Source organism: Mya arenaria, chromosome 11 (assembly GCF_026914265.1).
Source record: "Mya arenaria isolate MELC-2E11 chromosome 11, ASM2691426v1".
NCBI classification, from domain to species: domain Eukaryota; kingdom Metazoa; phylum Mollusca; class Bivalvia; order Myida; family Myidae; genus Mya; species Mya arenaria.
The window spans coordinates 27,486,771-27,547,718 of NC_069132.1; the positions used below are offsets into that span (position 1 = coordinate 27,486,771).

General features: G+C 35.2%; 2 protein-coding genes across 5 annotated transcripts; both read right to left on the reverse strand.

Moving 5' to 3' along the window:
- Nucleotides 1-11,945: 11,945 nt before the first annotated feature.
- Nucleotides 11,946-35,665, reverse strand: LOC128210016 (leucine-rich repeat-containing protein 74B-like). 3 transcript variants are annotated; one of them, XM_052914313.1, is made up of 14 exons: nucleotides 35,186-35,665; nucleotides 33,087-33,137; nucleotides 27,206-27,629; nucleotides 23,740-23,924; nucleotides 21,029-21,136; nucleotides 20,495-20,588; nucleotides 19,620-19,672; nucleotides 19,123-19,204; nucleotides 18,515-18,600; nucleotides 16,268-16,462; nucleotides 15,327-15,422; nucleotides 14,475-14,750; nucleotides 13,231-13,316; nucleotides 11,946-12,879 (listed from the first exon to the last, which is right to left on the reverse strand). In XM_052914313.1, exons 1-14 carry the CDS (start codon nucleotides 35,261-35,263, stop codon nucleotides 12,798-12,800), a joined length of 1,896 nt encoding a protein of 631 aa, XP_052770273.1. In that variant the 5' UTR covers nucleotides 35,264-35,665; the 3' UTR covers nucleotides 11,946-12,797. The 3 variants fall into 3 exon arrangements, with proteins under 3 accessions (XP_052770273.1, XP_052770274.1, XP_052770275.1); XM_052914314.1 differs by lacking the exon at nucleotides 33,087-33,137 and having other exon boundaries at nucleotides 35,186-35,664; XM_052914315.1 differs by lacking the exons at nucleotides 33,087-33,137; nucleotides 35,186-35,665 and adding an exon at nucleotides 27,855-28,056.
- A 1,287-nt stretch (nucleotides 35,666-36,952) lies between these two features.
- Nucleotides 36,953-58,930, reverse strand: LOC128208140 (protein pellino-like). Of its 2 annotated transcripts, none has more exons than XM_052911523.1 (10): nucleotides 58,773-58,930; nucleotides 55,658-55,807; nucleotides 54,641-54,770; nucleotides 51,757-51,858; nucleotides 49,489-49,686; nucleotides 48,575-48,760; nucleotides 48,136-48,234; nucleotides 47,312-47,530; nucleotides 45,641-45,756; nucleotides 36,953-44,956 (listed from the first exon to the last, which is right to left on the reverse strand). In XM_052911523.1, exons 1-10 carry the CDS (start codon nucleotides 58,793-58,795, stop codon nucleotides 44,830-44,832), a joined length of 1,350 nt encoding a protein of 449 aa, XP_052767483.1. In that variant the 5' UTR covers nucleotides 58,796-58,930; the 3' UTR covers nucleotides 36,953-44,829. The 2 variants fall into 2 exon arrangements, 1 of the variants encoding a protein (XP_052767483.1); XR_008256864.1 differs by having other exon boundaries at nucleotides 44,821-44,956; nucleotides 47,308-47,530.
- Between the last annotated feature and the right edge of the window lie 2,018 nt (nucleotides 58,931-60,948).

Consider the following 60,948-nt stretch of genomic DNA (forward strand, 5'->3'; position numbering starts at 1 on the left):
GCCACAGTGAACATAGGCTAAACACTTACTGTGTTATTGTTTAATACCACAGTGAACATAGGCTAAACAATTACTGTGTTATTGTTTAATGGCACAGTGATCATAGGCTAAACACTTACTGTGTTATTGTTTAATGCCACAGTGAACATAGGCTAAACACTTACTGTGTTATTGTTTATTGGCACAGTGAAAATAGGCTAAACACTTACTGTGTTATTGTTTATTGGCACAGTGAAAATAGGCTAAACACTTACTGTGTTATTGTTTAATGCCACAGTGAACATAGGCTAAACACTTACTGTGTTATTGTTTAATGCCACAGTGAACATAGGCTAAACAATTACTGTGTTATTGTTTAATGCCACAGTGATCATAGGCTAAACAATTACTGTGTTATTGTTTAATGCCACAGTGATCATAAGCTAAACACTTACTGTGTTATTGTTTAATGCCACAATGATCATAGGCTAAACACTTACTGTGTTATTGTTTAATGCCACAGTGAACATAGGCTAAACACTTACTGTGTTATTGTTTAATGCCACAGTGGTCATAAACTTAACACTTACTGTGTTATTGTTTAATGCCACAGTGATCATAAGCTAAACACTTACTGTGTTATTGTTTAATGCCACAATGATCATAGGCTAAAATCTTACTGTGATATTCTTAAATGGCACAGTGATCATAGCTAGGTTACACATTGACTGTGCTATTCTTTAATGACACAGTGGTCATATACTTAAACCAGGCAGTCAATAGGAGACATAGCAACAAATGGTGTTCACATATATATAATACATGATTGATCAGCTTTGGAACTGTCAGCAAAAAGAAATTCACAGATAGCTTTACGCCGATTATTGAAATCTCCACATCGCACTCTTCCCAACACCCAAGGACATTCAGAGGATACCAAACATTTTTTTAAATGTCACAAAAATTGACAAGAAAGACACGTCTACATACATTCATTTTGCAATGGTGTACATGAATTCAAAATTATGCAATCTTATGCAATATTTGAACGGAGTTAAAATTAATGATATTGTTAAATAAAACGATAAAGAATGTATATGAATACGTTCAGAAAATGTGATTGGTAGAACGCACAGAATACAACCAATATATGGAAAAAATACAGGATCGGATTGAGTGAGTTCATTGAATGCAATGTAAAGTGCAACAATGTCAGCCTTCCCTAACACCAGTTTGAGAGATATTCTGTCCTCTAGAAATACTAAGCAATATTAATTTAAGGGTTGCGTATATGTAAACAAGGCGTTTCAAGTATGGTGGTATTTAACTAATAAATACATTCGGAAATAGAGATAAACAATACACAAGACATGATCTGGATATTCTCCATCATCGGCCATTAGTCTATTAAGCTAATCAAGGGATATCGTATTCACTTTTTCTCCAAACTACATGTTAATAAAATAACATAACATAACATAACATAATATACCATAGCATATGACATTCTATAACATAATATAACATAGCATATGACATTCTATAACATAATATGACATACGTACATTGCATTGAAAGGCTTCCAGCCGAATATGAAATTTCAATTCAAATTCAATAGCGACATAATACATAAAATAAACTAAATAATATAATACATTTATTGGTGTTAAATGGTGTACAATGACACATTTTAGATTTGTAAACCAGTCACATTTTGGATCAAAGTATTCGCAGGGTACGCGGTGAAATCTTTTCGGTGTATTTCTACAATGAACCACTGCATCCAGGAGTTCAGACGTTCATCACCAATGTCGCAGACGTTTTCGTAATCAATCATTTCCAACGAATTCGTTAACTTGACAAACTGATGAAACTAATTCATGGCGCCCTTTGATGCTTTGCATCAATGGTCTATCTTGTTTAGATATTAAATCCAGTTTTAGATAAGTATGTTCCATAAAAACACAACATAAAAGTTACCAGCCGTCTCTAGAGAAGACACCATAAAGAGCAATCAGTATTATTTGTCCGGTTAGCGCAGTGGTTAAAGAGCAATCAGTATTATTTGTCCGGTAAGCGCAGTGGTTAAAGAGCAATCAGGATTATTTGTCCGGTTAGCGCAGTGGTTAAAGAGCAATCAGTATTATTTGTCCGGTTAGCGCAGTGGTTAAAGAGCAATCAGGATTATTTGTCCGGTTAGCGCAGTGGTTAAAGAGCAATCAGTATTATTTGTCCGGTTAGCGCAGTGGTTAGTGCATCCGCTTCTTACCTAGGCGACCCGAGTTGGATTCCCGGACTGAGCGCATGTGAAATTGATTTGTGGTCACCAAGACGGACAAGTGGGTTTTCCTCGGGTACTCCGGTTTCCCCCACAACACAGGACCACACTCTTGCGCAACATCATGCCAACGAGAGTGATTAATATAAGTTGAAATAACTTGTTTCACAATCGTTGTAAAATTCAATAAGTTTAAACTAGAGTACTCAGTAAATCAGCAAGATTCTATAACATGCAATGTAAACATCCAGTTTGGAGTAGATTTCGTATGCACTTAAAATATGCACTTTTCAATGGAAAGAACCATGTTAATTTATGACGAAATGAACAAATACAATTAAAACCCAGTTTGGAATTTTATAAAATCAAAGAAACAAGACAACAATTGTATTGCACCATTAAAGAAGAATGGCCACGTTTACCTTCAGTTACGATTGACGTCTTTACATTTTTCATTTGCCTAAAGAAAAAAAAAATTCTGAAATAATGATATATTTTTTATCGCGAAAATGTTCTTTGATGAACAAAAGAGCAATTTGTTCTACTCATTTAAAAAAAAAAACACTGCTGATATTCTTAAGAAAAGACAATTTTGCCAAAGGCTTCGTCGTACAAATAAGACTGAATAAGACTTGACTTTGAGAAATATCCATCCCACATTTAGACCTAGATGTTCTGCTACTTGAAAGTATTCTAAACAAGTATACGAAATGTATATATGAAACCTGTTTCAAAAAAAGGGACATTGAAAAACACTTACAGGAACGCATTATAAAGCACTTTTAAATGATTGTGATATTAAACGTTACGGCTCATATGTACCTGAGCACATAAAAAGGCACATATCATCACACAAACACACACGCGCACGCACGCACGCGCGCACGCGCACACACGCACGCACGCACACACACACGCACACACACTTTTTATTTTGTCACGATCACATATCATTAAAACAGATATGTGATAGCATATACAGGCAATTTGGTAAACAACTTGACGGAAAATACAAATTGAGGCAATTTTACCATCGGATAGAATGACCAAATCTAACAGACTTGTTTCATGATAAAGAGAATCAATGTTATACAGATATTTACAGTCAAAGAAGTTTTTCATGCATTGCTGACAGATTTGTAATAAAAACAAGTACCTTAAATTTTCCTCTGTGTATTTCATCATTGGAACGTTGTCGCATTTTAATGGCTGGTAGTAAAGATAACTCCTGCCAGAAAATATGAATGGTGTAGGTTATCATAGAGTTTGTGTAGTATTCACTAGTTATGGGTAATGGGTATTGTGGAGATAATGGTCGCCGCCTACATGATTAGGAATATTAACGGGGAGGTGGGGGGGGGGGGTAAAAAATACATTGTTTGAACTTCACCTGATTCATCAAATGTCTTGAGAACTTTGACAAATAAGCAAGCGTTTTTTTATTACGTGTGTTTAGGAGCTAACTTTTTTTATATTTGGATGGTGCCAATAATACCGTGAATTGAAGTTTTGTTTTTCTTTTTTTCTTGTTATATTGGCATGATAGTATGCAATGATAGCTGTTGCCAATGTCTGACTGACAGAGTGGGCACCGTCTGTGTGCGTATTCTATTCCATGCCATGCTAACGTTTCAATTTAAAGCAAGATGATCTTAGTTCAAGAAATTCAATGCAAATGATAGTTAAATACTGCTCTGGTTCAATGTTTTGTTTAAAAATATTGTAAAATCTTCCTTAATGAGACGATCTTAAATGTTCCTGCCAAAGTTGTAAGTTCTGGACGCTCGTGTTACATCAAGAGTTCTTACATTGATATAAAGAGTAATAATTTAATAAGCACCTTTATGAAATGCTAGAATAGTATAAAAGTGTATCTAGTAGGTTATTTTCATAACAAATACGCGGTACGTTCTTATTGGATAACAGGTTGCCTTTTGCTATAAATATCATATTAACCTGCCTTACAGCTCGTGTCTTAATTCAACTTTTATTACCGCACGCTGCATAACACTTCCTCGCCCAACATAGAATGTGTTTAAACCAAAAATAATCGGCCTTATAGTGCCCATGTAAGTGAACTAGCCATCGAAAAAAAAGATGTAAAGTTCAATGAAAAATAGCTAACTTAGGTAAAATAATGGTACACTTTGTTTGACTTAAAACATAATTTTAAGCCTCGCAATTTTCTACTTTCACTTTGTAAACAAGAAATCGTTAGCTTATACACTCAATAATTTTTTTGTTAAGGCCTCTAAAAACATAGCTTAAAATGAGATAAGCTTACACATGTTGCCTCCGGGTAGGCATATTTATTTTGCGAGAAAAATGATATAACCAACTAACCAGGTGAAAATATCCTCCTCAAAACACCAAAGTTCCTTCGAACAACGCCATTTCATTCCGCATCACACATTTCCCTCACTTAAAATTCGGAAAACACAAAACTCGTTGGACCCCCTGTTGTACGGTTGAGTAAAAGCTGTATAAGCCTCCGTGTTATCAATATCTTACTGCCTCTTTGCTGGATTGTGAACAACTCGTTTGTTTCTTCATCAAGGCCTGAACAAGGGTTTGTTTCTCTTGATCGTATTATTTTTACAAGACCTTTTTACGTTTGCGGGAAAAGTATTTGTGGCTGCCTCACTGAAATGATCGGAGAATGTGCTTGCTATGCCATCAATAATATTTTCTTTTCTTCACTATTTTCCCACGGGTAGCGGCGTGAGGGTAATTAAGAAAATAAAAATTAAAATGCTAATAAAACTCCGAAAACAAGCATAAAAGGAACAGCAAACTCTATTTCTTCACTATTTTCAAATTTATCCAGTTTGGATCGCAAATAATATTTTTTTCCATAATCTATTTTATTAAGAATTACCGGGTGTTTTCTTCGTTCCACTTATGTTTTCAGCTAGAGGTTATATTTTTATCAACAGACGTCGTATAAGCAGTATATGACGCCACGGTTAACGATATTTGTACATCACCGTTCGAAAAAAGTGGATCTAACACATGTATTTCATATTGCAGTATGTTATTCAAAAAGAGAGGCGAGTTTATATAAGAAGTCATCTGTTTATATAAGAAGTCATCTATAACGGAATTTCGTTTGCAAAATCGTGGTACCGATTGTATTAATTTTAGTATCAAGAGAAGCGTCATTAAACGTTAACTTTTTCAAATCAAGGGTTCGTTTTTTATATTAAAATGTATGTAAATAACACCTAACATTTCATACTGATGACATTGCTGTGACTTTGTTAGTGCACAGTTACCGGTTTACATAATAGATATTTTGATAACTTGCCTTGGTGGCTGATTTCTGCTATTTCGAGTGTTCGCTATTTTCGCGCTTTTTAACTGGGAATTTTGTAGCCACTTAGCTTTTAATAGAAAACCTATTTATAATTGCTATGATTTTTATTTGTACACATTTTTTACATAAACATTCATACGTTTCTTTGTGCACCTTGAAATTGAAATTTGCACATTCAGACTAGCTGAGTCTATCACGACCAAACAATTTGTTTGGAAATACAAAGCATTACTAAGTCGGTTTACTAGTTCGAAAAGTGATCGCACGATACTATTGCTGTTAAGATGACCCAATAATACCGTAATTCAATCAACAAACGATACCTTGTCGACCACACCTGTTCAAGAGCACAGTACCTCAAGATAACATGTAAAACACACATCAATACGTGACAGTAAGGCTTTGAATAACAAAACACGTTTAGCATTTCGTATTCATAGACAAAGTGTGCGGAGTGATAGTGGATTCACTGCAACAGTCGACATCTTTATCACGATGCGTGATTGTTCTATAGTTTACAACTAACGTGTAAAAACATCTGTAAGGCTGGGAACGAGCTCCCTCTTGGTTGTATACATACAATGAAGCCATTGAATGTATTCGATACGCATTTGGATTATTTTTTAACTATAGGAGTGCCGTACGGTACATTTGTTTGTTCTCACCAGAACGCTTCCAGCGAAAATTTTAGAGAGAACGTTACTTTAATATGCTGATTTGATCGGAATTTAATAATTTACTTCCCAAAACAATTAAGATATATTTACCACGGTGGAGAACCCACGTGACTTATTTGGTAAAGTGCACGGCAACAAATGTCAACAAGTCTCGATTCAGGTAAGGTTTTTAAAGATAACTTTCTTAATATTTGGATAATTTTTGTGAAATAAAGACCATAAACCCCTCTATCCACGGTAATAAAGAACTTTCTCTAATATCCCAAAGTTTTCCTCAAAATCTTGACCAACTGATTTTTCAGAGTTGAAATCTAAGGCAAAGAACACGGCTTTTGACAAATCTATCGCTTTACTTCATGTTAGCCGTAAATAATTCATACACACATCTTATTTTAAGCAAATTTTATGTATTTTAAAGTTTTCAGCGTGTATTGTTGAACTTCTTATAGTTATTTCAAAGGCGAAAATGAACTAAAACCAAATTGATAAAGTACACGGACATTTTAGGTTTGATAAAGTACACGGTCGTTTACAACCTTCAGTGTATATATTCATTATTTCACTGACTGGTGTTAAAACGAGTTATTATAAATTTATTTATTATTTCTATTCTTCAAATTCATTATTGAACATTGCTCCATGTTTGAAAAGACTCATTGTAATGGAGTGACAATGAAAGAATGAACGCGTTTTAACAGTTAAACCGACGGAGTCGCCTAAATGATGGGCTCATTTTCATGAATCATGGAAACATGTGTTATAACACTAAAATTCAGTCCCGTATTTTAACAGTTTATTCGCAATTGACATATAAAGGGCTTGAAGTTTTTGTAAAGGGTGTTCCTAATCTTTTTCGTATCGTATATTTAAAACGTGTTTGTATTCATTATACATGGTAAACAGTAACACATAACTGCTTAATAACTCTTCATTTTGTCAATTTTGAGAAAGAAAAGTGTTCTTGTACTTTTAATGTCTTCGATTGCTAGCTGATTTGATAGACTTATGATTTTGTGACATTTGTTTCATTTCAGAATATGAATATGATTCTTTATGCAAAGAATGCAGAATGGCATTTAAAAAAAAAAAAAAAAAAAAAAAAAAAAACAACATCTAGTAGACCACGATAGAAGGCATTTTGGTCAATTGCCATCGTTTTTACGGGAAAGTGTTTACACAGACACAGGTTAGTTTTTAGCTTTATTTTTTTCGCAGAGAAATAAGAATATACTAACAGTTATACTTTTATTATGACTCCCCTCGTGTAGAGGTTAAGATTTGCCGTCGTCTGACTGTGTTTTCAACGTTTTCTAGGGGTTGCGTTTTTCACATAATAATGTGGTCCGTGTTTCAGTGGACAGGGTCGTTTAGTTTTATGATGCTGATTACACGATCAAACACTGATTGCGTGGCAGCAATATAGTGTTTTTTTATAAATTATATTCAAGTACTGACATTGCCAGCATTTCTCACTAACTTGTGACAGTACATGTCTTTTTTATAGGTGCAGCAATCACGGCGAGACAAAGTTGCACGTTTGCAAATATTGTGGCAAAACTGCTCTTGCAAGACTTGAAGATACACGAAAGACGCGAAAGGGGCCAATTGAAGCTAACCTGTGATGTGTGTGGGTTCAAATTGGGTTACACGACCAATCTCAGTGACCAGATTTCTACTAGACACAGGGGAATGACACGTAACAAATGTCTACAGTGTCGCTCAGGATTCAAGTTTAAATCTGGACTCAGCAGGCACGTTAAGGCGAAACACACCTAATCAGGACACATTGAAAGATCACAATGGTCTAGTTAGAAGTGCATTCCAGTATGTTGCCGAGTTAAAAAAACGTTTTGATGAGTTTAACATTTTATTGAGATAAATAGCAAAACGTACTGTTACCAAATGGTGCTCTTTCAAAATGTTCGTTTGTCTTACAGTACTGAAAAAATTGCTGTGTAAAATTAATATGAAAACGGATTGAGCATAAAACATTTTCACAAGGTTTAGAGATGCATTGTTGTCATTTTCCCATTGATGTCCTATAAACTCTTAACTGCATGTATCTTATATAATTCAGCAAGCTTTGAAACACAATTATTTTGTAATCACATTTCAGCCTTTAGTCTAGAACATTCTAATGTTCCATGCAGAGCTCTTATCTAGATGTTCAAGTCTTAGTCCTAGCCTGTAAGTTGGTAATATAGTGTGCTCTCATTCCTCCTTGCTGTTTTCCATCTAACTCCGAGCGTCCATCTTTACAATGAATTCCTGTCTGTATTGTTCGAACGACCGCAGTTTTACTGATGTAGATCAGATAATATTTGTTCAGACTGAACCAAATAAAATATTCAGCGTTACCTGAAAGGTATGAACAATATGGTTTAAATGTTGAAATATGTATAAACTAATTGTGATGTGCCTATTTTATTGTTTTATATCACATCAAAATAGGAACATTCATGAAATTTATAATCACCACAAACGGGTCGCTAACTACTGAGATGTTTTATTCGCAGTCAGTCCAGATTATAATTTATAAGTAAAACTGTCTGATTTTTGAAGAAATGTATGTATGATTCTGTATTGATCTGTATATTTAAAAGTAATCGAACTTATAATGGCAGACTTTCTCTTAAATTATCCCATAGACTATCTTTCAACTCCTCATTAAATATGATTTCTAAATATTTAGTTATTTAGGTGTGCGTTATAATGCAAAATTTATTGATGCAACTTAAATAAAAACTAAACACTATACATTCTGACTTCACGAATAGAAAATGCTTATATAACTATTAGTTTGTAAACCGCACTCTACTTTTAAACATAAACTAAAATGACCGTGTACTTTATCATCCTAAAATGTCCGTGTACTTTATCAATTTGATTTTAGTTCATTTTTACCTCTGAAATAACTAAAAGTTAAACAATACACGTTGAAAACTATAAAATACATAAATTTTGCTTAAAATAAGATGTGTGTATGAATTATTTACGGCTAACATGAAGTAAAGCGATAGATTTGTCAAAAGCCGTGTACTTTGCCTAAGATTTCAACTCTGAAAAATCAGTTGGTCAAGATTTTCAGGAAAACTTTGGGATATTAGAGAAAGTTCTTGATTACCGTGGATAGAGCTCTTAATTGTGGGGTTTATGGTCTTTATTTCACAAAAATTATCCAAATATTAAGAAAGTTATCTTTAAAAACCTTACCTGAATCGAGACTTGTTGACATTTGTTGCCGTGCACTTTGCCAAATAAGTCACGTGGGTTCTCCACCGTGCTTACAATACCAGGGATTCATAAGTTCAGGAACAATTATTTGTTGCATTTTATAAATATATACTCACACCGCAACTTCCGCAACATCTTCGGATATGTTCGGATCGCAATTCATCGCATAACAATATACATGAAAAATATTGATCCTTCGGACTTCACACACTTTGACCAGCCCAATTGCGTTCATACTCCGATAATGACATCAACCCCGCAATTCATTCCTTAAATGGATTTGAAAAAAATATTTACATTTGTGTTTTATAAAATGTTTGGAAAAGAGATGTGTGTCTTTTTGTAATTCAATGGAAGTGTTTATCTGAGTCTGAGTTCTTGAGCCTGTTTTGTTATCATGGGTTATTTTTATGTTCTCTATGTTGTTTGAGTTTTGAACACCTTTGTTTAATCTTAAAGACCTATGTTTATAAATTGACAATCAAAACTTTTAAACATATTTTAAACATATTATTAATACGATAAAAAGAATGTTTTTGTTCACTTTAAACACCGATAAATCTTGTAGAATATTTCATGAAAGATTAAACAATGAATCCAACGTGCTGATCTCTGTACGGTGAATGATCGTCATAGATAGGTTATGTATCTAAAAACACTTACTTTATCATTATATCGAAATTGCAGAAAAAAATACAATTATAGTATAAAAAAACTTGGTTTTAGTGGGGTGTGAACTTGCGCCAATAAGAACGAATGCACATGTAAATTCTTAGCATGGATACGTTTACTTTGCTGTGCCGCTGTATTAAGGCGTAGTATACACCATGGGTCGATTGATCAAGAACTTTCTTAAAGTTAACAGCGTGATCAATGACATGATCGATAACATTTAAACGTGAAATACCCGATATTGTGCTTAAATATTTATATACGGGGGTGATCGCGACGTTCGTGTAAATGTATTGTAGTTTGTGTTAATAAATAAACGAAAAATATACCACAATAATGTTTAATGAATTACAATACTCCATGATAAATATTATACGAATCAATTTAAAAATTTGAAAGTTACATCAATTACAACACAGTCACTATGCGTCACTTGACGCACGCTGGAGTTGTAAACGACGTCAAATAACGTCACACGTCATCCATGTTCAATGAACAATGAATTTTCTCTCGTATAAGCAAGTAAAGCACAATTGTTAATAGAGACACAGCATATCACAAGTGTATCCGTTAAACTTCCAGAGTAAGTAACGATTTAAAAGTTATCAAAGGTGACAATATTAACGTTGTTAACTTTAACATAGTTCCAAACAATCAGCCCTATGTTTCATCTTACAGAATCATTTCTTAAAGAGACTGTGTCATAGATTGGCATCAAAAAAAGTTTTTTTCTGTTACGAATCTTAGGACAATTATCTAATAGAATGTGTTACGCTTTGATATCATAATTGTTAAAAAAAGTACCAATATGTAAAAAAAATGTGTCGGAGACCGGGTTCGAACCCGCGTCGCCAAAATTGAAGTCCAGCGTCTTACTCACTGAGCTACAAAGGCTTACTCTAATAGGGTGACATAATTAAGCTATACACCTTTTTTCGGTAATATCACGTGATAACACCGACTAGCCAATCACGCATAAGAAATGAATTGTACCTGGTAGACATACACATGCAGTAATCTTTTTTAATGGAAAAATACGAAATAACTGCTAAATTTAAATAAATTGTAAACTATGTGGTACTTCAGTTAGTAAGTTTCAATGCATGGTACACATCGATGCCAAGTTTATGTCAGTTTTCGACAATTTTCTTCTTTTTTTTTCGCTATTTTATCATACGTGAGACAGCCCCTTTAAAGATGCACTATTACTCCCAAATAAGATTTACCAAAATTAAATTTACCAAGAAGGATGAACAAATGTCAAAACAATTGTTCTTATGAAGGATACAGAGTTTAATGTGAAAGAAAGGTGCAGAAAACACGGCATTTCTACCTTAAGACACGATGGAAGATCACAGTAAATGTTTAAGCATTCACCAATCATTTAATATTTTTGCGTTTTCAGCTATTAAATAAACGGTTGAAATCTTGTTATCATTAATATTTCCCATTATTCATTATTTAGTAATTACTTTAAGATTTATCCCTCAAATGTATGTTTGCTATACATGTGTATGTATTGATTTTGAATAAGAGTGTCACTTTGATAAGGTTTGAGATAATTGTCATAATTATTTTACTTTGTTGTAAAAATACCTGGATTAAAACATTTTGAGAAATTGCATATCGACACAAAAGTTGTAACATCACCATATATCGTTTTAATGATATTACCGCGTTATTTCAAGACATTCCACTTAATTCATTTTAAGTGTTCATTTATGTGTTGAGACCTAAGACATATACGTCGTACTCGTCACACCTTGGTTTAAAAAATGAACACATGACAAATACATCATTTTTAATAAGCTTATTGTCCATGAGAATGTTTTAATAATGAAACAATAAATTAAGAATACACATAATTATACGAGTTCAACATATGTGAAAATGAGCAATGTGCGCATGCATAACACGGAATAAATTACAGAATGGATCTATATCGCTAGTCTGATTTGCACACAGACGCCGTGATGCCAAAACTCGGTATGAAGTGCGCACACACACGTTAACGGTTATGCTAAAATTGGTATGATTTGCAAAGACATTGTATGCCAAACATCGGAGGACTTGCACACGCACGTATGCCAATCTTGATATGATTTGCACACACACGGTATGGCATAATTTGCATACAAATGTATGCCAATCTTGGTATGATTTGCACACACGCGGTAGGCAGGACTTAGCAGGATTTGCAAACACACACGTTATGCCAAACTTGGCTTTAGCATTTTGACACAGTCTGTCATTGTCCATATAACGAGATTTAAGTTGAACACAGTTATTTAATAATTTCACTCTACTACATGGCGACATCTACACGCAAGTGATAAATGAGTTAAGTCGTACATTTACTCCTGTGTATATGCCTATGTCTCCGACTGTGTAGTTCAAAATGATACGTATAAGCCCAATTTATGTTCAGCATTTTGATGAGGTCAGACAATTTCTTATGAATTTAAGCTTAAGAACTGTAGACAAATCACAACCATTTGAAACCTGACCGGCTGCACACGTTAATGTCTTCGCCTGGATGAGAAGTCGACGTTGAGCATAATGTTGATAGAAATATTCAGGTTGACCAGTCGCTCAATGAACTAGAACGTCCTAGCAAGTGGGTTGATATAGAAGTTAAAGGTCACTGTTCGAATCTTTCGCCGTTTTCTTCGTCGTCTCCTCCCGAGTTTTTTATTTGGTCTTGTTGCTGTTTAATAAAGTCTCTGGAATATAAAAAGAAAAAACAACAATGTTCATATGATACGTATCACATATGATATCCATGCCATCAAATAGGAGACAAAATGACTGACATATGCTTCTATTAGAAATTGAGAGCAAAATGTTTATGTCTGGAGGTTTAGAATCCTTTAAAATTTAGAATATACGAGGGCAATTCAAAAAAAATACTTAGACTATATTTATTACAACTTTTAAAAATAGCCTGATATATGAGGGACATTCAAAAAAATGTAGAAAACATTTTTCAAAAAAATGAGTTTTGCCTTAGCAGTTACTTATGTTTTTGAATTCACAGTTACTTTATCAATTTGTTAAACACAGAAAACTGGTACCCGAAGTATATTCTGCCGGCCTGATCGGCGGCCAATTTGACGCAGGCAGTTTCTAGTTTAGGCTTGTTAAACGGAACAGCCAGGTCCTGTAAAATAAAAAGTTTAGAAAACATCAAGTCTACGTATAGGTAAGGGTCCTGTGAACGAGATATCTTCAGTAGATCGTCAAAATTGGACGCAAATGTGTTTGTTGGTGCATTCTTCAGAGTCGATCTATGTACAATCAATGAACAGAAAATTTAAAAATCCTCGATTGTCATTGGCCCACACAAAAAATGCAAACACCAACTATATACTACCTTTAACAACTGACACTAGTTCAACAAGTTAGCCTTGTTGGAAAAACAGACCGGCCAAAATATACTCAAGGAACTATTGTTGGTGCATTCATCAGAACCAATCCTAATAAAATTGCCATTGGCCCACATAAAATGCAAATACCAAATAGAGTTACAGCTGCACTCTCACAGATATACAACTTAATTATTTTTTGTCTTGGAAAGAGCATTTTTTTGCATAAATATATGCAAACCAATGATATAAGATTGCTGACAAAAAATCAGATCGTAGATTTTCATATTTCCATTCGAAAATTAATGTTTTATGGCTTACGGTTTAAGAAAAATGCATAAAACATCCGTTTTTGAACTTGAATATAAAATCTGCGATCTATTTTTTGTCAGCAGTCTTATATAACTGGTTTCCATGGATTTTCGCAAAAATTGGCTCGTTCCATGACATAAAAAGAGAAAAAAAGTTGTCAAAACGTTCAATCTGTGGTAGTGCAGCTTTAAAATGTACTGGATTATATAGGACCCAAGTAACCAAATCACCAGTCTGTGTTTATGTTTAATTGTGTAAGGATAAACCCTTGAGCGAGAGGACTAAATAAGAGACACAAAACGTCGTTTTTTCTTTGTTCGATTACAAAGTTTACGTTGTTTTCCTGAATAAAACAAATAAGGGTGTAGTACGAGTATCTTATTTCAAGAGGAGGAGGCTTCGATAGTTTCAAAAACCAGTTTCATTTTATTTGAAACTGTCACAACGAATACACAGTTTGTGAGACCAATATAAAACCGAAACTAGTTTATAACAAAAACGCCCTACATATATATGATAAGAATCAGACTAGGTTCCGCTTGCTGGGTTGCGCTTGGGTCCTATTCCAGTTTCGCGACAACCAATCAGGGAAAAACATAATTCAAAGACAAATATGAGAAACAAATAGACAACGGACTTACCTCAACAGCTTTAACAAATTCCTCAGGTGTTACAGTGAACCCGCCTTGTGGATCATACTTCTTCAGGATATCAAGGAGTCGCATGTCGTTTACGATAATATGTTGGTCGAGAATGAGTACCGGCTCCTTTCGTTTGTAAGGATGAACCGCCGGTTTTCCAAGATCGTCAGCTGTGTTTCCGGAGCTCAGAATTGGGCCATGTATTAACTTGAAGTTGGGCTTCTTTGACTTGATATCCTCGAAAATGCGTAGAAATTCGAACTCAATTGGAACATCCTTTATAAAAAAAAAGAGTTTAAAAGAGTTTATTTATCCCAAATGAAAATAATGTGGAAACAATAGCCAAAACATTACTTGTGTATGGGCACAAGGATAAAGGTTAAACAACAATAAACGTCAAACACATCACACATCAAATGCGATAGCCGATTAAGGTTACAGAATACAAACACCTAATATCGCCAAAACGGCGTTATAACGACATTTAAACGGCATAATAATGCAATAAGGCGTTATAAAGATGAAAAGGGGCGCTATTGAAAGTTACAAAATTCGTAATATATCATATTCATTTATTATTTTTGAGTCGTAAATTTTAGAACGAAATGAATTTTAGCAAGTATTAAAGATGAAAACACAGGAAAGAGAAACATAAACGATTACCTTAATGCAATCTGTGATGTAACTGTAGATTAAATTACTTATTTAATGGTCCACAGAAAGGCATATGTTGCACTTCATTTAGAGGTTTGCTGAGTGATGGATAGAAATGTAAGAGCTGGTCGTTAATTTTTTTGGGGGGCAGTGCCAAACACGTCATTCTTCATTCAAGAACTACTATATAGAACCTACCGTAAGATCCAATTCATTTAGTTCGCTGCTTTCAGCGTTGTTAAGGGCTGTGGCCATAGCTATAGCTCCCGCAGTAGTAAGAATGTTGTTCCCAATCTAAAAAGAAAAGAAAAGTATTAACAATAATCTTGGAGGTTGAAATTGTATTTCCTCCCACTCGATGGCAGTATTTTTCAAACGTGCCGTACATTTGACAAAAAGCGGTCAGCCTTTAATGATTTCAATCAGATGAATAGGTAGACTTAAACAGAGACTGGGTCAGTAGGCAAAAGATAATCTGTACCACTAAGCTGGTTTAAGAGTTATTTGTATGCATTAAACTATTTATTTTGATAAATACATACTAAATTAATAACCTTTAATAATTACTAAGCGCTTAAAAGTTGTCTGGTCCTCAAATAGACGGACAAAGAAACAAAACACTCTTCTCGTCTTTAACGGGAATAACACTAGTTACGTCCCTTGACATACAACATCAGGTTGTGGGGCACTCGGACATGACAGGCAATATTAATATGTTTCCAATTCCATTGTTCATAACATACTCCATATAATAATATTTATTTTTATTATAAATATCAATTTTAATCACAATAATTCAAGACGATGAATTATTGAATTGATTCATTCAATGTGTCTGTAAACCACGTGATAAATTACGTTATATTAAAATGCTACGTCGGAAGACAACATTTTGCTACGAATGAAGACTTAAAAGTAATGATAACTTTTCTTTTTCTTCACCATTTCAAATGAAGCCAAATCCAGTTAATGTCGCTTAGAGAGCTCCTCCTTTGTTTTATTACCCGAATTTGATAAGGTGATAAGTTTCCGAAAACTCTTCGACAAACCCGTTTCCAAATTAGTGTTTTGACAGTGCTCCATCAGGCGGCGGTTTTGTGAAAAGGTTTGTCTGAGTGCAGGCTACATTGCGGTCTTACTTTGAGCGTCCTAATGTTGTCATTTGCAGAGATCATGCGCGTCATCTTGATGGCGGTGTCGGCGGTCAGTCGGTTTCCAGCAACATCCAGCTCGAGAAGGGCGCTATTAGAGGCCATCGCTTCCCCAATCGCCGCCCCACCCTCGGGGCCGAACCCGTTCCAGCTTATGTTACAAGACTTGAGACGAACGTTTTCCTGAAATCATGACGGTGTGGATACTTGTTTCATCTACGGATACCTTACGTTGAGTTGCAAAAGCGAAAACAAAATTAAATTGTTACATACTTATGATGTTTCAATAAAAATGTTCTTTTAAAAAGCGAAAATAGAAAAAAAACTGTATAAAATAAGAAAACATTATTAAAATTGTCAATGTTAAGACCTATGCATAACATAAATAACATAAATATTTGTTTAATCAGTTAAATTTGATTAAAAAATATGCGGGTGAGATTAAATGTCATTTTGTGTTTGCTTTACGTATAGCTTGATGTTTGCACTGGGAAATAGTATACATGTTATGGCGTGCCATCCAACAATATGAACATTATAAATGCAAATACTTGTATTAATATTATTGAGCGTTACAATCCAAACATATTGATCCCTTGTGTATATTTTATCGCCGATAATGTTCTTTTATGCACTACTTTTATTTCCCATACTTTCAACATTGCATGACGTATTGCCACAACACAATATCACATTCATCTTTTAAAAGAGGATTCAATATTGTAAGTTTTTTCCGCTATGCAAAAATATGTCCGCCAAGGTGGCTGCTATACACATTTTCCCATTTCGTTACCCAACCAACTGTTGCCTGCGCCCAAAATGGTTACCTACCAAAACGGCCATGTAAATTTCGGCAAACGATTACCTACCTCAATGGTCTAAGCGACGGCAAATGTACATTTCGTCTTACGGTGAAGTGCACCCTATGTACTTGCGTAGTCTAGTTCAGATTCAAACCGTTACCTCTTCTAACGCTCTTGCATTTTTAAATGGCTTCCGACACTCAAATGTCCTTGGTGAAACTCATTACACAATTTCTTATCTCTATGTTTTCGCCGACAACTTTCTCTAAAAGCCCTCTGCAACGCCTATTTCACATGTCTGCATTTTTTGTTTTATCCACTGCAAAAGTGACATCAGATTCCTCTTTCTCCGAATACTGTTCGCCTGACTCCATTCCCTTTACATTTTAAAACAATTATCTTAACCAAATTATTTTGGTGACGGTTCGGAATGTTTCGCAAAGTGGTACCTTTACCAAATGCTATCGGTGTTCTTGCACCAGCTCTTAAGCGATGTATGTGAGTATGCCCTTAGTGACAAAACACAAACCAATTTTAATGCACCTTTTTCCAAAACAATTCTTAATTGCATTAATTCGCAAACTGTTACATATACCAATGCCCTTTGCGACAACTTTTGCAACGATTCGCAAACGGTTACTTGCCCAAACGGTTACTTACCCACAATACCCTTGGCGACAGCGTTCGCACTGATTTGCAAACAGTTACTTACCCACAATGCCCTTGGCGACAGCGTTCGCACTGATTTGCAAACGGTTACTTGCCCAAATGCCCTTGGCGACAGCGTTCGCACTGATTTGCAAACGGTAACTAACCCACAATGCCCTTGGCGACAGCGTTCACATTGATTTGCAAACGGTTACTTACCCACAGTGCCCTTGGCGACAGCGTTCGCACTGATTTGCAAACGGTTACTTGCCCAAATGTCCTTGGCGACAGCGTTCACATTGATTTGCAAACGGTTACTTACCCACAGTGCCCTTGGCGACAGCGTTCGCACTGATTTGCAAACGGTTACTTGCCCAAATGCCCTTGGCGACAGCGTTCGCACTGATTTGCAAACGGTAACTAACCCACAATGCCCTTGGCGACAGCGTTCACATTGATTTGCAAACGGTTACTTACCCACAGTGCCCTTGGCGACAGCGTTCGCACTAATTTGCAAACGGTTACTTGCCCACAATGCCCTTGGCGACAACCATTGCAACCTTTCGCAAATGGTCACCTACTGCAATGCCCTTGGTGACAGCGTACGCCTTTTTTGCAAATGGTAACTTACCCACAATTCCCTTGGCGACAATGTTTTACTTATTCGCAAACGGCTACCTACCGCAATGTTCCTGGCTACAGCGTTCGCACTGATTTGCAAATGGTTACTTACATCAATGCCCTTGGTGTCAACGTTTTCACTTATTCGCTAACCGCTACCTACCCCAATGCCCTTGGCGACGGCTATTGCACCTTTCCCGCGTATATGGTTCCAGCTTAAATCCAGAACCTCAAGAATATCGTTTGCACCTGAAAGAAGCCCAGATACATCATGAGACACTCCTATCAATGTTTGTAACTTACAATCACTTTTTTAAATCAGTATCACTTGGTAGCATTATATATCTTTCAGAACAAATTTTAGTAATGGAGTGGTAAGACAAAGATTTTCTTCAATCCATGTAATTTTCAATAAAGTTTGTGAGAATACCCTGGCATGAAACCGAGTTCCTGATATAACGATATTTTGCCGTACAATCATTGATAATATATGTTTGCCCGAATATTCGAAATACTTGTGTTGTTGAACACATTAAACTGACGAACGAACACAAAACGACACCAACCAATGAGTCATTAATTAAACCATTAAGTTTATTTGACTGAATGGATATATGAGACCGATTGTTCAGAACTTTGTTAAGGTTAACAACGGTGTTAACGCCATCGTAGTTATAAAGTTCTGACAATACGCCAAATGATTGTAGGACCAACTAAATACAACATGACATTATGAAGCTTTAGGCTGTACAATCATTTGAATACACTTACTTATGGCAGGACCAAGAACTTCCCCTGCGTGGGACCCGAAATGGTTTCTTGATAAATTTAACTCTTTCAAATATTTGGTACCCTGAAAAAGAAACGAAACATACAGAAAGCGACACTCTTGGGTCTATATTCACTGACGCCTTGAGTCTGAGTTTGAGACTCAGACTCAGAAAACTGAATTCTTTCAAAATGTCTTTAATATAATTATTGCCGAACAGATTGTTTGTAACAGAAACAACAATGTTCAGCAGGTTTTCTTCTAAATTTGCATTTTACAACCAAATTTAGAGTTTGCGGTTGAGTCTAAAACTCGGTCTCAAGACATGAATGAATACGGGCCTTCATGTAGCTACACGTACATGTAAACGTTGCAGCGGAGTTGAAATGATGAGGCAGCTCACAAGTAGTTTACACGTATTCGTACCCAAACAAGGACCGTTTCTTATGGTATAAAGCATACGTAATTGTAAATGTGTTTAAGTACCAACCGTACTTACCTCCACTAAACAGTCTGCAAAGGTAATTGCGTCTTGATCATCGAAGTTGTTTCCTGAAAAAAAAGAAAATGAATAATAGCTAACCGAGAAAGCGTGTCGGTAATAAAACTTACATTGAACATTGCAATACTTGGTTAACTAGTATATAAAAGGAAATACAAGATATATAGTTAAGTCAATGTATGAATATGTAAGATCAAGGGTAATATATACAAATCAGTAATGTGATGACTTCCCGTGTATACTTGGTGTAAGTCAGGGTGCATTTTTCACCCTCCTTATTTTATATGTATTTGAATGATATAAAAAAACATGTTATGCTTAATGGCTTTTTGGGGTGTGGAATAGAATATGTTCAAAATGTTTCATTTAGTGTATGCTGATGATATAGCTATAATATTAGAACCTGAAAGTGAGATACAAAATGGTTTGTTGTTGCTGGAAAAGTAATGCTATTGATTGAAAACATGTCATTTAAACAAAAGTATTTATTTTTTTAAGGACTAAGAGTTCGAAAATGTGAAAAGGGTCCTTTAAGGAATAGTATCTACTATTGATGGTTCATTTATAACAACTTTTGAAACTTAATGAAAAGTAACGAAGTCTGTATACATGCTTAGACTCAAATAGTTCAATTCATTAATATATCAATCAGTTATTACTAGTCTTTTTTTGAAAAAACAAATAAACCCTGTGTTAAATTATGGCTGTGAATTTTGGTGTCTACAAGATAGCACTAATATCGAGAGAGTTGATTTTTAGTTTTGCAAAGAAAATTAAGGTGTATATAAATACTCGGAACATTTTGTTGATGGAGAACTAGCTGAGCACCATTCACCAATGCATTGTAGATATATTAAAACTTGGTTGCATACCTGAGAGATCAAGCACGCGTAGTCCAGCGTTGACTGACAACATTTTACACATACACTTGGCGCCGATTGACCCGAGTTTATTGTCCGAGAGATTCTTCAAATGAAAAAGTTTAGACATTATATCAAAATGTTGTTTTTAATTATTGCTGAGTGAATTCACAGTTCAATAGTTTTCATGATGTTTACGACGGTGACACATCAATGACGATGGTGATGATTTGTCGTGACGATGATGTCTTCGGCGACGACAACGACAACGAGAACAACGATGATGATGATGATGATGATGATGATGATGATGATGATGATGATGATGATGATGATGACGATGATGATGATGATGACGATGATGATAATGAAAATGATGATGATGGCGATGATGATGATGATGATGATGATGATGGTGATGATGATGATGATGATGATGATGATGATGATGATGATGATGATTGAAGTGCTGGAGGTGCTAGTGGTAAGTGAAAATAATAGAGAAGACTACGAAGGCTATGCTAATATGCTTTGAGTGTTACTCACAATTTCTGTAATGTAGTCATTGTCCTCGAGCATCCGGGCCATTGCCAGTCCCCCGTCACCCTCGATCCAGTTGCCCTGGAGGTTCAATTTTTCCAGTGTGATGTTGTCCTGTAGAGGAGAGTTCAGGTACTATTTTACATTTGAAAATCCGTGATCAACATTTATTAATAAACGCATATTGGATGTCCATGTGTGTCTCTTGTTGGTTGTCTTGTGTGTGTGTGTCTTACTTAATGTCTTGTGAGTCTCATGTCAGTTGCCTTGTGTGCCTTTTGTCGGTTGTCTTTTAGATATATTGGCGGTTGGCGTGTGTGTCTATTGTATCGTTGTCTTGTATGTGAATTTTTGGTAGTCTTGTGGATATATAACCGGTTGCCGAGTGTGTATATTGTTGGTTGTCTCGTGTGTCTAGTGTTAGTTGTCTTGTGTGTCTATTGTCGGTTGTCTATTGTGTTTATTGTCGATTTCTTGTGTATGTCTATTGTCGGTTATCTTGTGGGTTTATTGTCGGTTGTATTGTGGATTTATTGTCGGTAGTCTTGTTTTTCTATTGTCGCTTATCTTGTGTGTCTATTGTCACTTGTCTTGTGTGTCTATTGTCGATTGTCTTGTGTGTGTCTATTATCGGTTTTTCTGTGGGTTCATTGTCGGTTGTATTGTGGATTTATTGTCGGTAGTCTTGTTTTCTATTGTCGGTTGTCTTATGTGTCTATTGTCGGTTGTCTTATGTGTCTATTGTCGGTTGTCTTATGTGTCTATTGTCGGTTGTCTTGTGTGTCTATTGTCGCTTGTCTTATGTGTCTATTGTCGGTTGTCTTATGCGTCTATTGTCGCTTGTCTTATGTGTCTATTGTCGGTTTTCTTGTATGTCTATTGTCGGTTGTCTTGTGTGTCTATTGTCGGTTGTCTTGTGTGTCTATTGTCGGTTGTCTTGTGTGTCTATTGTCGGTGGTCTTGTAGGTTTATTGTCGGTAGTCTTGTTTTCTATTGTCGCTTGTCTTATGTGTCTGTTGTCGCTTGTCTTATGTGTCTATTGTCGGTTGTCTTATGTGTCTATTGTCGCTTGTCTTAAGTGTCTATTGTCGCTTGTCTTAAGTGTCTATTGTCGGTTGTCTTGTGTGTCTATTGTCGGTTGTCTTATGTGTCTATTGTCGGTTGTCTTATGTGTCTATTGTCGGTTGTCTTGTGTGTCTATTGTCGGTTGTCTTGTGTGTCTAATGTCGGTTGTCTTGTGTGTCTATTGTCGGTGGTCTTGTAGGTTTATTGTCGGTAGTCTTTTCTATTGTCGGTTATCTTGTGTGTCTATTGTCGGTTGTCTCGTAGGTTTATTGTCGGTAGTCTTGTTTTTCTATTGTCGCTTATCTTGTGTGTCTATTGTCGGTTGTCTTATGTGTCTATTGTCGCTTGTCTTATGTGTCTATTGTCGGTTGTCTTGTGTGTCTATTGTCGGTTGTCTTGTGTGTCTAATGTCGGTTGTCTTGTGTGTCTATTGTCGGTGGTCTTGTAGGTTTATTGTCGGTAGTCTTTTCTATTGTCGGTTATCTTGTGTGTCTATTGTCGGTTGTCTCGTAGGTTTATTGTCGGTAGTCTTGTTTATCTATTGTCGCTTATCTTGTGTGTCTATTGTCACTTGTCTTGTGTGTCTATTGTCGCTTGTCTTGTGTGTCTATTGTCGGTTGTCTTGTGTGTCTTTTGTCGGTGGTCTTGTAGGTTTATTGTCGATAGTCTTTTCCATTGTCGGTTATCTTGTGTGTCTATCGTCGGTTGTCTTGGGGGTTTTATTGTCGGTTGTATAGTGGGCCTTTTGTTAGTTATCTTGTGTGTCTATCGTCGGTTGTATTTGAATTTCTTGTTGATTATCTTGTGTGCCTATAAAGATAGAGTTTTCTGGCTTTTGGACATGACAATGAAATATGTGTTTTCAATGTTGTATTCCGTAAACTATATCTACAAGCGGTGTTCAAAATCTCAGATAAATTTGTTATTGTATGGAGATAGGTGAATGTTAAATTATTGATTAGGCCAAAAAAAATGTTTGTTTAGGGTAGCCTTCCCACAATTTCTAGGTAGGGTAGGTAGGGATTTTTTTTTATTTAAAAAAAAAATCAAAATCTGTCGTAAGTTCAGAGTGTTTTCTTGCACATGGCAGTCTTTCCTACATTACTGTCATTGCCTGACTTTGTTTTATCATATTAACAATAATTCTGATTAAAATCTGCATTTATCCGCCCTTCGTAACTCTAAACGGAAAACAATAGTTAGGGTCGGCGCATTTTTATAGGTAGGGTCGGGTTACCCAAAACAGACATATATTTTTTTAGGCCTTACTGCAATGTTTTACTATACACTAGACTATGCTGTATAGTTTAACCCAAAAAACATGAGGCAGAATGCGTACACAAGCCATTACACATATATTTGATATAACATATAGTCAATGACCATCTAAAAATCAAGTCATACCAAAACCAATTGTCATAAATTCATATGTACAATACATATATCATATGAAGCGTCAGAACAAAACAAATAATTATCCGTAATATGTATATCTTTTTTTCTCAATTATACAGCCATATGTTATTGTTTTATCTTCCCTTGAAACAAGACCACTGCGTCAAATAGTTATGTTCTTCTGACCGTATGTTTAACTAACTGATTGCTGCAAAGTAAATGGTTGATAGTTGATACATATATAAGTAAAAACCTACCCTCAGAACAAGCGCGATGGCTTTAGTCGCTGCTGGGCCCAGTCCGTGGAAGCGCATAGTGATTTCAGGATCTGTTATGTGTCGCTTGAGGTAGGAGACGGGAACCAGGCCCATCCTGTTGCACACTTTGTCGTAGTAGCTCCGCCCCGTCGGATCATGATTCCGGACTTCTTTCATTACCTCGTCTGTTGGAGCAGGGTAAAGAGGGCGATTGTATTTGTTTATTTATGGCAAAAGGAAAATGAAGTATGTGTTTATATATTTTACAATTTGTGTTCACTGTTTTGATGCTTTAAGACACCTGTTGAAATATTTTTAAATACTATAACAAATTCTGAAATAACAAAGCAGACAAAAACGTAATCGTGCTCATGTCAAATATAAGGTTTTTAATAAATGTGTTACAATTGCTGACATCTATAAGTTCAATGGTGAAAAAATATGAAGTTGTGAAAAAACACATGTCTAAAGCTATGTCTATCGTCTAAGAAAATGCATGTGAACTATTCTGTTCTGAATATGAAAGAATCTACTGCATAAATGTATTAGATCACTGATTATAATTAATATATATAAAGCTAAATCTTTCAATAGATCTGCAGCAACCTACACAGAAAACTTCCTTGAAAACATGTGCTCGTACTCTCCGTGCGAACACACATGAATAACGATTAGTGTTTGCGCTCATGCTTCCGCCAATAGAATCACCAGACAGACTCACATTTAATATTTTAGAAAGCCTCTGACGAAAACAATCCCAAATTCACATTTAGCCACTTATTGGTTTGATTAGGTGTTGTTTTAGATGTTCGCGCATGCGCGCTGGCTATCACAAAGGCATCCGGGCCCGCACTAAGAAAGTTCAAAAATATTTGCTCGACTGCATTTTATCTTCGCTACACCCGACTTGAGACGAATTAATGGTTTGGTAAAGCCAAATAAAACATCACTATGCAAACACAAGATATATGTTGTTCCAACTAACACCTCCAGTAAGAACTTAGAACCACAATACCGTATAGATATAGAGTATAATAAGTAAATTTGCAAACAATAAAATAGGACATAACGGCCTGTAATTGTGAAAAGTAAAAACAATATCTCTTTTATTGCAAAGCTTATGTTTTTTATCTGAAAAAGATGCACGAATCATTAAAAGATTAATAACTAAAACACGATGGCTGCATCTCAGTGCAGTCCCAGTTTAGTTAAAATGTATGTTGCACTGGCACCGGATTTTTCAAACCCGTTTTTTTTTTTTTTAAATGAGAACAAATCTTAAAGTGCATATTTATGAAAAAAATACTTTTCATTTTTTTTTTTCACATTTTTGGCTTTGTATTTTTTAGTTTGGAATTAAACGATTTTATTTTATTTAAAAAAAATGAGTTTGAAAATACGGTGGCAGTGGTATGTTACTGTTCGGTAAAAGAGCATCAATCGAGAGAATGCCTGTCAGAGAATACTAACTACCTATGGTTATAGAACAAGCTACGACAGTCTGTCAGTGACCACTCGAAATACAATAAAAGTTTTGCTGCACTATATTAGCATTATCATGCTTACATAAAAGTATGTAGTCCAAGAATGATGGTAAAATTGTGCTGAATTTGAATACGTGTACTTAATTGCAGGTTGAATCCATACTTGTTGTGAGTATTTTTAACATCATTTCATATATTACATTCTAGTTTATAGAGTATGACCTATCTTACGGGAGCGTATATCGTATTTACTGGTGAAGTCATCATGTAGTATTGGCAACTTGTTTTATGAAGACTTGACGAGTTATAAAACTACATATTGTCGAATTAGTTCGACGTTTTTCATGTATGAAATGAGTTTACATAACTTTGGTCGATTAAACAGGTTCACCACATTATTTCGAATTCAAAATAATGAAGTCGACATAACACGTTCAACCATTTTTGTGGATAAAATGTCAGTCGCCACATCCTCTTAACAAGTGGACTAAAATAAATAATTAAAATACCTTTGTTCCTACATTCTCCGAAATAACATGAATAAAAATGTGCATATACATGTAGTATATATACGAACAATATCCATGCAATGCGTTCCAACTAACACCTCCAGTAAGAACTAAGAACCACAATACCGTATAGATATAGAGGATAATAAATATATTACAAATTATAAAATGAAATATAAGTGTCTGTGTGGATAAGCAAACAATATCTATATTAGTGCGAAGCTTACGTTTTTTATCTGAAATAGAAGCACAAAGCATTAGAATGATTTATCAACGTGAAAGCTACATTTCAGTGCAACGCCGAGGGCTTTTTGTTAATGCATGTTGCTGTAATTTTTCCGAACAACGGGATCAATGCGAAATGGCTACACTATATTTGCATTGTGGTAGCATATGTATGTTTTGCAACATGCGCTGTATTTGCATATTGAAAAGCAGGTTACGTGTATAATATTGGTGAATCTTTCTTTTATTGTATTTGTAGATTATGACCCATCTCATACACTTACCTTTAATAAGTATCATGAAAGAAACCATGAATATATGAATATCAAATACCAAGGAAAGTATACACATATAGGTAAGACAACCCATTTCTACAGCTTTTTTTATCGCTCTGTACTAGAATACGAATAGGAAAAAGACATTCCCTCAAATTTTGAATGATTTGCTACAACAGTTCGTCAAGATTAAGTTTTCAAAATTGACATAGTCGTGATCATCATCATCATCATCATCATCATCATCATCATCATCATCATCATCATCATCATCATCATCATCATCATCTTTATCATCATCATCATCTTTATCATCATCGTCGTCGTCGTCGTCGTCGTCATCATCATCATCATCATCATCATCATCATCATCATCATCATCATCATCATCATCATCATCACCACCATCATCATCATCATCATCATCATCATCATCATCTTCATTATTTTGGCCAGTCATATGCTATATATGCGTGTATCGTTGCAAAACAAAAATACTACGACGAACATGTTAATGCCCTGTATTGCACACAATATCTAGTGTGAAGGATTTCACATTAATTGCAATAAAAAGTGTTAATACCATCAAATTGTGCAAAAGGCAGTCATTGAGGCAGAAATTAAATTTTAAAGCTTATAATGTCCCTACTAAACACAATAAGGAATGCGAGAAAAAAAACAACTTTTGACATCTTCATTTAAAATTATATATTTCTAGCACATGCCTGTTTTCGAAAAAAGGCACTTTCTAGCAATTGATTGTTAAAAAAACTATCGACAAAAACGTGTAAATGAAAAATAGTACAAAATTGAAAAAAATGACAGGAAAAAGGTAAAATACATTTCAGAATAAATGTTAAAAGAAATTTAAAACGTGCTTATATTTTTGCAGTGAAACATGATATTGAAGTCGATTTAATGCCCTTAAATCGAACAGATATATTTTTCTTGCAGTTTTTACTTACGTATTTACCTTCAATTTCTAAGTCTGTATCCCAATCTTCCTCGGCGTTCATCGTTTCCACGGTAACCTGTTTGTATTCCGGCTCCACGTCTGACTCCTCTTCATCCTCTTCGTCACCTTCGACATACTCCGGTGGATAATCCTTTAACTCAGTAATTAGAATATTCGGTTCGTGTATCTCTCGTTCATTTTCGGAATGTTCCGGAAAAGGCGCAGAAGCGTGATCGTCTTTATTCGCCGGAGTGCGTACAAGTTTTGCCCTACTCACAGTCTGTGGCATTCGGGTCCCGGAATGAACCGATTTTGCACGATCTAGTTCGTTCATTTCCGAGTGTCTTCCGGAATCATCCATTATCTCAATTTGCACGCGCCTTTCCGTTTGAATTTCGGCCTCTTCTGGAACTGATTGGAGAAAACTAGGCTGAGGTTCGCCCTGTAAACAAAATTGAGTTGTTAATGACAGTTGTAGCATCCAAGACCTTTAACGGGTTTCTTCAGAGATCAAAATATATTTTCTTCAATACTTTCTAAAATCAATCTTTGAAAAATGTTCTGTGCGTTAAATCAATGAACAGATCTTTTCAGTCGGTAACAATTTCTATTGCAATCGTTATGTAAAGTAATACGAACATTTTCCTTTTGTGAATTGTCGATTTACCTTTTTGCAGTCTAATTATCCATTCAAACTTCATCATCGCTGAACATTTTAATATAATGGAGCATTTTAGCTTTCAGTAAGAAAATTACAATTAAGTATTGTTCGAAAAGCGAATTACAATCCGGAGATCGATTTTGGTAATAAATATCTCCCGAGTTTCACATACAATTAAATCTCAGGGAAAATGTAAAAAGACACTTCGTAAACAATTTTCTATTATTACAGCTAACTATCTTTTGTACGTATATCTGTTGACTTCTGTTAGTGTACGGCACCTATGGTTAATTCATTCAGTTTCAATGCTTTCTGATAGGTAGTTAAATGTTCATAGCTCTGTTTGACATTGATAACAATCACGATTTGGTCCTGCAGATTTTATGCTTTGTTTCATGTTTACTTAAAGCCAATGGGCATGTTATATTCCTTCCACTTCTGTCAATATTTGCATTTAAAAGAACTGAAGAAATGGGAATGTAAATGGAACCGTCTTTGACATTGTATCACGGTATAATTAGTATTTGATTGAATTCCTGTCCGCACAGTTGAACCCAAACACCCATTTCATTGACAAATAAAATTACTGATGGTCAATATGTAAATAGCGTTACAGAATATCACAGTGTTGCTGGAAAATAGGTTAAACTTGCTACATAAAGGTGAACTTGTTTTGTATTTCTTCCGCCATAAAACGTATATATTTATATATGAGATTTATTTCTGGTAATTCTGAAATTAGCAAACGACAGCAAAGGGACATTGTGACAAAAACGCGGGGAAAAACCATACATGTTTGACATTGTGTTGTGACAAATTGTGAATCTAATTAGCTTGTAATATAACGGTTCTTACCAGCATTTTATTGTCAGAACTCTGTAAAAGATGTGATTGATATTTAACAGCACTTACCATTGCAAGAGAAGGAAGACACAATGATAATTAATCAATTACATGTTAAACGTTACTGTTAATCCAAAGTAAATGATAAATATGATGTTTTGCAAATGAAACGAATATTTAAAAAAATGAATACTACTTTATGTTCGTGGTTTTACGCGTCTACGCAAATGTATGTTGCATGTCAGTGTCTAAAACACAATTTTATGACGGGTAGAAAGTAGACCATTGAATATCTAAGGGTTGTTCAAAGGTCTATAAAGTTGATAAAGGCAAACTAGCATTCATTGCCCACCACCTAAAAGGTAAAAGTCAACTCCTATCTGTCTCAATCTACTTCTAATCCGTTAATCAGGTTAGAATACTCTTTAAGCCCATACGTTCCATGGTACAATCATGATTTTCAATTGATTTTCAACTGAACGAAGCTAATTATATATTAATGTAAAAGCCTTTATTATCCAACAAACATGTGCACTTTAAAAGACTTTTAAATGATTTACACTGACGACTATTAATAATAAGGGGAATAGATATCTACAATAATATGAAATTAGAGAAAGAAACAGAATTATAGGTAGCAAGTAGGGTAACGATTTAAGTGTAATTTTTAATATCTATTAAATCATAATAATGACATCAACATACGTTCTATATATCACAGAACATACACTGTTTAACACACATGTCATTTCTAAAATTATATAACTTAAACAAATATTTTGGAAATAAGGAACGCCAAATTAAGTCATTGTACATAAGATGGAATTATAATCACAATCAATGCAAATATGCATGCATCAATCCATCAAGCCACGCCACAACCAATAAGTTACTGTTAGCATCAATCCATCAAGCCACGCCACAACCAATAAGTTACTGTTAGCATCAATCCATCAAGCCACGCCACAAACAATAATTGAACGTTGGCATTAAGACATCAAGCCACGCTCAAACCAATAAATGAACATTAGCCTCAAGCCACCATACCACGCCCTAACCAATAAGTGAATGTTAGCCTCAAGCCACCATACCACGCCCTAACCAATAAGTGAACGTTAGCCTCAAGCCACCATACCACGCCCTAACCAATAAGTGAACGTTAGCCTCAAGCCGCCATACCACGCCCTAACCAATAAGTGAACGTTAGCCTCAAGCCACCATACCACGCCCTAACCAATAAGTGAACGTTAGCCTCAAGCCGCCATACCACGCCCTAACCAATAAGTGAATGTTAGCCTCAAGCCACCATACCACGCCCTAACCAATAAGTGAACGTTAGCCTCAAGCCGCCATACCACGCCCTAACCAATAAGTGAACGTTAGCCTCAAGCCACCATACCACGCCCTAACCAATAAGTGAATGTTAGCCTCAAGCCACCATACCACGCCCTAACCAATAAGTGAACGTTAGCCTCAAGCCGCCATACCACGCTCAAACCAATAAGTGAACGTTAGCCTCAAGCCACCATACCACGCCCTAACCAATAAGTGAACGTTAGCATTAAGGCATCAAGCCACGTCCCAACCAAAACGTAAACGTTAGCATCAAGCCATCAAGCCACACCCCAACCAATAAGTAATCGTTAGCATCAAGACATCGAGCCACACCCCAACCAAAACGTAAACTTTAGCATCAAACCATAACACAAGGCCAACACCTATAATGAACGTCAACATCAAGCATTACAACGCGCAAACCTATAAATGAACGTCAGCATCAAGCCACACCACGCCCAAACCTATAAGTAAACGTCAGTATCAATCCACACCACGCCAAAACCTATAATTGAACGTCAGCATCAAGCCACACCACGCCCAAACCAATAAGTGAACGTAAGCATCAAGCCACACCACGCCCAAACCAATAAGTGATCGTAAGCATCAAGCCACACCATGCCCAAACCAATAAGTGAACGTTAGCATCAAGCCACACCACGCCCAAACCAATAAGTTAACGTTAGCATCAAGCCACACCACGCCCAAACCAATAAGTGAACGTAAGCATCAAGCCACACCACGCCCAAACCAATAAGTGAACGTAAGCATCAAGCCACACCACGCCCAAACCAATAAGTGAACGTAAGCATCAAGCCACACCACGCCCAAACCATTAAGTGATCGTAAGCATCAAGCCACACAACGCCCAAACCAATAAGTGAACGTAAGCATCAAGCCACCATACCACGCCCACACCAATAAGCGAACGTAAGCATCAAGCCACACCACGCCCAAACCAATAAGCGAACGTAAGCATCAAGCCACACCACGCCCAAACCAATAAGCGAACGTAAGCATCAAGCCACACCACGCCCAAACCAACAAGCGAACGTTAGCATCAAGCCACCATACCACGCCCACACCAATAAGTGAACGTAAGCATCAAGCCACCATACCACGCCCAAACCAATAAGCGAACGTAAGCATCAAGCCACACCACGCCCAAACCAATAAGTGAACGTAAGCATCAAGCCACATCACACCCAAACCAATAAGCGAACGTTAGCATCAATCCACACCACGCCCAAACCAATAAGCAAACGTAAGCATCAAGCCACCATACCACGCTCAAACCAATAAGCGATCGTAAGCATCAAGCCGCACCACGCCCAAACCAATAAGCGAACGTAAGCATAAAGCCACACCACGCCCAAACCAATAAGCGAACGTAAGCATCAAGCCACACCACGCCCAAACCAATAAGTGAACGTAAGCATCAGGCCACACCACGCCCAAACCATTAAGTGATCGTAAGCATCAAGCCACACAACGCCCAAACCAATAAGTGAACGTAAGCATCAAGCCACCATACCACGCCCAAACCAATAAGCGAACGTAAGCATCAAGCCACACCACGCCCAAACCAATAAGTGAACGTAAGCATCAAGCCACATCACACCCAAACCAATAAGCGAACGTTAGCATCAATCCACACCACGCCCAAACCAACAAGCAAACGTAAGCATCAAGCCACCATACCACGCTCAAACCAATAAGCGATCGTAAGCATCAAGCCGCACCACGCCCAAACCAATAAGCGAACGTAAGCATAAAGCCACACCACGCCCAAACCAATAAGCGAACGTAAGCATCAAGCCACACCACGCCCAAACCAATAAGTGAACGTAAGCATCAGGCCACACCACGCCCAAACCATTAAGTGATCGTAAGCATCAAGCCACACAACGCCCAAACCAATAAGTGAACGTAAGCATCAAGCCACCATACCACGCCCACACCAATAAGCGAACGTAAGCATCAAGCCACACCACGCCCAAACCAATAAGCGAACGTAAGCATCAAGCCACACCACGCCCAAACCAATAAGCGAACGTAAGCATCAAGCCACACCACGCCCAAACCAACAAGCGAACGTTAGCATCAAGCCACCATACCACGCCCCAACCAATAAGTGAACGTAAGCATCAAGCCACCATACCACGCCCAAACCAATAAGCGAACGTAAGCATCAAGCCACACCACGCCCAAACCAATAAGTGAACGTAAGCATCAAGCCACATCACGCCCAAACCAATAAGCGAACGTTAGCATCAATCCACACCACGCCCAAACCAATAAGCAAACGTAAGCATCAAGCCACCATACCACGCTCAAACCAATAAGCGATCGTAAGCATCAAGCCGCACCACGCCCAAACCAATAAGCGAACGTAAGCATCAAGCCACACCACGCCCAAACCAATAAGCGAACGTAAGCATCAAGCCACACCACGCCCAAACCAATAAGCGAACGTAAGCATCAAGCCAAACCACGCCCAAACCAATAAGCGAACGTAAGCATCAAGCCACACCACGCCCAAACCAATAAGTGAACGTAAACATCAAGCCACACCACGCCAAAACCAATAAGTGATCGTAAACATCAAGCCACACCACACCCAAACCAATAAGTGAACGTAAGCATCAAGCCACACCACGCCCAAACCAATAAGTGAACGTAAGCATTAAGCCCCACCACGCCCAAACCAATAAGCGAACGTTAGCATCAAGCCGCACCACGCCCAAACCAATAAGTGAACGTAAGCATCAAGCCACACCACGCCCAAACCAATAAGCGAACGTAAGCATCAAGCCACACCACGCCCAAACCAATAAGCGAACGTAAGCATCAAGCCACACCACGCCCTAACCAATAAGTGAACGTTAGCATCAAGCCATTAAACCACGCACTTACCAAAATATAAACGTTAGCGTCAAGTCATGGCCCAACTTACAAAATACTATACTTATGCAGTTTAGCAAGACAGGCAAACACCCATCACCAAAGCTAAGCCCCGACCTACAAGGGAAGGTTGACCAGGCTGTGCAGAACACTTACCAGAGAGATGTCCGTAACTTCCCGACTGATTGACGAGTATTGTCGGAAATCCTGTTAAAATTCAGCAAAATTGGTTTTGAATGATGTTTTATATAATCGAAGTCAGGGGAAAATATTCAAGTACTAGTTGGATACATTTTTGTACAAATTACTCTTAGTCAATTAACTCCATTGGTGGCCTTCTGATGTCAACACACCGTGTACGTTGCAGTTTATAGAAAGAACCAGTTATTATGTAGATTAATTTTGCGTCGATTACGAGCTGAGCCCATATATTTTGATCGATTTTTTTATATTACAAATTGTGCATTTAACGCACATCCCCACGAGGGTAAATAAATTTACACTCTTGAAAATATTTGCCTCAAGTCTTGAGGTTGATAAAGTTTTTGTTCACGTTGGTATCGGATGCCATATAAATGCAATATAATATTGTTTTAACAGAGCGGAATCCATTTAGGAATGTTTTGCTCGTGACATTATATTTCTGGGCTTTCAACGTTAACTTCCATTTAAGCATTAAGGTTTTATCATTGATTGATATGTATTGACGAATGGTTACGAATACAGCGCTTCTGTAATAATGTCGATAAAATAGCTTTTCTTTTTGTTGACATATTCAGGACGCAATTTCAAATTATACGCATAGGTATTTATACAAAAAAGTTCAAATAAACTTGACAAAAAGAAACCAATCGGAAGTTGATAGGAACAATAGGGGCTTCAACATGGGTGGCCGCCTGCGCCTGTGGCCCGATTCAATAAACACCGTAAGGTTTAAGATCGTACATTTCGAGGCGTAACCTCTTCTTTGGCGTAAACAGCCTTTGATAAAAAAAATACAGTAAAGACATGTTCACATAGGTGCTGCCCGTAACATTTAGGGTGTATCTGAGCTCTCTTAAGCTGCGCAAGGGTTGCTACTAAGCTTTCTTACTGAAACTGGGCCCAGGTTTGTTAAATATACATCTGACGGATTCGGTTTGAGCTATGTCTAATGTCGACGTGCATTTTCCTCTCAAATGCATACATGTAGAGTTGTTTATATTAACGTAACTGAAAAATAGACTAGTTAATATGTGCATTAAGAGTTTACAAAGTATCCATTTATTTAAATCCTATCTGTTTACCGCTCAGCTTATCTTCTTAAGGAGTTAAACACAAGTAACTGCAGTGTGCGTAAATCTCATTCACTGTATTTGCATCAATGACCTCCATGACCTTTCTGCCTTTAAGTCTTAAATGTTACTTTAACAGCTCTTCAAATATTTACCCTGCCGTGTTAGATTATGCACAGGATAAACAATATCCATAATTGATTTTGTTCTATCGCAAATTTAGACAAGACAGATAACAAATTCAGTGGCATTTTATGGAGATTTATGAAATAAGTTGCAAAGAATGCGCCATTCTTATCAGCGTGTTTCGTCACTTTGATTAAAGATAGCTTCTTGAACCATAAACATGTAAACTTGACGCCATGGGAAATATGTCTGTCTTTGACAATGATTTTGAGAGAACCAATTACAACAAGAATAAAGCCATCAATTACGAATATAAAGATCAGCTTTTCTTTCCAGCGTTTAACTCCCTGAGATAATTTGAATCGACTGTTATGGATCATTACATCCAGCAATAGATCTAGTTATGATTATTTTTGAAACATGTAAGTCCTTTAAAAGCAGCATAATCTGAAAGTGCACATAGGTTTGAATTAAAAGAAATAATGATAACCAGTACCACTATTTTCAAAACAAAAGTAAAACAGCTTTCTTATAATTGGTGGAAACAAATTTAAATGTTTAAGATATTGATAAGGTTTAAAAATAGAATTGACCGCTGTTCCCAGAATTAACTTAAAGCAAGTAAACTGCAAATGAATACATATACGATATAGATATTTCGGAACGTTTTGCCATTGGTTACCAAAAGATTCGCGTAGCAAAAAAGAAGGAATGTACTCTCTTTGAGTTATACTCTTAAATCCTTTTTGACAAGAAATGCACGATTTGTATAATGCTTTGTATATATCTGGAATATTCAATCTTATATGCTATGACTAATTGATGCATTGTATTTGCATCAATTGTGGCGTGTACCTTCGGAGTGGCCGTTCCAGTGGAAGACTCGTCATCCTGCCGTACGATCAGGCTCGGTCCTACGCCTATTGACGTCATCACGTATTCGTTACGTCACCACCTGACGTAACCAGTGGTTAACGCAAATATCCAAAAATAAACACCTTTTTGGAATGGAGGTTTAAGCTAAAAAAATATGAAAAGCACACGGACGCGTAGAAAATAATCACTCTTTTAAGCAATCTGTATCTGTTTCACACTTTTAATGTTTTATTTGCACTTTCGTCCTATACATCCAGACTTATGCAGCAATCTTATCGGTTGCAACATTAAATTTTAGTTTTAATTAGCGTGTCACACTGCCAAATATATTCTTTTCAATTTGTTCTGTATGAAAAGTAAGAATGCACTTGTACACCTTAAGTAAACATAAATCAACCGATATTGCCAATATATCTCGTTCTTTACTAATACGTATCTTATTAAAGCCCCTGTCGCACGGTTAAGGATATTATATTTCGTCTTATTATTGGATACGAGTCTTTTGAAGGCTATATACTGTGGAAAAGATTATTAAAGATTTTGCTTAAGCTCTAATGATTGAACGTGTAAAATCAATACACTAAACGTATAACTTTTCAAACCATCCCAGTGCCCAGATCTGTTTCCTATACGCTGAATAATTGTTGACCTAATACTAGCAGTCTATTTGGATGCTATTTGGATGGTAATTGAAACTTTATTTTTTCCTCTCTCACCAATTATGTGATGAAATATTCAATAGCGCTTTTAAACTTCTGCATTGAACCCAGAGAGTCAGACTGATTGCTCATACCTCACATAGGACACAGAGATGGAAATCAAATGTTTAAAATCAGAAAGTCTGGTTCATGTATTATAGAAAGCAAATGTATAATCCTTATTACATTAGCATTATCTATAGAAAACGGCAATAAAAAATAAAACCCAAATTCTGCTGATGATGTGAATGCATATTTGTTTTTCATTACAATGTTTGCTTGCAAAGAGGTGTATGTAATATCATTTTACATGGAAAAATTAGTGCTAAAGTGTGAAACGTACAGACAAGAAATTCACTACAACCATTAATGACTAACCTTATAAGGAAGCAGAAATGGAGATACAGGATTTTCTATCTACAGAATAAGAGAAAAATGCATCTAGAATCAAGAATTTTATAGTATCATATCCTTTTTCATGATATAAACTCTCAATAAAGATGCATTCTTACTCCCAAATAAGATGTAACACACTTCATACAAATGTTTCATTTTTTGAAAAGGATGAACAAATAGCGAAAACAATGGTTCTCATAAAGGATACCGTGTTTAATTTGAAAGAAAGGTGCAGAAAACACTTATGAGACAATAGTTGATCAATGTAATTATTTTAGGACTCACCAGTCATTTAATATGTGTGCGTTTCAGGTATTAAAAACACGGTTACAATCTTGTTATCAGTTTTTTCCATAAATGATTTATTTAGTAAGAAGTTAAAGGTTTATATCTCGAAATGTGCATCTATTGGTTTTAAATATGAGTGACACTTTAATTAAAGAAAAACACACACCATACCATGTTTAAACCAAGCTTATTTCATCTTCACATGATTGTTGATTTTCTTCTTTCCAGATCTCTAATAGCTACAATGTCATCAATAATAGAATAATAATACCCATAAAAAGAGGACAATTTCTATACACTCATTGAAAACGTCATATTTCAAACTCAATAAATATTAATGGGTTATAATAACAATAACAAAGGCTATTTTCATAATTGTCTTTAATAAATATTACCTCGATCATAGACAAATATCATTAACACATAAATATAACAAAGTGACATCAATTGGAGCTATATATATGTACAAACAAACAGAAAGTTAATTGAGAAAAATCATACAATAATAATAAGGTTGTTCAATGAAATTGGCAATTAAGTATAGGTAATTGTTTATTTGGATGTCTTTATGGAAGTTAATTGCAGCCAGATGAACGATAACTTAAAAGTCAGTCTTTTCATAAAGACCTCCAAATTAATGATAAGGTATATGATGGTTGATGTGACTTTTGTTACTGAGGGCTTTTCCATTTAAACATATAACCGCCATGTGGAAGGCACTTTTAAAATATGCCACCCCGTACAAAAGCAAATTTACCCTTCAGATTTCAAATTAACTAAAAAAGACACCCAACCATATGCTATTTTAATAATTGCCTTCCCCAGTGGGTTAAATGTTTACTGGAATAGCCCTGAGAAAGCCCGCCCTTAATGTCTAGTCATCTTTTATTTTGCTTATATCCCTAAACATGTGTATCCAAAGTAACCAGTATATGCAGCAATATAAGTGTAGGTATTTGTATGTAAGTATTTTGTCAATCACACATCTCTGATCTTTTAAATAATTATACATCCTACGATGAAACTATTTCCTACAACTTCTTTTAAAGAATATGGTTTTAAATATTTTTGACACGGAATTTACACACATCAAGTACTTGAGACAAACCATTATGTTTCAATTTTTATCAATGACAAATATGTTGGCGGTCCAACCAAAAAGTATGATAAATAAAACATTGATCAACAAAAAAAAATAAACATAAAATATTTTGAAAAATATTGAAATCAAGTTGGTGTAAAAATAATATGAATTACCAGTTGTATATAAACCATAAGTTATTTAAAATTTTCCCTCAGGTTTCTTTAATATCAAAATCATTTTATATATGGAAAACATATTCTCTGTATTTGATCTTGAACGTATATTTGATCTTGAACATAAAGTTTTAAAATTAAACACGAGGAACAAAATAACACATAATTTTAAATATGACTGAATTCATAATTTTCTGTACAAATATTAAATTGAAAATTGAATTAAATAATAATACAAATGCTGACAAAAACACATGATTTAGTTAAATACATTGCAGCAAAAATTAATCTGTCAAAAAAATACCAATAATCATCAAATAAAATATACAGCAAGCATAAATTACCGATCAAAAGAAAAAATCATGACTATGCATAAACACATACATGAACAGGCAGATACAATTATTTTAATTGCACATTGATTACTACAGATCTCTTAATTCAATATAATTAGCATGCACAGAATTTAAATGAAACATTCGTTATTCAATTTGCACCATCCCTTCTTCAAAATGTGAACATCGATCATACAACAAAATAATTTACATCTTTCAAAAAAAGTTACTTAATAGAAAATCTAAGAAATATCACTATAAATAATATCTGTTTTTTATACCTATAACATTTATGTTCAAAGAAAATTTAGATTATTTGTGTAATATGTTACAAACTGACATAACCTTACAAAACTAGTGAAATTCCTACCCACAGGCTGGCTGAATTTTGAAAACTGTATATTCATATAAAAGAAGAGCACCAGGGAGCGGAAATCAATGCTCATCTCTTTTTTTTTTTCCAGTCAGTTTTTTTAGGTGCCACTACAATACCTTAATTATTTTCTTTGAAGATTAGACAAGCAAAAATATGAAAAAGGAATTAAATCAATTATTCATTACTTTTTTTTCCATCTAACATCTTTCAAGTTTGAAAGCTATATATTTTACAACGATTGTGAAGAAAGTTATGATAACTTTTACCAAGTCACTCTCGTTGGCACGATGTTGAGTGAGAGTGTGGTCTTGTGTTGTGGGGGAAACCGGAGTACCTGGAGAAAAACCCACTGATCCAGCTTGGTGACCACAAACCAAACTCACATGCACCCAGGCTGGGAATCGAACCCGGATTGCCTTGGTGAGAAGCAAGTGCACTAATCGGACAACGTAATGATAGTTGTCCTACATTGTTTTGCTAACCCATGTCTAAGTAGTGTCTAAGTTTAGTTCAAAACTTATAATAATACATGCACATACTGTAGAAGCGAAAGCAAATCTTAAGCCTACTTATTACTGGTATTTACATTCAAGATATACAACTCAAGAAGACCTGCGTTTAAGGCTAAATTCTATGCATGATTAACAAAAATGTACAAGAGAACCTGGGTTTTTAGGTTAAATTCTACAACTGATTAACAAAAATATACAAGAAAACAATGACCTACAAAACTAATATAATATTAAACAACAACACATCTAACAAACATTGTTTACTGAATACACAATCTTAGAGTAATCCTTTGGTACTTAATCTAATCCACAAAAAATACAAAGTTCCTATCTATTGAAAGATCTACTTTCCACTTTATCCAGTTCTTTTAAATATTAATATCAGTGGAGTAGGATTAAGTTTCAAGAATTTTAATGATTTATTCATTATTGGTTGTAATTTTATCTATTTTTCAATAACAGCATGTTTGGATATTATTTCAACATGTATATCAGCATCTTGGCTGTTACATTTTTGTTATACATGTAATCAAAAACACTTTGAATCAGCCAATTGTCAATTGCATCTTTTGAATGAAAAACAAAATATTGTGTGGTCAACAAATTCAGTTATCAAGCTTGTATGGCAGTTCAAAATTTTAACAGCATTTAATTCAAATTTGTTTAAAACATCAAGTCAAATGCTTTATTCTAACAAGGGATAAATGAGGGTAATGCATGAACTCAGTACTCATTATCTTGACAAATGCAATATGGCATCAATGTTTATGGAGAAAAAAATAAATACTGCTGAGACATATCGAACTGGTGCTACCCTAACAATATATCATTACACATACTTTCAGGTATATAATAAATTAATAATCTGGAAGGCCATCTTATCACTGCACTTGTCATTTGATCAATTTTGTTTTCAAATTAATAATCTGAGTAAATAATATTTATTTCCAGCTTTATTGGTCAGATTCTTTCAGATTTTATTTGATTTTGTAAGTAAAATTTTGATTTTGATTGACAGGCCCCATGGATTTAACTGTACCATCGTTGACAAGCTAGGGATATATATTTTTGGATATGATAATTTATCACAGATATATATTCTATCATATGTAAGCTTTTTTATATGCTTGGAAATCAAATAAGACAGAAACAGATAAAGGAATTTCAATCACGTAATGAGATATATATGTAAGTTTATCAACCCCGAGTGATCAGTTATACAAACAGTTTATAAGCTGAGACAACAAGACCTGGGTATTCAATTAATGATGGAATTTTCAGATTTGGCATCATATCAAATACACAGGAATGTGATTTGTCCGCGGATTCGTGCATTTCCGTGGATACGATGGCTTCAGGACCCCCTCTCCCTAGTTATCTTTTATCCTGATTAAAAAGAGTTAATTGGTTGCTTCTGATTGTTACTTAATTTGTTGTTAGTATGGACACTCCAGGTTGCTTCCAAATTGATGTAAGGAGAGCACTCCAAGGTGCTTCTAGACAGTCAGGCAGGTCATTCTCCACCCCACTGAAGGCCTTCAGCGGCCCCAAAACCCTTGCTGAAATGGCTTCAGCCCTTAAGCTGCCAGGACCATCACATCCCTGAATACATTATTCATAAAAAGGATTCTTAACTACCTTTAATAGAACCATGGACCTTAAAAACATGTCACAGCATGGGTGCTGCCATTCTACTTGTTGTCACTGGAAACTATGATGTCATATTTAATGCAAGCATCATATTTACTATAAGACCAATATTCGCATGTTAGACATTGACCCACAAGAGATATTGAAGTACCCAGGATATATTATGTTACAGCTTATTATCCTCTAACTCATATTAAAATATGACAGAAGTTATTATGCAAATACTGAAGCCAGTTCTTGAGACAGATAAGAGTGAAGATAACTGCAAGGGGACGTCATCCCCTGTCTGTTTGTTTTACAGTAATCCATCCAGGTGTGTAACTGCACGTGGATCAAAGACAGTCAAACTTCTTCATAAGCCTTTAGTTTTTGATAATGTGTGTTCGAAGTACCATGTATTTAACTATTAATTATTCATTGCCAAGGTTAAAGTTGATGCATGGTGACGACACAATGGCTATGAACAAATGAAGACTTTTGACTGAATAAAGAAACAGCATACCGTAAAGGTAAAAAGTGAGATACAAGAAGACAGTGAATAAAACATGAAATATCATAGGAGACTGGCCTTAGAATACTGATCAAATCAAAACATTACAAGTTTACACAGAATCATTACATCAACAACAAACGTTTCATTGACACAGGAAACACCACAGGCCCAACTGTTCAGAACCTTGTTAAAGTTAACTATGTTATTAATGTCATCGTTGGTAACTTTCAAATCTTTATTGCTCTTGAATTAAAACGGACAAATTCGACCTGCAGTATTTCAAGATTCGAGACACCTGTTTCAGCTGTGTTTTTATTTAAATATATGAGCATGTCATAAAATATTTCACTTTTAAAAGTAAGCAACTATGTTGTTAATCCCGTTATTACCTTTTGACAAAATTCTGAACAATCCGGCCTATGTAAGCTACATGTAACTTAAGCAGAAAATTAAACATTTCTAACAATTAAGTGCAAAAAACAACAACAAAACAACATTCAGATACATGTAGGTAACAAGTTTAAGTAGCAACAATGAAATTTAATATGATCAGACATGTAATAAAGGCATGCTACCAGACATTAACTGACTTAGTATCTGAAACTTTATTTTGTCAACTGACTCCATACTTTCCATCTGCCTAAATTTACCAGTTATAATCCTAATGGTGAATCTACACAGCTTAATATCAAATACAGATCTAATGTTGATTTTCAAAAAAGATGTGGAGAATTTAAAATCAGCTAGGATTACATTGAACAAGACTAAGAAGGGAAAAATCCTAACAAAGAAATAGCCTGGCGAACTTTGAAAAACATTCAAATGAAGGAAATAAGAAACTTGTAAATAGGACAAGAAAATTTCGTTAAATCCTTACGGTTATATATCTTTTTTTGCTAAATGATTTACTACTAGTCAAATACTTATCTGTTTTACCGTACATCTTCTCATCTTTACCTATCTACATCCAACTAACCACTTACCACCAGCTGATGGTTATAATGTTTATATTTTCAATATCTGACTAAAGGCTATATAAGTAATATCTGACTACAACACAACACATGGAATGTTGGCAATTAAAGATCTTTTTAAGAGGCAAGAAAACTTGGTCATGTACACAACATCAAGGTAACATAATATACATGTAGGTGCCTTCTTACGAATGAGCGTACCACAAATAATTTGAATACTTAGTGAGAGTCAGAAATCAGGTTAAGGTTTTAAAATATCCTAGTGTAACATTTCCAGTCAATTATTTGATTATACCTTAAAGGTATAAATTATTATGACCATGTATGAACAGTTTGAGAGATTGATTGTATGATACGTTCATTCATAAGAAGGACCTGTAGTTTCAATGTCAAGAGGCTGGATGAGTATAAAAGGCTGTTTAAATTATATGATCTAGTAAGTATATTTACAGCATGTTTTATAGAACTTTAAAAAAAAAAAAATTCAGATTTTTGGTTGAACAAATAGCCCATCATAATTGATTTTTTTTTAAATATGGATTAAACTGCAAACAATACACAGCTTTTGTCCATATAATACAACTTAATAAATAAATAAAAAATAAGTTTGAAATCTAAAACAATTTGAAGGCAGAGAGATTATTGTTATTGTTGTGGTTGCACGGCAGCATGTGCCAGTCATGTGACTAGAGAAAATCATGGTGAAGTAGGTGCAAAATAATTATGCTTCTATTGATCCAGATGACTGACATAACAAATAATGGTTGAACTATGTTAATTTCAAAATCATCAAATGTATTATAAAGTATTTTTAAAAAGAAGGAAAAAAGGTACCAGCCTTTCACTCCCGTTTGCAAGTGCTAGTGAGGTATATTACATGTAATTTGTTCATAGGCTTATCATGAAGAAACAACATATATCTATGTTTGTTCACAAGATAACCTAAAAACATACAAACCAATTATGTTATCAACTTAAATGCACTCTGTACTGGCATGAATAAATCATATTCTCACTCTGCTCGCACAGTTGTTTTAGCATTTATTGCAAGGACGAAAAGTTAATATGTTAAACAACTTATGAAATAAAAAAAACATTTCCTTACTGGCATGAAAACTAATTGTTTTGATATGTTTTAAAAGCATTGCACAGCTAATTCATATTGCAGACTTTGTTAATTTAAATTTGTAATAATCAGATGATCAAATCAAACCACAAGACAACACCGAGAACACATAATTTGGAATATTTAAAACATACACGCCCATCTATTTGATGCATAAAAAAGGTCACTACATGTATATATTAGGATAAGAGCTGTTGTACAGCACTCCATCATACAGTGTACAAAAATAATTAATTCAAGCACCATTTGGTAAGTTGTCAAATAAATTCTGCTTGATCAATAGGATTTACATTTGTAACTTATTTTGCCAATGTCATTAACAAGCTCGACATATCCACTGTACTTGAACATGACAATGTATAACTGGCTTAATGGTTTAAAAGAACTTAAAATTTACTTCAAGTGTATTTTCAAAAAATTATAGTCTTACATGTATATATTTCAAACCAAACATATTATGCTGACTTGCTAAAAATATCTCATCTTTTCAGTCTAAAGCAATAGCTTCTGAGATAAATGCAGACTCTAAAATAATAACGCCGGTAATAATAGTAATAATGATAATACAAATCTGCAATCCTGATCATACTGTAGTTCAATTGTAATGCTTGGTAATGCTTTGGTAAATGCTTTAATTGGGAAAAAATGCAAGGGAATTGTTCGTAGCTCAGTTTTTTATCAAATTAAATGACGCAGATACATGTATCTCTCCATCTTGAACATAACTATTATTTAAAGTGTCTAATTCATTAATATTCATGACACTGTGAGAACTAGTTAAACTGTTTACAAGTTGCTTCTACATCGATGTGTATACCCTTTACGAATTGTAAAAACTTCATTTGGCATCAAAACATTGTTTAATGCTTTAAAATAATAATGACTTAAGTTGTTTACTTGTTACACAAGCAAATTGTATGCAAAAAGGGACATCCTTCTAAAAAGTAAGAAGATTGTAACAAATATGACTGCTTTTTACAAAGGCTATCACAATAACAATGTTAATTATGACAGTTAGTTTAACACCGTCAAATTTGTCTCCTATATGGTAAGTAGTATCACAAATTTCATGGCAACACTCTTGAATTGGCATTGTCAAAACACATCTGGGTACTTGTTTCACGATGTAAGAATAAGTTGGCTGCCCCCAAAAGTCGTGAAATAAATATTAAGCTGTTTTAAACATTCTTTTCTATGTAGAAACTGTTCTTTGTAGTCAAAGGTAGCACAAGCCTACACAGCCTTGCCCTGGTGTAGTGTATGCCAGGCTTATTAAAATCAGAATTTCACATTTCATGGCTTGTTACAATATCTTGAGCTTTGTTGTAATGTAAGAATTAAGGCTTTTTAAAATCTAATTTCCATTATCATGATTTCTGTGCGCAGGTTCAACCCTGTACTTGTAAGTTTTCCATTCCAATATTTCTGCACCATGATGTGTATCATCAACTCTTCTATGAACTTGTACCACCCTGTAAGTATCAGTTTGCTATCCCCATATTTCTGCAACACAATGTGTCAGTCAGTATAGTCCTGGAAGATGAGTTTCACTATGCTGGGGTCATTGTCAAGAGGCGTGGCACAGAATGGACACACAGCATGGAAACCTTGGCAACCATGTGGCACAGCAACCTGCGACCAGTATCTGCAAAGACCAAAGGCATAAACAATTAGAACTGATGCTGAAACCTAAATGTTGCTTTGACTTAAATAAACTTTTTTCAATTAACTAATTTGTTACCAGTTAATCGGAACTCAGTTGAGGGATTTCAAGTTAATGTTTGACTTACTTAAAAAAAAACCTTCTTCAATACAAAAAAATACAATTATCTAGGTGATACTTATTGCATGCAAAATATTTCTCATATACAGCCAAGAATCTTTAAGTAAAAAAACCCCAATGTGACGAAGTGCTTAAAAAAGATACCAAAATAATTCAGTCATTTTTATCTATCAGACATTGTACATGCATTTCTTAACTCTTTATATGACAACAGGCAATTGTTTCACTGCCTTATTTTCATTTATTTGCTTTCTTAACAAAAGAACTTGGAGACTGATTGATTTAAGAGCTTACTCATAAATCAAAATTATTTCATTGTTATTTTCATCATATGACTGTGTGAATCAATCTTTAGCTAGTACTGAAGAAGAGCTCATAGTTGATGAAATAAAATACTCGTTGCCATTTGTCATGTTCAGACAGATTTCAGAACTTTTAAGTAATGACTAACATCCTTAATAGAAACGAGTCCAAAGATCTCAAAAAGGGATCAAATCTTAAAAATCTATAAAATTCAAGGCTAAAAGGTCCTCTTTTTTACAGTACCTGACAGTTTTTTCTGAGGCCATATGGCCGCAGGGACTGAAGCAGAATGTAGGGTGTTCATTGTCAACATACAGGCTTAATTCCGCACCCATCTTCAACTTTATAAATGGGCTTGTCTAAAATAAGGAACAGAAAAAGACTTCATTACACAAACTCATTGACTTTTGGAGAATAATATAATGACTGGTATTCTAATCTTGCAAGTTCACAAACAACAACAATAATTTGTATGCACACCATTTAGTTTGAACAGAACAAACAGAAAAAAATGTTTAACTAACTAGTGAAAGTATACTCTTCAGGATGAAACTCATTAAAGACAATGCAGAAGAAATAATCCTTTCTTGCAATCATTGAAAATCCTAAAAGAAATTTGAAGAAAACTTGCATTGTTCTATGTTTCAACACTTCTCCTTGGTTATAGAGTAACAGTATATAAGTAGAACAAAACAGCATGTTAGATATGCATATAACCATGCAAAGCACAGCATGCATTTTTTTTTGTTCAAGGGACATCACTCAACAGTGATCAAGTCAGAGTTATGGACCTGGCTACACATATGATATGTCACTGCAGGGCTTTCATTAAGAATTTGAATCTGGAAGTATGAACTTCCTGTCGATCAAATTTGGAAGTTTAGGTCTCCTGAATAAGATATCTTTTTCCACTATTTTTCAATTACCGGTAGTATTAAAAATCAAATAATTTGCAACTTTAACTTGCCAAATTCACATACTTATACTATAATGATTCATCTTTCTTAAAGACTGATTGAAATTGTGACCTCAAAATTAATATTGACACCAGGTTTTGAAATTTTGAACTTCCAAGCTTTCAACTTTGGAAGTTTACTTAAAAATTATGGAAGTTTTTGTACTTCCAAGAAATCAATTTCGAAAGTTTTAACCCATTTCTAAACTTCCAAACTTTCCCACTTCCAAACTTCCTTTAACAGAAACCCTGTCACTGTGTATCCAATGGTATATTTCATGTGAATCATAACTATGTTGATTTTTAAGTTGTGTTCAAGATTTAAGTTCCTGCATGACAATGATGATTAAAGGGAACAAGACTGTGACAATTCCAGGCCTGAATGATCTTCTCAATCACAACTAATTTTACAACAACAGAGAATGAGATTGATGTGTCCTTACAAATAACCTCATTGATTCTGCGTAAAACAATTGAATACTCAATTGAATACCACCTTTACACATTATAATTAAGCAATTGCTCAAGTACATTTTTTGATTTAGATTTAATTTTCTTTAGAATATTAATAAAATATATTGACACATATTCCATGAGAGAATGCTCTGAAAGAGTAAAGTATAAAATGTTTTGAATCATGCTATGCAATTACATGGTGAATTGCGTGGCGATTGAGACTGAGAACAATCCCCAGTCTGAGTTCACAATCAAGAGTCAAAACTGCACTTCTTTATCTCGTTGTTACATTCCTTCTTACAGAGCATGGACAGTGCACTTTCCTAAAATATTTATTATTTGAAAATTTTAGTATTACTGACACATACTTTGTAAAAGAAATTCGAAAAAAGAGTATGTTAATCATAAAAACGATTTTCTGTGTACTCAGATTTAAGACTGTTTGTAATCAGGGCTCCAGGACTTATTATTCCCAAAATAAACAAGCTGAAAAGTTCACCAACAGTGAGACATAGTGGACATGTCCGATTGTCATCATTATTGTCCCCCTGGCCCCACTGGTGTTGACCATGCACGTGTCCGCATTTTGTGTACACGAAAGGCTTCTTGTCGTTGATCCCCAGGGTCCCTTTACGGGGCAGGACCAGGGTCATCAACCCAACGGGGCATTGTGGTCGCCCTGCGTTGATGTCATCCACCAAGCTCTCAAACTCATGTTCACTCTGAAAGGGAGAGTTCATATTATAACAAGAGTTTTAAAAGCAAATGCTAACCTTTGTCTTTTTTCTCAGTGAAGCCAGAGTTATGGAACTTGCTTTACATGTGCATATTGTCACTGATGTGTCATAACTTCAGTGCTCCAGCCAGGATTTAAAAAGGGCAGGGTAAACTTTCATGTGAATATGATTATTATCTTAAAGGATTTTATGTTATGACCAATGTTAGAATTATGCAAGACAAATTTGTTACTGACAACATCAACACTATTGCACTAGTAGTCTACCATAAATAATAAACAGACATGATTAAAAGTTAGAATGGTCCCTGCAGATTGCTCTGGATTTACCACACCCACTCCTTACTGTGTATAACAGTGGAGAAAACTTTAAACTACATATATGGTAAATATGCACTGAGTATTTTATTGTGAAACAGAGAAAACACTTTTTTGTGTGCAGCTATAATGATAACATGTATATCTTATTAGTTCGTTAGAATGTCATTCTTAAGCTTGCAGTGGTCAGACACAGATGATTTCCTAGTGGTTGGTTTGTTGAGAATGTTTGTTTAAAAATCCCAATGTTATAAAATAGTTTCTAATACATACAGGGGAGGCTGTCAGACCAGCTGCCGACCTCCACAGCAGTGTAGCCCCACACAGGTCAATGAGGGTGCCATCCTGTAGAATGTTGTTCTCTTCCACTATCTGTATCATATGAGGCAATTATTACATAATACTGGTATATCAGGGAATGTGTGGACATTCACAACAAGGTAGTCACACACAGGACATTGATGGTGCCATTCTTTACAAAATGTTTTCTTTGCCTAACTGTAACACATTGAGGTTAAGATTATATCAAATTACATCATACTTTTCAGCTTTTAAACTCAAGCTACTGGGAAGAACCATTTTCCTTTGATAGTCACAGCAACCTTAACCTCAATTCCTTCAATTCCAATCGCTATCTCGAGGTAATCTTCACAATAACCTTCAGTATAAAAAAATTCAAGGGATTGAATTTGAAAGCTACAGGTATACACACCTGGTTACTCTTGTGTGGGGTTGAGCGTGACTCCCGGAGTGCATACACTGTGCCACCAACGGAGACCTCCCGCCACACACCCCCAGACGTGGAATGTGAGAAATGGCCAGGGGGCTGCATGAGAAACACCCCATTGGTTGTCAGACCGTCAATCTCTTCACCTGAATACCACTTCACAGCCTTCTCCTGTTTGTGGTACAAAATACACAAAATGTTCACCTTGATTCATCAGGTCACCTTTCACTGTAGTACAGCTATCACTGCTGTCATGTAAATCACCTGATAATGATGATTAAAATCATGTGTTGTTCAAACATGTATAAGTCACCTTTTTAAAATTGAAAAAAACATATGAGAATATTTCATTGTTATATTCAATTATTTTAATATATATATAATTACAGCAGCTAAAATTCAGTTTTTGTTCATGCACACTGGTGTTCACTGCATAAGAATTTGTTCATTTTTATTAGATTCTGTTTAACTTGATTGCCAAAGCAGCTAGAAGCTGAAATGAACCCCTAGCAAGTCTATTTCCTGGATAGTATTAAAGTTAGAAAGATAAAAAGCAGTACTGATGTCCTTTCTGAGAGGCCAATAGAACTTTCCCCCCAGTAGGGCTCAAACCCACTACTTCTTTTGTGAGGGAAAGACATCTATACCACTAGACCACTATCACCTCTAGATATGTTTATTTTCAAAAAGATTTTCCAATTAAATCTAGCAAAAGAATTTTTATAAATAACAAAAGAGCATCAGTATCATTTTCCCTCCATTATTTTTTGCAACAGGGATAAAAAAATCCCAAAGTAATCTTAACTAATGTAAATAATGTGTTATATTTATTGACAAGGAAATAACTATGTTTTCAAAAGCAAATAACCTCTAATAGCAACTACATGTAAAATGTATACCCCAAGAAAAATATTCCTCGCTGAGTCAAAACCAGCAGCGTATATTCTAGCAGTAAATGGAGGGTTACGCTCGACCAATATTCGACAGGCAAAACGTGATATGGTGGACTGAGATACACTCTCACATTCTCGTCGCAGGTTCCCGGGAACAGTATCCATGACAACAAAGTCTATCTGATCCTCAGAAGACCTGCCAATCTGAAATGGAGTAATTGTTCCTTGAAATGGAAGTGGTTTCATAAGTAATAAACATTTAAATTAAATATAAATGAATGTTTTTGTTACTTATCATTTGATAATGTTATGAAATGCATGAAAACAATGCACATAAAACATCAATCTGCAGACAATTGTTTAAAACTGAATCAGTTATCCTGAGATTATCTTTTGAATAGTTTACACAAAACAGCAATTTGATTGGTCAACAGTGAAAATTGGATAAGGCCTAAAAAACAAAAACATTTGGTTTGGGTTACCCGACCCTACCTACGAAATAGGCGACAACCCTACTGTTTTTATAGTCTATTGGTAAAAATAAAAATAAGTGTGTTTTTCAATATGTAGTTTTTAACCTTCCAAGCTTCATACAGAAGATAACTTTAACATTATTCTCCAATGATGACAATATTAACATTCTTACATAAAGCCTTATAAAATAATAAAAAATATCTTTTTAGAAAGCCTACATGTACCTACCCTACCAGCTTTTGAAAAGGATGTTAACCTAACCAAATCAATTTTTTTAGCCTAATTTGCTAACTTTAAACCAAACCAAAGAATTAGGTTGCCGGTTTTATACAATTGGCTGCTGCAGAAGTATAATGATGATCATTTTATCAAAATATTGTCTTATTGGGCCAAAATATATCAGACTTTTTCTATTGAAACAAACTTTAATTGAATCATACATTTAATAATCTTGCACACATGCTCTCTGAACTCTTACATTGTTTAAATGAATGACTGCAAGATATGATATCAACTTTCATTAAATATCTATATCATTACTTGACATATTCATTGAATGACAGTTACGTGTACATTGTCATGTGTAATCATTATATACTTGTAATATCAATTTCCTAACATTCACAATAGAAAGACTACATACTGTACTTAGATCATCATGGTAGTTAAAGCATCTATCGACTGTCACATGAAACCCCGAGGCAGCGACAATCACAATATCAAACAAGGTACAAATAACCCATGATTACCGGTCCTCAAGGTAATTGTACCGCTACTATTGTGTTGTATATTATGTAGGTATTTATTACAATAAGTTAATGGATGTATATTTTCAGGTTAATGGCCTGTGAATGTTTTTGAAACAACTCAATAGTGTATATTACCTCAAATTTGAAGTACCCATACTCAAAAGACCTTTTCACTTATATTGAAAAACAGTCACTTGTCTGTAAGTTAATATTATTCTTTAAGATAGATTGTGACAAAATCAAATAGCCTATATATTTGAACTGGAGTTAATTTATTTCATGAATTGTCCAGTACTCTATAAAATTGGGTAAGACATGGTTAGTTCTTGCTGTAGGCAATTACTTTTTTTATTGAATTGGTATAGTTTTTTTCTTTAATTGCTTCAAATCCTACATAAGTGCCTTCCTCTTAGTTTTTGTTTCTCTCATGTCTTCATTCTAAGAAAAGTTATTTTATTTCCAATCGGTGGGTTTGAATCCCGCTGCAGGCACTTTGGATATCTTAAACCTGTTTATTTGTTATTTTCTAGAATATCATTATTTCTTTAAAAAAATGTTTCTTATCTTCTTCCTTTATATAAATAAACGTATACGTCTAGAACAGGTTTTCTGAACAGTGTACATTGTAAATTAAACAAAAAAAATTAGGGACCTTGTTCCCTTCACCCCCTTCCCCCAATCTAATGCTCACAACTAACCCACCTGAAACAGACTTGTTTTATTGATCCTCCTTGAATTCATTAATGACAACCACAAGTGATTTTGCTTGGTACTGCATAGTTGGAATTCTTTGACAAAACCGCTCCTAAGATTCTTAATGAAATGCTCCCCTGTTTTTTACAGCATGGTGGAGACAGAGTACTGTTGGAAACACCCTCTGCATACACCTGCCCCTACCAGCTATACCCCACCCCACTACCTACCTTGAACTTATCTGTGTTGGCAGCCTTTAATTCCACAATGACAGCCCAGTTCTTGGACAGCTTTTATAACAGTGCTAGAGGACCTTGCCCCCCACCACTCCCCTTTCATACCCTCTCCTTCCACTTACCTGAAACATGTCAGTGTCGGGATCTTCCTTGTACTCTACAATGACAGCCTGGTTCCTGGACAGAGTGTAGGAGACAGAATGCTGGTGGCTGTCCTGCACAGCCTGTATAATACGAAATGGTTGCTTTTAAGATAAAGGGTTGATCATATTTGAATGCATGAAATATACTTCTGTTAAAAAGATTAGCAAATATTTGTTACTTTGTATACCATTGACTTAAATGACTTGGTGCTATTCCATGCCACTATCCATAATGCAATGCCAAAACAATCAATGACCTCAAAACCTCTTGCTGCTCATACAAAATTATTTTTTAATTACTATGTATATAATAAACCCTTGGAATGTTAATATTACTGTGTCACATTACAAAACATTTGAACATATTGCAACACCTTGCCATAAGTAGTGTGCTGATACATTGCAACACCTTGCAATAAGTAGTGTGCATATAATGCATTGCAACACCTTGCAATAAGTAGTGAGCATATGAATTGCAACATCATGCAAAAGGTAGTGTGCATATGCACTGCAACACCTTGAGATAAGTAGAGTGCAGACTCATTGCAACAACTTGAAATTAGTAGTGTGTGGACCCATTGCAACAGCTTGGAATAAGTAGCATATGGATACATTGCAACACCTTGCAATAAGTAGTGTGCGAATGCATTGCAACACCTTGCAATAAGTAGCATTAGGTTGCATTGCAACACCTTGCAATAAGTAGCGTGTGGATGCATTGCAACACCTTGCAATAAAAAAGTGTGTGGATGAATTGCAACACCATGCAATAAGAAGCATTAGGATGCATTGCAACACCTTGCAATAAGTAGCATTAGGATGCATTGCAACACCTTGCAATAAAAAAGTGTGTGGATGAATTGCAACACCATGCAATAAGAAGCATTAGGATGCATTGCAACACCTTGCAATAAGAAGCATGAGGATGCATTGCAACACCTTGCAATAAGTAGTGTGCAAATGCATTGCAACACCTTGCAATAAGTAGCATTAGGATGCATTGCAACACCTTGCAATAAGTAGCATTATGATGCATTACAACACATTGCAATAAGTAGTGTGGGGATACATTGCAACACCTTGCAATAAGTAGTGTGGGGATACATTGCAACACCTTGCAATAAGTAGCATTAAAATGCATTGCAACACCTTGCAATAAGTAACATGAGGATGCATTGCAACACCTTGCAATAAGTAGCTTAAGGATAAATTGCAACACCTTGCAATAAGTAGTGTGTGGATGCATTGCAACACCTTGCAATAAGTAGCTTGTGGATGCATTGCACCAGCTTGGAATAAGTAGCGTAAGGATAAATTGCAACACCTTGCAATAAGTAGTGCAGGGATACATTGTAACAACTTGAGATAAGTAGTGCGGGGATGCATTGCAACACCTTGCAATAAGTAGTATGAGGATGCATTGCAATGCCTTGCAATAAGTAGCATGAGGATGCATTGCAACACCTTGCAATAAGTAGCATGAGGATGCATTGCAATGCCTTGCAATAAGTAGCATGAGGATGCATTGCAACACCTTGCAATAAGTAGCATGAGGATGCATTGCAATGCCTTGCAATAAGTAGCATGAGGATGCATTGCAACACCTTGCAATAAGTAGCATGAGGATGCATTGCAATGCCTTGCAATAAGTAGCATGTTGATGCATTGCAACACCTTGCAATATAGCATGAGGATACATTTGAACATCTGCAATAAGTAGTGTGGGGATGCACTGCAACACCTTGCAAAAAGTAGCATGAGGATACATTGCAACAGCTTGAAATAAGTAGCGTAATGATAAATTGCAACACCTTGCAATAAGTAGCATGAGGATGCATTGCAACACCTTGCAATAAGTAGTGCCCGGATGCATTGCAACACCTTGCAATAAGTAGTGCTCGGATGCATTGCAATATCTTGCAATAAGCAGTGTGGGGATGCATTGAAACAGCTTGCAATAAGAAGTGTGGGGATGCATTGCAACACCTTGCAATAAGTAGCATGAGGATGCATTGCAACACCTTGCAATAAGTAGTGTGTGGATACATTGCAGCACCTTGCAATAAGTAGCATGGGGATGCATTGCAACACCTTGCAATAAGTAGCATGAGGATGCATTGCAACACCTTGCAATAAGTAGCATGAGGATGCATTGCAACACCAATAAGTAGCATGAGGATGCATTGCAACACCTTGCAATAGGTAGTGTGCGGATACATTGCAACACCTTGCAATAAGTAGTGTACGGATGTATTGCAACACTTTTGCAATAAGTAGTGTGCAGATACATTGCAACACTTTTGCAATAGGTAGTGTGCTGATACATTACAACACTTTGCAATAAGTATTGTGTGGTTAAATCACAACACCTTGCAATTAATAGTGTGGGGATACATTGCATTATCGTGCAAGTGGATAGTTACAACACCTTGCAATAAGTAGTATGTGGATAGATTTAACACCTTGTAATAAAAAGTGTGTGGATAAATTGCAACGATATTTCAATATTCTACAGTTGCAATAGTATTGCAAAGTTACAAAATATGACATAAATTTGCCTCCATGTATTCATTGTTTAATTAAGTTCTCTGACTTATTGACAATCAAATGCAGATAGGTGTTTAACATTTTTATGAACATTTAATTTGATTGATCATAAAATTAATAGCTTGACCAATTATTATGTCGATGATCCGATCGATTGTGATTTTAGACAGATTTTAATCCCTACCATATGCTACAAAATACTAACAACTCAAAACCCTTTTGATTGAAACAATACATAACACACATTTTGCACTTGTTTGGTTAACATAGATAGCTTAGGAATTTTGTGCAGTAACAACTTCATGAAGGTCTGTACCTTTGAGGAGTGAGGATTTTTCACAATGTGTTTTCTGAAGGGCTTCACTCCATTTGCCTTGGGCCTCCTGTGCAGCACATACTTGCTTCTTCTTCTACCCTTGTTACCATGTGGCAACTGTCCATTATACCTGTAACAGTTTGTTTATTTTTAAACTACAAACACAAGTACAATCAACAAAAGCTCCACAAGTGATGGATGCCGACACTCATCTCTAATTGTCAATCAATAAAAAGGCAAAACTGGAAAACAAAATAAAGCCAGTGAGATATCTCGTGCTTAAATGGTTAACCAGTTTTGCCCTTTTATTGCCCTGCAACACGTAAAAGCAAAGTATCAACAACATCCAGAGATATCGGCCCTTCAGCACATATAATCATATTGTCAACAAAATCAAGAGATATCAGCCCTGCAACATATACAAGCATATTGTTCACATCAACAGCCACATATATAGGCCTTGCCACACATATATGCATATTGTCAACCCTGACAGCCATATATAAAAGCCTTGCAAAAAATATTTGAATATTTTTAACAACATACAACAGCCACACAACCCATTTACCCAGTAAGCAAACTGTCCATAACAACAGCTAGAGATATTTGCCTTGTAAAAACATTCTTTGACAATCAGACATGAAACTTGAAAGCTAAAAAAGGCACATAAACATTAATGGTGTGGTTCTGGTTGCCCAACGAATGTTATTATCAAGTCCCAACCATAAATATTTTTTGGAGAAATTGGTAAATCTGCATTTAAATTGCTAGAACAAATACAAAATGTAATAAAAACACAATGAAATATTTTTCTAAATCTTCTCCTTACCTACCTTGCCTGCTTTTTGTCAGCATGTGACATATTAATACCAGAACGTCATTTTTTGGGCCTCAAGCAATGTTTTAAACATTTACATTTAAATTAATCCAATCTATGCCCATGTTGTTTTTGTCTATTGGCCCTGTGCAAATAAAACTTTAACTTGAGTTGATTTGACTTAAAGTGACTGAACCTACCCGAGAATGACAAGTTCACCGAACACAACTGGCGGTTGAGCAGATAAGGACATGGGGGAAGCTGAAGCCTGCAGATGGTTGTCTGTAGCCTGCAGCTGGTTGTCTGTAGCCTGTAGCACAGATGGCCCACTGTGCAGCTCAGGGTGAAGTCTAAAAATACAAAAAAGTGCTTAAAGTGGATTATTAAGTAACAAAAACCCACCGCAGAGCAAGGAAACAAGGTTTTCAATAATTAACACTTCAGGCTGTGTTGTGAGAACTATATGTAAGCTGATTTGTTGCGTGTTGTGTGTATGTTAACACAATCCCATGAGAGGTCTTGATAAAATGTTTTTACATATTCATACATGTACCAAGTTTGGTGACAATACAAATGTATGTTAAGGCTGCACTCTCACAGATTGACCAGTTTAACAACTTTTTAACTTACATATAAAAATCTGTGGTCTGATTTTTTGTCAGCAGTCTTATATACATGGTTTCCATGAATTTTTGCAAAATTTGGCTCGCTCCAAGACAAAAAATGAAAAAGTTGTCAAAACGTTCAATCTGTGTAAGTGCAGCTTTAACCAAAAGTTTCAACTGTTTTTCTATTTGTTACAGTGACTTTGACCCTAGGGGCCTTAAACACAATCCCATGAAAGGTCTCTATAAACTCTTCATACATACCAAGTTTGTTCGAATTATTACAATCCAAACTAAGGATATTCAGTTGCAACAATTTTTTATTTTGTGTAACAGTGACCTTGACCCTCAGAGCCCCAATGCAATCCCATGAAAAGTCTTTATATAAACTCTTCCTATACACCAAGTATGGACAAAATATGTCAACCCAAACTAAAGAAATTAAGTTTCAAAGATTTTTCCATATTAAATAAGTAGTATAGACCTTGACCCTAAGGGGCCAAAATTCAAGGGCACTAAGGTTTCTAATAACCAGGTTTCACTTAGTTGAAAGTTCTTATTGCTCCAGCTGGGACATCTTGTTGCCCTTTTCCAGCACCTCTACTGCTGCCATTTTACTACCCCCTGCTGTGCCCTTTCGTTTGTCAGTCATTTTTCAGAAATAAATATAAAAATATACATGGTTGGACACTAAATAAAAATAACAGCTAGGGTATTCATAAAGTATTGAAAGTAGTTTCAACACATATACTATCAGAAATGAACACTGACCCTTGTAAGTGCCAAATTAAGGCTCATTCAATGCGTATCAGAAGTGTCCTTTCTGACCTAGCATCATGCCCTTTTCAAATCCTGGCTGGAGCACTGACATAATATGCTTTAACCCAGAGTTTCCATCGGAACAACTGGCCGAAATAGCGTAAAACATCAACATTTTTGTCTGAATCAAAACAGAGCTACTAGAAGTTTTCAAGTCTCTTGAAAGGTTAATTCCCTTGCCAGTCTGTTTCTCATATTCTCAAGCTAAAGGGACATCTCTAACTGCAAACTGTGAAATGACCTGTTAATCTATAGATTCTTGACGTAACTTACTATAGTCACAAAATGAAGTCAGCCATATTTTTGGTTTAGTGTGTGCTTAGTGTTACTAATTAAAATATAATTTTTACATGCATGGTCAAGAAATGTAGCTAATGAATAAGTGAAATTATGCTATTTATTTATTTATTCATAATTTGCTTTTATCAGCCAGGAATTGTCCCCACGGAATAGTAACCAGACTTTGGAGTTCAGGTGTCCTTTCTGAAAACCCGGTGTCCTCAGGATCCCGGAGCGAATTACGGACACTACGGACCATGGACATTACGGACCAGACATTACGGACCAGATTTAGGGACACTACGGACCAGATTTAGGGACATTACGGACCATGTTCGGAATCTTACGGACCATGATTTAAACATATTTTTTTTAAATTATTCACTCATTAGTTTTTAATTTGTTAATAAATACTTGAATATGAGTGCCCAGTATGACGTTATATCTTCCATATAACTGTGAAAAATCCCGTGAAGTTCGAATAGATCAATGGTTCAATATAAAATCTTGTGAAATTCCAAAAGGTGTTAAAGACCTATGTATTTATAACAATTATTTGAAAAATAATGAACAAAATTTGAAAGATTGGCAGTAAAATCAGTTAAAAGCAACAGAAGAAATATTTTCCAAAAGTTTATTTCCCAAATAAATCGAGCAGAAATATTATTTCCCAAAAGTTTATTTCCCAAAATAAATCGAGCAGAAATATTTCCCAAAACAGTTTATTTCCCAAAAAAAATCGAGCACATATAAGAACATATCAGTGTTTGTTGCAATTCTTGCAAACTGATGTTTAAAACTGGCAATTTCTGTTGCCTTTATTAGTGTTTATTAGTTATAATTGTACCCGTAATTATCGGCGGTATATTACAAAAGAAACAAACATTATACTGACAACCTTTAATTGGCAATCATAAATGTGTGAAAACCCATTGTGACTGCGCACTTTCACTGAACCTTTCAATTAAAACAGATGAAACGGAAAACAAACAAATATGACAATCAAAAGTTTATTTCAGAAAGCAATCGATCACATATGAAAACATTAATATTCACATTAACAATTATAAGATAAACACATATTTCGTTCGTTATTATTCACATTATTATAATATTTTATTAGTTTTTCAGTTACATTAAAGATAATTGTCATACTGAGCAATTATATTAAAGTATTTATTAACAAATTTAAGACCGATGAGTGAATAAATAAAAAAAAAAATGTTTAAAAACATTATAAATCATGGTCCGTAAGTTTTTGAAGATGGTCCGTAATGTCCCTAAATCTGGTCGGTAATGTCTGGTCCGTAATGTCCATGGTCCGTAGTGTCCGTGACCCCCCGGAGCCTAGTTTATGTCGTATATTGCGTCCACTTACAACTATTTGAACTAGGGTGATGTAAATCAGTAATAAAATTGAAACACACTTAAAGATAATAATTTGAGTATTTTCAGACATGAGGAAAAATCCTTAATTCTATAAATAGTTCATACTGCTGATAAAAGATCTCATCTAGCAAGGACAAATAAACCACCATGCTGTGTTTTGGTGAGCTGTCAACAAAAAACAAATTGTAAACAAAGAAGAAATGTAAAGACAAAACGAACAAACCGATCTTTCTTTGTATCAGGCATTGATCGCTTCAATATTTAAACATCAAGACTGCATGTCCTTGTGTTTCACATGGGATAATCCGAGTCACAAACGATTATATTACAAGAGAAAGCAGCAATATTATCAGGATTTCAATATTTACAGCTGTGTGGTAGGTGGCGCTTTAGACGCTTGTATTATCCAAGCGTTTATCTACGGCTTTACGATCTTTTACTATTTGCCGTACACCATACCGTACACTTCGACAGTAGTATAATTACATTAACGAAAAAGTGAATTTGTTTATAATCATATCTATAACATGATTGAGAGTGTTAAATGTTTGAACATGTGCATGTTTACATTGAATGCAGGATTTAATAATAAACATATATAACAATCAATTTCAGAATAAATAAAACAAAGATAGTCCAGGAGTATTGCCATGAGTCGTGATATTAAACTTTGAGTCCAAAACTCCTCTACTGGTCAAGTGCGTATTACCAGTAATGGCTGCATTATTATCGCTTACCGTGACCCCGTCGCATCCCAAAGTGTGACTTAATTAATAAAAAATTTGAAGCAAAGGGGGAATTTTACCCTCACCATTTGATGGGATATTTGCCAAAGGAGATATTGTGTACCCAAAATGCCACAAACCTGCGATGAATTACGTCTGGAATGGTCCCACATCTCAGACTATTGGTTATGGTTTCATTTCTCCAATATTTACTATAGTTGTAATTTAGAAAATTCAAGTTGATATTACATGCATCTTATAATAATTATCACTTGTATTGTATATTTTAAAGAATGAGTAAGACACGTGGCCAGTTCATTGACAAGAATATTTCTATAATGTAGTATATCATATGTCATACACATAAAAATATGGACTGTCTATCCGATGCACGGCCCGGTTTGCATTATTACTCAAAATCGAAATGCTTTGAAGACCTGAGAGAGTGAGTTGAAAATTGTTTTCCTCTACATACTTTTTAAATGTTAAATCAATAATGTTCATGTACATATGTAAAGAGAGTTACTCCGCTTACATGAATGGTGATATTATTATTATCATCATAATTAAATAATTAATAATATCACAATTCAAATGTATATATATATATAATAATAATAATAAATAAATCCATTTTTTTCGGGTGCATGTGCGGGATAATAATTATTGACATTTTAACTAGACACCGACAGTAAATATATAACATTTGTTATTGCCTCTAGTCCAGTATTTAACTTTTTATCAGGGGATCGAATCTATCTTTTCAAGTTTTTCTATTTTTTAAGTAAATGGCGAAGATAAAAAGCTGTTTTTCCTACCTATGGACATGGACCAGAAGCGTTATAAAAACAACACAGTCACCTTGCATAACATATAAACTGCCATCTTTGACTTTTAACAGTACTATGGGTGTGTATATATATCGAGTATTTTATGGTTTAGATTTGTAGAATTGTTAAATTATTATGTCTCTATAATTTTGACATTTATTACCGATATATTATTTTTTTACTCATCGGGGCGCAAAATAATTTGGTTACGTTTGTGGTTACATCGTTATGGTGACTTGGATTTAAAGGCGCACAATAAAAGTTTATGCACATATATATATATTTCATTATTAATTTAATTCATTTTCATATTAAACTCATTAAATAATGAGTATGATTTAGAAACAGATAAAAAAAAGATTAGCCTTTATAAAAGCAAATTTTTTATTATTAGCCGCGTGGCCTCATATTCCCCGGTTAAAAAATCGCGAAAATATCGCTAATATTTGTTTATCAGTACCAACACTTTTGAAAAAGACCCCAACAACAGGGTTGACCTACTGACTCCAGAATAAAACTGGTCATTTGTAGGTCAAGGGAATCAACCAGTTATGTTTTATATAGGATGCTAAGAAAACTCGTGCGGTCAGGACGGTCGCTGGATGATAGGAACACAGTTATAAAGGTCCTGCTTGTACTGCTACAATATGAGAAGCGAGTTATGGGACCCGTTCTAAAGGGATTTTAGTCGTAACTTAAATAATCCTTCATCTGTATAAACGTCACAACCGGCAACACTTTTTGTATGTATCTAATGATCTAGTTTCCTTCCATGTAACATTTGTCGGAAATATCAAATGGCAAAATCACTCGTGAGCAACAAACGTCGGATCACATAACTCGT

Bases quoted from the DNA above. Each gene is read 5' to 3' on its own strand.
- LOC128210016 (XM_052914313.1), bottom strand. From the start codon at position 35,263: ATGACGTCAATAGGCGTAGGACCGAGCCTGATCGTACGGCAGGATGAC. The intron at 18,601-19,122 runs GTAAGTGTATTC...GGCTTCTTTCAG, and splicing joins AGTTCTTGGTCCTGCCATAA to GTGCAAACGATATTCTTGAG. The intron at 13,317-14,474 runs GTAAGTCCGTTG...TTTATTTTACAG, and splicing joins AATTTGTTAAAGCTGTTGAG to GACCTGGCTGTTCCGTTTAA.
- LOC128208140 (XM_052911523.1), bottom strand. From the start codon at position 58,795: ATGCCTGATACAAAGAAAGATCG. The intron at 47,531-48,135 runs GTATGTATTAGA...TCTCCCTTTCAG, and splicing joins CTGGTCTGACAGCCTCCCCT to AGTGAACATGAGTTTGAGAG. The intron at 45,757-47,311 runs GTTGGTGAACTT...TCCTTATTTTAG, and splicing joins CATGTCCACTATGTCTCACT to ACAAGCCCATTTATAAAGTT.